The 69,542-nt window shown below is 55.8% G+C and overlaps 3 protein-coding genes and 2 non-coding genes across 6 annotated transcripts; 1 reads left to right on the top strand and 4 right to left on the bottom strand.

Annotated features, from left to right (window-relative positions):
• Window positions 1-10,620: 10,620 nt before the first annotated feature.
• Window positions 10,621-10,691, bottom strand: LOC149281057 (small nucleolar RNA SNORD57). Its single transcript, XR_016278087.1, has one exon. It is a non-coding gene; the product is annotated as a small nucleolar RNA SNORD57 (small nucleolar RNA).
• A 1,810-nt stretch (window positions 10,692-12,501) lies between these two features.
• On the bottom strand, window positions 12,502-12,637 carry LOC149281058 (small nucleolar RNA SNORA51). The gene has a single exon (XR_016278088.1). It is a non-coding gene; the product is annotated as a small nucleolar RNA SNORA51 (small nucleolar RNA).
• Window positions 12,638-30,731: 18,094 nt separating this feature from the next.
• Window positions 30,732-35,724, bottom strand: LOC149281059 (retinol dehydrogenase 11-like). The gene is made up of 6 exons (XM_089499842.1): window positions 35,568-35,724; window positions 33,609-33,848; window positions 33,270-33,359; window positions 32,718-32,909; window positions 31,793-31,902; window positions 30,732-30,926 (listed from the first exon to the last, which is right to left on the bottom strand). Exons 1-6 carry the CDS (start codon window positions 35,722-35,724, stop codon window positions 30,732-30,734), a joined length of 984 nt encoding a protein of 327 aa, XP_089355968.1.
• Window positions 35,725-42,607: 6,883 nt separating this feature from the next.
• LOC149281060 (WD repeat-containing protein 54-like) lies at window positions 42,608-47,524 on the top strand. 2 transcript variants are annotated; one of them, XM_089499856.1, is made up of 9 exons: window positions 42,608-42,832; window positions 43,544-43,606; window positions 44,075-44,141; window positions 44,293-44,349; window positions 44,490-44,617; window positions 45,040-45,140; window positions 45,347-45,509; window positions 46,889-46,963; window positions 47,393-47,524. In XM_089499856.1, the coding sequence occupies exons 1-9, from the start codon at window positions 42,608-42,610 to the stop codon at window positions 47,522-47,524; spliced, it is 1,011 nt and encodes a 336-aa protein (XP_089355982.1). The 2 variants fall into 2 exon arrangements, with proteins under 2 accessions (XP_089355982.1, XP_089355983.1); XM_089499857.1 differs by having other exon boundaries at window positions 45,040-45,134.
• Window positions 47,525-50,081: 2,557 nt separating this feature from the next.
• LOC149281061 (rho-related BTB domain-containing protein 2-like) lies at window positions 50,082-57,669 on the bottom strand. The gene is made up of 9 exons (XM_089499801.1): window positions 57,478-57,669; window positions 57,218-57,321; window positions 55,436-55,621; window positions 53,546-54,480; window positions 53,317-53,435; window positions 53,061-53,211; window positions 52,191-52,279; window positions 51,987-52,092; window positions 50,082-50,251 (listed from the first exon to the last, which is right to left on the bottom strand). Exons 1-9 carry the CDS (start codon window positions 57,667-57,669, stop codon window positions 50,082-50,084), a joined length of 2,052 nt encoding a protein of 683 aa, XP_089355927.1.
• Between the last annotated feature and the right edge of the window lie 11,873 nt (window positions 57,670-69,542).

The following is a 69,542-nucleotide window of genomic DNA, read 5'->3' on the forward strand; positions in this document are numbered from 1 at the left end:
CGTGTATTGTAACATTTGTGGTATCTATCAGTTTGCCAGCAAATGTTATGCAGACAGAAAACCAAAAGCCGTTTTAATTCATAATGCACCTTACTTACAGGTATGCCCCCTGCTGTGCCCCTCTGCCCCCCCTGCTGTGCCCCACCCTGCTGTGCCCCTCTGCCCCACCCTGCTGTGCCCCTCTGCCCCACCCTGCTGTGCCCCTCTGCCCCACCCTGCTGTGCCCCTCTGCCCCACCCTGCTGTGCCCCTCTGCCCCACCCTGCTGTGCCCCTCTGCCCCACCCTGCTGTGCCCCTCTGCCCCACCCTGCTGTGCCCCTCTGCCCCCCCCTGCTGTGCCCCTCTGCCCCCCCTGCTGTGCCCCTCTGCCCCCCCTGCTGTGCCCCTCTTCCCCCCCTGCTGTGCCCCTCTTCCCCCCCCCTGCTGTGCCCCTCTTCCCCCCCCTGCTGTGCCCCTCTTCCCCCCCCTGCTGTGCCCCTCCCCCCCCCCCTGCTGTGCCCCTCTTTCCCCCCCCCTGCTGTGCCCCTCTTCCCCCCCCCGCTGTGCCCCTCTTCCCCCCCCGCTGTGCCCCTCTTTCCCCCCCGCTGTGCCCCTCTTCCCCCCCCCTGCTGTGCCCCTCTCCCCCCCCCTGCTGTGCCCTTCTTCCCCCCCCTGCTGTGCCCCTCTGCCCTCCCCACTGTGCCCCTCTGCCCCACCCCGCTGTGCCCCCCCGTGTCATGCCCCTTACGCCGTCGCCCCCCCCCGTGTCATGCCCCTTACGCCGTCGCCCCCCCCCGTGTCATGCCCCTTACGCCGTCGCCCCCCCCCTGTCATGCCCCTTACACCGTCGCCCCCCGTCGTGAATCTGCCGTTAACGCGTTTTCTGTTGCAGAGGTTTCTGTCCCCGCGGAGTCTCTCTGCCCCGAGGTCTCTCTCCTCCTCGTATGCCGCATGGAGTCAGGTGAGCTGATCCAACCCCCAGCTGGTGTGTCCGTCTGTCCTGGCGTGTTAAACGTGTGTAGCGTGACGGGTGCACAGATCAGGGGGTTTGAGACGGAGCTGGGGCTCCCGGCAGTGGGGATGGGGGACGCACCGGCTGTCACCTCTCGGGGGCCGCGTCTGTTGGTATCTCTCGTTGCTTTGTCACAGAGAGTGTATATGAAGTGTTGAAGGAAGCGTATAATAATTCCGGATGTCAGCGCGCAGCTGGCATGCTCATTTGCATATAGGGCGGTGATGTGGGCGGGGAGAACGCGCTTACATCTCTTTAAACGTTTTGCTACAGGCTGAAGGCGGGAAGTCCGAGGGGGCTTTTCACGTCACGATGATCCCCGGCGACGGCGTTGGGCCGGAACTCATGCATTCCGTGAAGGAAGTTTTCAAGGTGCGATTGCCGTGAAGAGGCTGTCCGGCTGGGCCGGTTATAAAGTTCCCCAGTAATACCAGTATATACCCGGCCAGCATGCAGAAAGTGCAACCAGTATGCTACTTATGTCCTGTCTACCCATTGTACAGCGCTACAGAATATGATGGCGCTATATAAAACAACTCCCATCACTTTCTGGAATTTTATTTCTGTAAAGCTCCGTAATGGGGCCCTGCATCCCATTTCATACCCGACTGGCAATACGCCCCGGCATCGCGGCAAAACCTCACCCGGGAAAGGCCACGGAGCAAATTGTATTGTGGCCCCCCGGCTATTAATGGCCTTGTCAGAACATGTTGAACTAGCCAAGCGTGGCCCCTGGCTCTTCTTCTGGCCCCACCTGTCTAGTACTTTCTCCCCTACAGGCTGCGGACGTCCCCGTGGAGTTTGAAGAATACCATCTCAGCGAGGTGCAGAACATGGCGTCTCCTGAGAAGCTCGACGAGGTCCTCGCCTCCATGCAGGCCAACAAGGTGGCCATCAAAGGTAAGGGTGGTGGCGGCAATCGCGGGGGGGCTGCGGGCTCTGAACGCTTCCCGAGTCGGTGGCCATCCTGGACGTTCCTCCTTAACGTGGGGGGTTGTGCCATTGTGTGTGTGTGTGTGGGGGGGGGAGAGGGGGGGTTGTGCCATTGTGTGTGTGGGGGGTGATTGATGGGTCACCTGATTATCGTGCCTCTCTCTGCAGGGAAGATTCACACCCCGATGGAGTATAAGGGAGAGCTGGCGTCGTATGAGATGAGACTCAGGTGAGTGCACTCGGCTGCCCCTCAAGTATCCTCTCTACCCTGAGCTCACCAGCGAGGATCCTAATCCGCAGTGGAGCCGGACGCCAGCGTGCGTATCTCGCCAGTTAGAAGGCAGGACTAGCTGTAGGGAATCGTGCCGATTGGTACAAAGTCTGCTAATAACCAAACGTAGGAAAGAGCCGGTACCTGCAGACCGTGCGTGGCGTGGGCGGGTGTATGCGGCGCTGTACATGGCGTGGGCGGGTGTATGCGGCGCTGTACATGGCGTGGGCGGGTGTATGCGGCGCTGTACATGGCGTGGGCGGGTGTATGCGGCGCTGTACATGGCGTGGGCGGGAGTGTGCGCGGCGCTGTACATGGCGTGGGCGGGTGTATGCGGCGCTGTACATGGTGTGGGCGGGTGTGTGCGGCGCTGTACATGGCGTGGGCGGGTGTGTGCGGCGCTGTACATGGCGTGGGCGGGTGTATGCGGCGCTGTACATGGCGTGGGCGGGTGTGTGCGGCGCTGTACATGGCGTGGTCGGGTGTGTGCGGCGCTGTACATGGCGTGGGCGGGTGTGTGCGGCGCTGTACATGGCGTGGGCGGGTGTATGCGGCGCTGTACATGGCGTGGGCGGGTGTATGTGGCGCTGTACATGGCGTGGGCGGGTGTATGCGGCGCTGTACATGGCGTGAGCGTGGCCCCCGGCTCCATCGCTCCGGTTCCGATGCTTGTTCTCTTCTTCAGGCGGAAGCTGGATTTGTTTGCCAACGTGGTGCATGTAAGCAGCCTGCCCGGCTACAAGACCCGGCACAACAATCTGGACCTGGTGATAATCCGGGAGCAGACGGAGGGCGAGTACAGCTCTCTGGAGCACGAGGTAGGTGGAGGAACCGGCGACGGCGGTACTTCTCTGCTGGGGTGTGTAGATATAGCTGAGCACCATCTTCTGTTCTGCCCCCCCCCCCCCGGGTGCCCTGCGTAATGCTCTGGTGACCCGTTTGTTTTCAGAGTGTCAGCGGGGTCATCGAGTGTCTGAAGATAATCACCAGAGAGAAGTCAAACCGGATCGCAAAGTTTGCCTTTGACTACGCCACGAAGAAAGGTCGCTCCAAGGTCACCGCAGTTCACAAAGCCAACATCATGTAAGGGCTGACAGCGAGTGGGGGGTTTGCCGGCTGGCGCTTTGGGCGGTGCTGCTGCAGTGTGGCGGTACATGTATCGCGCGCTGGCTGTGTGCGTGGCGCGCGGTATATATTGCGGTGTCACTTGCCGTGTCTGACTCCACGTTCTCCGGCAGGAAGCTGGGGGATGGGCTGTTCCTGCAGTGCTGCAAAGAGGTGGCTGAGCTGTACCCCAAAATACAGTTTGAAACCATGATTATCGACAACTGCTGCATGCAGGTGAGAAGTCCCCCTGTGGTGGGAGGGGCAGACGCCGCGTCTCATACCCCCTTCCGTCTGTCACCCTGCGGTGGGAGGGGCAGACGCCGCGTCTCATACCCCCTTCCGTCTGTCACCCTGCAGTGGGAGGGGCAGACGCCGCGTCTCATACCCCCTTCCGTCTGTCACCCTGCGGTGGGAGGGGCAGACGCCGCGTCTCATACCCCCTTCCGTCTGTCACCCTGCGGTGGGAGGGGCAGACGCCGCGTCCCATAGCTCCCGTCTGTCACTCCGTGTCCCATACCCCCTCGTGTAGTGGGAGGGGTGTCGTGTTGTATCTGTGATGCCCTGTAGTGGTGGGGTCACCCGGTGCCGTTACTCCCCCTGCTGGATAGATGTGTAACTCGGGTGTCATTCCTTCTCCCAGTTGGTACAGAACCCGTACCAGTTCGATGTGTTGGTGATGCCGAACCTGTATGGGAATATCATCGATAATCTGGCCGCGGGGCTGGTTGGCGGAGCCGGCGTGGTTCCCGGGGAGAGTTACAGCGCAGAGTACGCCGTGTTTGAGACCGTAAGTGAATCTATTGTACGAAACCCCAGTCCGTGAGGAGCCCAAACAGTCCGTCGAACCCGTCTCCCCCGGCGCTGAGATCTTACAAATATTATATATTAATGTAATAAATATATATATGTGTGTGACGGTGAAGTAGTGGAAACCCTCTCCTCCCGGGGAGAAGCCGCTCTCCTCAGGCCTTAAAGTGATCCTCTGTATAATGATGGGTAGTGGAATCGCCGGGGCCGGCCCTGTGTAATGTATAGTTGAATCAGGGAGGTTTCTCCATCCCCGATACCCCTGGGACTCTCGTATAACGCGCTTCTCTCCCCGTTTCAGGGCGCTCGCCATCCCTTTGCCCAGGCCGTGGGCAGGAACATCGCTAACCCCACCGCCATGCTGCTGACCGCCACCAACATGCTGCGGCACCTCAAGTGAGTGCTCGGGAGCTGGGGGCCGGAGCTGGATGGGGGTGCTGATGTCTGCACTTCTGCCATTGTTGGGGTTCAGCCAGCGTAGCCTCCCGCGTACCCCACATCCTTCCCAGTGTGTGGTTTTCTAGGTGCTCCTGTAGGGAGGAGCCGGGGTGGCTCCTGGGCCCCTAGAGAGCGAGGCTGGTGTGGCCCTCCTCAGTGACCATAAATCTCTCCTCTCTCTCAGTCTCGAGTTTCACTCCAATCTCATCTCAGACGCCGTGAGGAAGGTGATCAAACAGGGCAAGGTGAGTGCTGCCCCCCTCTCCTCCGTCACTAACCCTACCGGGGGGCTGGGTGGGAGCCACAGGCTGCGGTGGCATTGTTACTCCTCGGGGAGGAATCACAGGGGTCATGTGACCTTACAGCAGGGGTTAAGGGCTGGCTGAGAGTTCTGCTCCCCACCTGCTTTCCATGGTGCACAGCGCTGTGCACACTGTGGCAGATTGCAGCCATCTCCAGCGGGTCTGATTCTCAGCTGTCGGGCTGAAATTTCTATCGTGACTGAGGATGCTGAGCATTGTAGTCGGTCCGTTATTCTTACGTGCCGTTTGTGCCGGTGGCTCTGCGGCGGGGGCCACGTGGGTCATTGGTCCCGTCTAACCCTGCCTATCCAAAGCATGCTTAATATCCCTTTCTAGGTTAACTGCTACCACTTCTGCTGGGAGACTGTTCCACCTATCTACTGCCTCAGTAAAGCTTCCTTGCGTCTCGGCCTCTGACCCTCCACTATTGTGGCCTCTCGTCCTGACTCTTCTCCTCCTTTCACATCTTTCCCTTCTGTGCTGTTTAACCCTTTCATGATTTGTCCAGCCATTTTATTTGTTACCCAGAGGTTTTTTGTTTTTTTTCCTCCCCACCCTCCGTGTTTTCTTCCGTGTGTCTGTCCTACCCCTCCAGGTGAGAACGCGAGACATGGGCGGCTACTCTACCACCACGGATTACCTCAAGGCTGTGATCGACAGCCTGCACACCCGCTATGGGCATTAAGGCCGGCCGGGCCAGTCGCCCCCTCCCTGTGGGCTGGGGGGGTCCCTCCGCCACCTCATCTCATACTCCAGTCGTGAGCGGCGGGAGGCCCAGCCTGTGTGACACTGTGTGTTAAAGCCCCTCTAATCCTGCCCCAGGAAGGGTAGTGGGGCGGTTACAGTCCCCATGTCCAGGGTCGCTGTCATGCGCAGGACGCGGGGCTCAAGGGTTTGGTAGTCGCCGTGAATCTGTAGTCTCGGGCGTGACTGTTCCCTGACGGACTCCGCCGCGTGCCGAGTTACCCCGTCCGCCTCCGCCGCGTGCCGAGTTACCCCGTCCGTCGGCCCGTCTCACTGAGCAATGGCAGGAAAATAAAGATTTCGCTTTTGGTTTTTTCATTTGTTTTGTTTTTGTCGTTATCATTTTTTATAAGTTTTATTATATAGAATGTATGGATTTAGTATATATGATGTCATCATTACCCCTCCCCCAGATGTAGGAGATGGGGGGTTTCCCTAGCGATTGGCGTCGCACACAGCGGGGGCTGCCCTAGATACATTGTATCGTGCATCCATAGCCCTTCTGTCCCTCACATATATTGTATCGTGCAGCCATAGCCCTTCTCTCCCTCACATACATTGTATCGTGCATCCATAGCCCTTCTCTCCCTCACATACATTGTATTGTGCAGCCATAGCCCTTCTCTCCCTCACATACATTGTATCGTGCAGCCGTAGCCCTTCTCATCCCCTCACATACATTGTATCGTGCATCTGTAGCCCTTCTCTCCCTCACATACATTGTATCGTGCATCCATAGCCCTTCTCTCCCTCACATACATTGTATCGTGCATCCATAGCCCTTCTCTCCCTCACATACATTGTATCGTGCATCCATAGCCCTTCTCTCCCTCATACATTGTATCGTGCCAATCCATAGCCCTTCTCTCCCTCATACATTGTATCGTGCAGCCATAGCCCTTCTCTCCCTCACATACATTGTATCGTGCAGCCATAGCCCTTCTCTCCCTCACATACATTGTATCGTGCAGCCGTAGCCCTTCTCACCCCCTCACATACATTGTTTCGTGCATCCGTAGCCCTTCTCTCCCTCACATATATTGTATCGTGCATTTATAGCCCTTCTCTCCCTCACATACATTGTATCGTGCATCCATAGCCCTTCTCTCCCTCACATACATTGTATCGTGCATCCATAGCCCTTCTCTCCCTCATACATTGTATCGTGCCAATCCATAGCCCTTCTCTCCCTCATACATTGTATCGTGCAGCCATAGCCCTTCTCTCCCTCACATACATTGTATCGTGCAGCCATAGCCCTTCTCACCCCCTCACATACATTGTATCGTGCAGCCATAGCCCTTCTCACCCCCTCACATACATTGTATCGTGCAGCCATAGCCCTTCTCTCCCTCACATACATTGTATCGTGCAGCCATAGCCCTTCTCACCCCCTCACATACATTGTTTCGTGCATCCGTAGCCCTTCTCTCCCTCACATATATTGTATCGTGCAGCCGTAGCCCTTCTCTCCCTCACATACATTGTATCGTGCATCCATAGCCCTTCTCTCCCTCACATACATTGTATCGTGCATCCATAGCCCTTCTCACCCCCTCACATACATTGTATCGTGCAGCCATAGCCCTTCTCTCCCTCACATACATTGTATCGTGCAGCCATAGCCCTTCTCACCCCCTCACATACATTGTATCGTGCAGCTATAGCCCTTCTCTCTCTCACATACATTGTATCATGCAGCCATAGCCCTTCTCTCCCCCACATACATTGTTTCGTGCATCCATAGCCCTTCTCTCCCTCACATATATTGTATCGTGCATCCATAGCCCTTCTCTCCCTCACATACATTGTATTGTGCAGCCATAGCCCTTCTCACCACCTCACATACATTGTTTCGTGCAGCCATAGCCCTTCTCTCCCCCACATACATTGTATCGTGCAGCTATAGCCCTTCTCTCCCTCACATACATTGTATCGTGCAGCCATAGCCCTTCTCTCCCTCACATACATCGTATCGTGCAGCCATGGCCCTTCTCTCTTCATCACTCTTCCCAGATATGTTATACCATTTCATAGCCCTTCTCTCCTCATTTATTGCCCTGCCAGGGGCACACGTGTCTCCCATGTGCTCATCCTGCTCTAACATTATAAAAAGCAAACATGGCAGATGCTTCCAGCCGACGCATGGAGCGGTGTGTTAAATATCCCTGCATCCCCCAACTGGAGACTGCTGTGATCTTTATCCCACAACGGACTACAGGACCGTCAGTGACCCCATCAGCATAAACCTCTTATCAGCGCTGCGGAGTATGACGGCGATATATAAATAGTAACACATTGTACAGTGCTGCGGAGTATGACGGCAATTTATATATAAATAACACCTTGTACAGCGCTACGGAATAGGATAGCACTATATGCACACAAGCCTCGGGTGCTGATTTGCAAGACCCTCGCAGTATACGCCGTTATTCTGCCCACTTGTTCCCCCCACAGGTGCGGACAACCGACATGGGAGGTTATGCCACCTCACTGGATTACACCCGGGCTGTGATCGGCAACCTACACTCATAGGGCCCGGCTGATCCTCAGGGGCGGAGCCTAACATCCACAGCCGCGGAGCCCGTCTGCACCGGAGATGTGGATCATGGTGTACAGCACTTCGGAATTTAATGGCACTATTTAAAATGAATTGTGTTTCAGCCAATCACCTGCATGTGCTGCCCAGCTCCTGCCCAATAAACTCCCTGCTCTGCAGCTGTTGGCTGATTAGTTTGGGGGGGGGAGGTGTTTACATTGCACTGATCACATAGTAGCCATTCACTGTGCGCGTGCCGAGGTGTAGGTGAGGTGTAGGTGTGCGCGTGCCGAGGTGTAGGTGTAGGTGGAGGTGTGCGCGTGCCGAGGTGTAGGTGAGGTGTAGGTGTAGGTGTGCGCGTGCCGAGGTGTAGGTGAGGTGTAGGTGTAGGTGTGCGCGTGCCGAGGTGTAGGTGAGGTGTAGGTGTAGGTGTGCGCGTGCCGAGGTGTAGGTGAGGTGTAGGTGGAGGTGTGCGCGTGCCGAGGTGTAGGTGAGGTGTAGGTGGAGGTGTGCGCGTGCCGAGGTGTAGGTGAGGTGTAGGTGGAGGTGTGCGCGTGCCGAGGTGTAGGTGAGGTGTAGGTGGAGGTGTGCGCGTGCCGAGGTGGAGGTGTGCGCGTGCCGAGGTGGAGGTGTGCGCGTGCCGAGGTGGAGGTGTGCGCGTGCCGAGGTGGAGGTGTGCGCGTGCCGAGGTGGAGGTGTGCGCGTGCCGAGGTGGAGGTGTGCGCGTGCCGAGGTGGAGGTGTGCGCGTGCCGAGGTGGAGGTGTGCGCGTGCCGAGGTGGAGGTGTGCGCGTGCCGAGGTGGAGGTGTGCGCGTGCCGAGGTGGAGGTGTGCGCGTGCCGAGGTGGAGGTGTGCGCGTGCCGAGGTGGAGGTGTGCGCGTGCCGAGGTGGAGGTGTGCGCGTGCCGAGGTGGAGGTGTGCGCGTGCCGAGGTGGAGGTGTGCGCGTGCCGAGGTGGAGGTGTGCGCGTGCCGAGGTGGAGGTGTGCGCGTGCCGAGGTGGAGGTGTGCGCGTGCCGAGGTGGAGGTGTGCGCGTGCCGAGGTGGAGGTGTGCGCGTGCCGAGGTGGAGGTGTGCGCGTGCCGAGGTGTAGGTGTGCGCGTGCCGAGGTGTAGGTGTGCGCGTGCCGAGGTGTAGGTGTGCGCGTGCCGAGGTGTAGGTGTGCGCGTGCCGAGGTGTAGGTGTGCGCGTGCCGAGGTGTAGGTGTGCGCGTGCCGAGGTGTAGGTGTGCGCGTGCCGAGGTGTAGGTGTGCGCGTGCCGAGGTGTAGGTGTGCGCAGTTATGTGTAGAAACACTGATGAAACACCCAGCACCCATCAACGGCCACAATGGCACCCAGTAAGAGGGCATGCCCCTTTCTCCTCCCCACCTCGACAGTTACTAGTAACCCCATTTTCCAAACCATTGCACCCACAATGATTAGCGGGCGAGACCCGGCCCCGCCCACTTATATAAAGAACAGGGATTAGAGAGTTTCAGTGGCTGTGAAAGTCACAGGAAGCAAAGAACATCCGCCCTTAGTTACACCTCCCTGCCCAGGAATCCAATCACGAGAGGAAGTGATCCAGCACACCGCCGTATGACATCAGCGATGCTGCTGCCCCTCTCCCCCACCATACAGCGCCCAGCCGAGTACCCTCCCCCACGGCATTTAAACGCCTCCTCGGCCGATACCAGAGGAAGCCGGGGCAATTGCTAACCAGACAGGCTAATCAATACCGGCCACAGCTGCAGCACCCACCGATAAACACAACAGCCCTTCAGTGGCATTTAATAGAAAACAAATTTAATGGTGAAATGCCCTTTCCACCCGGCGGGCAGCCCGGACCCTCAGTCTGTACAAAAAAAAAAAAGTTAAAATAATGAAATGTCTGTTTAACAGCACAGTCTTATCAGTCCATGGGACGGGGCCCCAGGGCCTGCTCACGATGACTCCTCCTCCACTTTGGATTTTTTCTTCTTCTTCGTTGAGGGAGCCTCTTCCGGGACGGACCTCTTCTTCTTCTTTTTGGACGGAGCCTCTTCTTCCTCTAACCCGTTCTCAGAGACCTCTGGCTCGGATTCCTGCTTTTTCTTCTTTTTCCCAGATTCTTGCACCTAGAGAGACATGACAGCTCGTCACACCCAAACAGCTGGGGCAATTGGACCCCCTCATTATATTTACTCCCCCAGGGAAGGATTTCTGCCAATAGACGGCCGGCACGCTGTGGAATATAAGGTGACAGGGAGCTGGGCCCGGGCCTCACCTCGGCATTCTTCTTGCTTTTTTTGGGGGTCCGCTCCTCAGCCTCTTCCTCCTCGGCAGCAGCCAGAGCCTCCAGACGCCTCTTCTCGCGCTTCTTTTTCTTCTTTTCCCTCTTCTCCTGCTTCCTCTTCAACTCAGACACAACTTCAGTGGCCTGGAATGAGGAGTCAAGGGGGTTAAAAGACCATCTGCTCAGAGGGCAGCAAACCCCCCCCCCCCCATTTACCCCAAACATGCCGCTTGTCGGATCAGCCTCATTAAATCAGTTTTTTCCTCCATGATTTCAGTCAGGAGGTTGCAACTTACATCACCTCCAAAAGCGCCACGGGGTACAACAGGAGCCCATCGCCACCCAGACCCCTGCTGTGGGGTACACCACAAGCCCACTGTCACCCAGACACCTGTTGCGGGGTGCACCACGAGCCCACCGAGCGGGGGCCGAGAGAAGCCCACTCACCTCCACCAGGGCTTCCTTCATCACATCCAGGTTCTTGCGAGGAGCGTCACCCGTTTCATAGAAAGACAGCCTCTCCTCCACCTGCTCCCGGAGCTTGTCTCCAAACACGCTGGTGGGGAACTCTGCAACAGGGAATAAATCACATCACGCTAAGCCAGAATGGCACTTGGTACACAAAGAGGGGGCTCTGGGGGCGCAGCTTCGCTCAGAGAATGGCTGTCAACATACACACCGGTGTGATACTGTTGACGAAAAATATTACACATCACGGCGAAGAGCTGGAGGCCAGAACCGGCCCGACCGGCCCACTCACCCGAGAAGCAGTCTATCCGAGAGGCGATGGTGCACTTGTTGGCCAGGTAGCGGGAGATGCGGCCCTTGTTCTTGGCAGCCGCTCGGCCAATGAACGTCGAGTGGAAGATTAAGCCGTACTTGGGAGTGTTTCCTCTGGTCTTCAGAGCCCTGCAATGGGATTCATGGATTCAGATTAAACGGGGAGGAAGGGAGCGAATAAGGGGGGGGGGGGGCGCTGATGATTTGTGGTTCACACGACGCTCTATTGTATGCTTATTCCACCCCAGAGGAGACACCAAAGACCCACCTCCCCCCGGACCCTCACATTTCTGACCTGAGCGGCTGACCAGTCATACAGGAACACGGTGGTTGTTCAGACTCCGGGGCCCGGCGTTATCACCCACACGGCACCGGACCAGAGACCTGGCAGCGCGTGTCAAACTGGGGCGCCCAGTAAGCTGCCATCACCACAACCACCCGGCAGATGTACCTGAACAGGGCTTTCTCCGCGCCGAGGATCTGCACCGTGGACGCCGGGTACTTGGCGAGGTTTGTCAGGCTGCCGGCGTGGGAGATGAGACGCGCGCCGACCTGCGGAGCAGAGACACGCTTTACCCAGACGGCCAACGAGATGGAAAACCAGCAACATCCCCATGAATTCCAGGAAAAATAACGTAAACTGTCAAGCCCCGCCCCCTCAGTAAATCTGGCCAATAGATGTGAACGTATCAGCATGCAGATTGGGCATGGAAATACACAAGGGGTTAATTTCCATAACCGCTGAAGAGGTGGGAAACACGCCGTCTGGAAACCCCGGGGGTTGCAACTCCCATCACCCCCAGCACCGCATGTTCCTCCGCCGCACGTCACTCACCACTTCACCGATGAGCGCCGACAGGCTGGGCGCCACCTGGTTCATCTTGGAGCGGAGATATTCCTGCAGACCCTTCCGGTACTCGGACAGCGAGATGACGCGGCTCGAGAAGCTCTCGATATTAATCAGGTCAATGGGAGAGATGTCCATCCCTGCGGGGGAAGGGGCAGTCAGAACGGGGGTCCCCCAAGACACAGAATGCCCCCCCGTGAGCACGGCCTCCCCTCCCCCACAGAGCAGAACGTACCCATGGATGAGCGTGACGCCTCGAGGATGGCCTGGGCCTTGGCGCCGTCCATCGCGATCTCTTCCATCTCCTCCAGCTTTTCCTCGCTCAGCTCCTTGCGGTTCCCGATGAACTTGGCCAGGCGGCAGTACGTGAAGTTATCAGACACGATCTTTATCAGCTCCGGGAAGTGATAGCCGTACCACTCCCTGCGGGAAGAGCCGTGGTGAGTGACCCCGCACAGACGTCATAAGGGGCAAGCAAAGGGGGCATTTAACTGTCTCGCCGGTAACAAAACAGCACGGCCACGGGCGGCCCCGCTGTGGTGTATTCGGAGACGTTTCTCTGCCTCCGCTTTCTGTACAGGCAGTGGGAGGGAGCAGCACTGCCTGTGGTAAGCATCGGGAGGGAGCAGCACACATCGGCTGGACGGCGTTTCATGCGTGCAGCGCTGCGGAATATGACGCCGCTATATCTATTAAGTACTACCCCACGAAACCAAACCCAAGCTTCCTTCCCCATTGGATGATGAGGATGACGGTCGCTCACCTGACTCTCATGGAGAAGGTGTTGATGTCCTTGTCCAGCTGGTCCAACAAGCTGATGGACTGAATGATCATGTTGTCCACCCTGTTGACGTTGAACTTCACCTTGGCTCGGGAGTAACTATGGCCGAGTCCCAGCTGCGCCTTGGAGGCCGACTGAGCGGTGAGACCCTTCACCAGTGAGTGGAAGTGCAGCCGGATTCCTGCAGGAAAGATGCGTTAATAACCCAGAAGCAGCATGTCTGCCGCCAGACCCTCGCAGCGGACCCCCAGTCTCACCTCGCAGGATCTCGGCCACCACGCCACCCGTCTGACATGCCATTTTCAGCTCCTCCTGGACGGCGGCTCCAATCTTGGGATCTCCTACACCCAGCAGCGCCTTCTTCCTCTTGGCCGGCATGTGAGTCTCCAGGAACAGCTTGAGTTCCTCGTGCAGGACCCCTGGGGGCCAAAAGAAATGCACTACAGTCACCAAAACCGCCACGAGACAGGGCAGCAAAGAGTTAAAAGGCACGTCATCCAAGAACTGCAAACACCCCCCCTCTGTGTAACACCAGAGGCCGCCAGCAGATGGCAACAGCACACGGCAGCAACGTTACATTCATACTCTGGGGGGCAAAGCAAATCCGAAGCTGGGTGGGGCTTGTGCCTCCCACCAACCTGTGACATCATGATCAGGAGTGAAGCAAGCGATGACATAACATGCGCCGATTACAGCCCATGTTCTGGGAACGACACCGAGGTGCTCAGTAACATACAAGCTGACATCACCGCATTCAGTGGATTGACAGATTAGTTACACATCACGACACCCGGCAGAGACACGGCGCAGATCTGTGGCCCCTGGCGCGGAGCCCGTCCCCTCCCCCATCAGCCTTACCCTCAGAGATAGCGTTCACATTCTCCAAGGCACTTTGGGCCGACTTGAAGGGCAGGAAGGCGGCGAGCTTCACGATGCCGTTAAACTTGGCAATGTTTAGGAGACTCTCCTCCACCTGCAGAGAACGAAGGCGAGAGAAGCGCAGAGTTACCACCAGACACAACGGACCCGCGGAAACCCCAATACTCAGCCATCCAGGCAGAGAATCACAGGACTTGCAGTACAGGGGCTGGAGAGAGGAGCACGAGTCATCCTCAGCCAATGTAAACACACCGGCAGGCACCGGCACCTGCAACCCGGTATTACTCCGCGGCATTACCCCCAGCACCTGCGCTCAGGACAGTGAGTGATGTCATCACTTTACTCAGTGGATTGACAGATTCTGAACACATCACAGCGCATCGCCCCCCCACCAGGGACCCCAAAGAGCCTCACCTGCGGGAGCAGCATCCCGATCTCCTCCACCTCCTTAACGGCAAACAGCGCATAGCCGGCGGCATGTTCAAACAGCACGTGGAGCAGAACCTGGTAAGGAGGAAGAGCGCGTTACAAAAAACGCGGAGCGGCCCGACGGGAACGCAGCGCCACACATCGACCTTAGCACGCGTAACCGCGGCGCCCCCCCGCGCCACACATCTGGCCTCAATACAGGGAACCGCACGCGGAACCAGAATCCCGGTACAGATAGCCAGCTCTGTAACGCAGCTCACTGTACGGCACAGCGGAATATGACGGCGATACATTGAATCTCAACGCGGTCTTCCATACACGCTACCAGGGGCAGGAGATCTGCTGCGGATTTAGGGCAGAGGGCCCCAGAGGACGATGCCTCGCCGGGTAACTGCAGATAACGGGGCCGGTGAGCTGGGGGACAGTCACGCGGCGTTACAACCCGACTACTGGCTATGACGCCATAACTCGGGGCCGGCTGCGACGCAGTACGAGGCGGGACAAGGTCCTCGGCCCGCACGGGGACTCTCCTGTGGAACGCACCGAATAACCTTTCGGTCAGGCCGAATGCGCACACAGCACACACTCACCATGTCTCCCTCCCGCGTGTCGCAAACAGACTGAGCTCAGTGCGCCCGCAGTCCTGAGCCACACCACGAGACGGTCCCGCCTAACCAGAACAGCCAATGACAGACGAAAGACAGGCCACGCCCATCATGCACAGCCAATAGCCGCGCGGCTACAGAGAGTGAGAACTAGAGGCTTCCTGTCCACGCGCCCCAGGGTGTGCTCTCTATGGTACATCGGAGGACCTGAAAGCCTAACACGTGCTCACTGCGCAGAGGGCGCTTCCGGCGAGAGGCCGACTGGTAGACGTCTCTATGATTATTCGGAGGCCGTAATAAAAAAGCACGTGGCCAACGATTATAGAGTAAGAAGTGAAGTCACGTGAGCACTTTGAGCCTCAGAGGTCTCTTCATCATGTTTTCGTGTACATGCGGATTGGAGTGAATGTTGTTTGGAGCCCGGTGCATTTCCCTGCATGCACATGACAGGAAATGCATCGGAGTCCGAGTGACACGCGCTTCAATGCGCGGTACATACACGGGCGGGACTGCTGCTTTATTTGCCGTAGGAGCCCGCGTGGTGGGTAACAGTTCACATAGCAGGATCCCCGTTCAGGGGTAAAACCGTCTCCGCCACCCAGCAGAGCAGGTGCCCGGGGGATTATTTCTCAGCTGGCACGGAAATTCCGCTGGTTTCCATGGTGACTGCTCCGTTGTTGTCATTTGGTGTTAATGGTGTACGTGACGCGGGTGCTGTAAGCGTGGCCTTTTTAGTGGCCGGTTAGTGAGTCACAGGAGGCAGATAGCGAAGCACTAATGTCCTGTCTGCTTCATCAGGGGCAATACTGTGCAGGCTCTGTACAGCGCTACAGAGCCTGCTGGCGCTATATCAGTGTGATGGGTCAGGCGGGTCATGTGATCTCGCGCTACGAGGCGCCGGTAACGCCTGTTGCTGGCAGAGCTCGAGGTCTGAGGCTCTTGGCACTCTGGTACCCGGCCCCCGGCAGGCCCCCGTGGCACCGCTGCTTCAGAAATAAGGCCCTTGCCTGAAAGCAACTGCCCTCTTTCAAGGTCCAACTTTTCTTGCCATTGATTGGTTGCTTGAAGTAGCCAATCAGCGGCAGGAAAGTGTCCCCCTAGAAATTAATAGGAGCATTTTCTGCGCATCCACACAGGGGTCTGAACAGATGTATGCCTCCCAACTGTCCCGCTTTAGACTGGACAGTCCGGATTTTCAGGACAGAGATAGATCTCAGCAGGATTTCAATTTCTAGTGTATGGAATTCTGCCCATGCATAGAAATGCCCCCAGTTTGAGTGACTCTCCACCTACCAAGCTCTGCCCCGGCATCTCGATTGGCTGAGGGTAGAAGTTGGTAGTGGAGGACTGCATTGGGATGTCAGGCCGAGCTGTTGGTAATTCTGTGGCGGCCGGGACTGGCCAAGCTGTCGGTAAGTCCGTGGTGGCCGGGACAGGCCGAGCTGTCGGTAAGTCCGTGGTGGCCGGGACAGGCCGAGCTGTCTGTAAGTCGTGGAGGTCGGGACCGGCCGAGCTGTCGGTAAGTCCGTGGTGGCCGGGACAGGCCGAGCTGGCGGTAAGTCGTGGAGGTCGGGACAGGCTGAGCTGTCGGTAAGTCGTGGAGGTCGGGACAGGCTCAGCTGTCTGTAAGACATGGAGGTCGGGACAGGCCGGGCTGTCGGTAAGTCCGTGGAGGTCGGGACAGGCCGGGCTGTCGGTAAGTCCGTGGTGGCCGGGCTGTCGGTAAGTCCGTGGTCGCCGGGACAGGCCGTGCTGTCGGTAAGTCCGTGGTGGCCGGGACAGGCCGAGCTGGCGGTAAGTCGTGGAGGTCGGGACAGGCTGAGCTGTCGGTAAGTCGTGGAGGTCGGGACAGGCTCAGCTGTCGGTAAGACGTGGAGGTCGGGACAGGCCGGGCTGTCGTTAAGTCCGTGGTGGCCGGGACAGGCCGGGCTGTCGGTAAGTCCGTGGTGGCCGGGACAGGCCGTGCTGTCCGTAAGTCGTGGAGGTCGGGACAGGCCGAGCTGTCTGTAAGTCGTGGAGGTCGGGACAGGCCGGGCTGTCAGTAAGTCGTGGAGGTCGGGACAGGCCGAGCTGTCTGTAAGTCGTGGAGGTCGGGACAGGCCGAGCTGTCGGTAAGTCCGTGGTGGCCGGGACAGGCCGAGCTGTCGGTAAGTCCGTGGTGGCCGGGACAGGCCGAGCTGTCGGTAAGTCCGTGGTGGCCGGGACAGGCCGAGCTGTCGGTAGGTCCGTGGTGGCCGGGACAGGCCGAGCTGTCGGTAAGTCCGTGGTGGCCGGGACAGGCCGAGCTGTCGGTAAGTCCGTGGTGGCCGGGACAGGCCGGGCTGTCTGTAAGTCCGTGGTGGCCGGGACAGGCCGTGCTGTCCGTAAGTCATGGAGGTCAGGACAGGCCGAGCTGTCTGTAAGTCGTGGAGGTCGGGACAGGCCGGGCTGTCGGTAAGTCCGTGGTGGCCGGGACAGGCCGAGCTGTCGGTAAGTCCGTGGTGGCCGGGACAGGCCGAGCTGTCGGTACGTCCGTGGTGGCAGGGACAGGCTGCGCTGTCGGTAAGTCCGTGGTGGCCGGGACAGGCCGAGCTGTCGGTAGGTCCGTGGTGGCCGGGACAGGCCGAGCTGTCGGTAAGTCCGTGGTGGCCGGGACAGGCTGAGCTGTCGGTAAATCCGTGGTGGCCGGGACAGGCTGCGCTGTCGGTAAGTCCGTGGTGGCCGGGACAGGCCGAGCTGTCGGTAAGTCTGTGGTGGCCCGGGACAGGCTGAGCTGTCGGTAAGTCCGTGGTGGCCGGGACAGGCTGAGCTGTCGGTAAGTCCGTGGTGGCCGGGACAGGCCGAGCTGTCGGTAGTTTGAGCAGGGCCCTCCTCACCATAAGTGACTCCCCCTTGTGCTGTGGAACCATATCAGTCAGAATTGGTCATTTTGATTTTATTCTCTCTCCTGTGTTGCCACGGCGATAATTCTTGCATTTACGAATTTCCTGTAAATTATGAAGTCATACTCGCTGCTTATGACTGAATACCACGGACTCCACAATTCCTTCTAAACAGCGTTAAGTCGCGCAGTCTTTGTAACATTTCACACCTTGTAGAGGGCCTTGGTTGGAGTCCCAGCTTCAAAAGAGGAATTCATGTTATAAGACCTTTTCGCACCGCATGCCTATTCAATGGAATTAATCCTCTCATGCTGAAATTGACCATACCACCTCTAAAAGGTAGCTAGTCCATGTATGTACTACACACGTTGTCTTGACATGTGTCTACCTTGCGTATTAGGTGGGATCCTCCCCTTGGCGTGATGGACCATCGGCGTTGCCATGTGTACCCCCTTTTTGTGCTGTATTGTAAACTCATATTGCTGGAGAACTAGGTTCCATCTGAGAAGTGTCCCGTGTGTCGCAGCCACCCTGTGTAACCAGTGTAGGGGGCTGTGATCGGTAGTCACGGTAACCCATATAGGTACGGCTGTAGTTTATTTCAAGGTCCAAACCATAGCAAGACACTGATTTTCCAAAGTGGCAAATACACAGCAGGGCGTTCGTCCGGAGTGCCGGGGAGTCGGTCAGGGCCCGGAGTGCCGGGGAGTCGGTCAGGGCCCGGAGTGCCGGGGAGTCGGTCAGGGCCCGGAGAGTCGGTCAGGGCCCGTTGTGCCGGGGAGTCGGTCAGGGCCCGGAGAGTAGGTCAGGGCCCGGAGTACCGGGGAGTCGGTCAGGGCCCGGAGTGCCGGAGAGTCGGTCAGGGCCCGGAGAGTCGGTCAGGGCCCGTTGTGCCGGGGAGTCGGTCAGGGCCCGGAGTGCCGGGGAGTCGGTCAGGGCCCGGAGAGTCGGTCAGGGCCCGTTGTGCCGGGGAGTCGGTCAGGGCCCGGAGAGTAGGTCAGGGCCCGGAGTACGGGGAGTCGGTCAGGGCCCGGAGTGCCGGAGAGTCGGTCAGGGCCCGGAGTGCCGGAGAGTCGGTCAGGGCCCGGAGTGCCGGAGAGTCGGTCAGGGCCCGGAGTGCCGGGGAGTCGGTCAGGGCCCGGAGAGTCGGTCAGGGCCCGGAGTGCCGGAGAGTCGGTCAGGGCCCGTTGTGCCGGGGAGTCGGTCAGGGCCCGGAGTACCGGGGAGTCGGTCAGGGCCCGGACTACCTGAGAGTTAAGGAGTTGATGTCCCACTTAATCACTCGAGGAAGTGCCTTCTCAGGGCGGTGGTTTGGGGTTGGGCCGGAGTGCTGTCATCTCCTATAATATAGTTTCACTCCCACTGGGGAAAGGTGGAGTCCCAGACACTGCAGGAAGTGAGAGGGGAGAGAGAGAGAAGCGGAAGCAGACAGGAGAGAGAAATCTGAGTGTAAGAGAGAGGCCCCCCCGAGTGATATGGGGTACTGTGCCTTTAAGAAGTGGTACAGGGAGGGAGGCATTAGGGCAGACTGCTTCGGGGAGAGTCACTGAGACACTTATGGGAGAGAGTACAGAGACAGCACGGGTCTGTATGTAGTGTACGGGATGTGACTGCACTATCAGGACTGGTCAGACAGCGGCGGGTCTGTATGTAATGTAAGGGATGTGACTGCGTTATCAGGACTGGTCAGACAGCGGCGGGTGTGTATGTAATGTAGGGGATGTGACTGCGTTATCAGGACTGGTCATACAGCGGCAGGTCTGTATGTAATGTAGTGGATGTGACTGAGTTATCAGGACTGGTCAGACTGCGCCGGGTCTGTATGTAATGTAGGGGATGTGACTGCGTTATCAGGACTGGTCAGACAGCGGCGGGTCTGTATGTAATGTAGGGGATGTGACTGCATTATCAGGACTGGTCAGACAGCGGCGGGTCTGTATGTAATGTAGTGGATGTGACTGGGTTATCAGGACTGGTCAGACAGCGGCGGGTCTGTATGTAATGTAGTGGATGTGACTGGGTTATCAGGACTGGTCAGACAGCGGCGGGTCTGTATGTAATGTAGTGGATGTGACTGAGTTATCAGGACTGGTCAGACACCGGCGGGTCTGTATGTAATGTAGGGGAAGTGACTGCGTTATCAGGACTGGTCAGACAGCAGCGGGTCTGTATGTAATGTAGGGGATGTGACTGCGTTATCAGGACTGGTCAGACAGCGGCGGGTGTGTATGTAATGTAGGGGATGTGACTGCGTTATCAGGACTGGTCAGGCAGCGGCGGGTGTGTATGTAATGTAGGGGATGATGCGTTATCAGGACTGGTCAGACAGTGGCGGGTCTGTATGTAATGTAGGGGATGTGACTGCGTTATCAGGACTGGTCAGACAGCGGCGGGTGTGTATGTAATGTAGGGGATGTGACTGCGTTATCAGGACTGGTCAGACAGCGGCGGGTCTGTATGTAATGTAGGGGATGTGACTGCATTATCAGGACTGGTCAGACAGCGGCGGGTCTGTATGTAATGTAGTGGATGTGACTGGGTTATCAGGACTGGTCAGACAGCGGCGGGTCTGTATGTAATGTAGTGGATGTGACTGGGTTATCAGGACTGGTCAGACAGCGGCGGGTCTGTATGTAATGTAGTGGATGTGACTGAGTTATCAGGACTGGTCAGACACCGGCGGGTCTGTATGTAATGTAGGGGAAGTGACTGCGTTATCAGGACTGGTCAGACAGCAGCGGGTCTGTATGTAATGTAGGGGATGTGACTGCGTTATCAGGACTGGTCAGACAGCGGCGGGTCTGTATGTAATGTAGGGGGTGTGACTGGGTTATCAGGACTGGTCAGACAGCGCGGGTCTGTATGTAATGTAGGGGATGTGACTGCGTTATCAGGACTGGTCAGACAGCGGCGGGTCTGTATGTAATGTAGGGGATGTGACTGCGTTATCAGGACTGGTCAGACAGCGGCGGGTCTGTATGTAATGTAGGGGATGTGACTGCGTTATCAGTACTGGTCAGACAGCGCAGGTCTGTATGTAATGTAGGGGATGTGACTGCGTTATCAGGACTGGTCAGACAGCGGCGGGTGTGTATGTAATGTAGGGGATGTGACTGCGTTATCAGGACTGGTCAGGCAGCGGCGGGTGTGTATGTAATGTAGGGGATGATGCGTTATCAGGACTGGTCAGACAGCGGCGGGTCTGTATATAATGTAGGGGATGTGACTGCGTTATCAGGACTGGTCAGACAGCGGCGGGTCTGTATGTAATGTAGGGGAAGTGACTGCGTTATCAGGACTGGTCAGACAGCGTCGGGTCTGTATGTAATGTAGGGGATGTGACTGCGTTATCAGGACTGGTCAGACAGCGGCGGGTGTGTATGTAATGTAGGGGATGTGACTGCGTTATCAGGACTGGTCAGGCAGCTGCGGGTGTGTATGTAATGTAGGGGATGATGCGTTATCAGGACTGGTCAGGCATGGCTGCTTTGTATGTAAATCCCGTGCTCGCGTGTTTTTCGCACTCCAGGACGATGGCGCAGAGTAGGTTACCGGACAGCCTCACCAGCATCTGTCTGCAGAACATCGCAGGGAACATGCATAGCGTGTGGCTGGCAGATTATACGGATAAGTACATGGAGGAGCACATGTTCATGTACATAGAGGGGCCGTTCAATCAGCTAGGTGAGTGCCGTGGGGAGGAGGAAGGAGCACGCAGGACAGGGAGAGCCGGGGAGAGGAGGAAGGAGCACGCAGGACAGAGAGAGTGGGGAGAAGAGGAAGGAGCACGCAGGACAGAGAGCCAGGGAGAGGAGGAAGGAGCACGCAGGACAGAGAGCCAGGGAGAGGAGGAAGGAGCACGCAGAACAGGGAGAGCCGGGGAGAGGAGGAAGGAGCACGCAGGACAGAGAGAGTGGGGAGAGGAGGAAGGAGCACGCAGGACAGAGAGCCAGGGAGAGGAGGAAGGAGCACGCAGGACAGAGAGCTGGGGAGAGGAGGAAGGAGCACGCAGGACAGAGAGCCAGGGAGAGGAGGAAGGAGCACACAGGACAGAGAGCCGGGGAGAGGAGGAAGGAGCACGCAGGACAGGGAGAGCTGGGGAGAGGAGGAGGGAGCATGCAGGACAGAGAGAGTGGGGAGAGGAGGAAGGAGCACGCAGGACAGAGAGCCAGGGAGAGGAGGAAGGAGCACGCAGGACAGAGAGCCGGGGAGAGGAGGAAGGAGCACGCAGGACAGAGAGCCAGGGAGAGGAGGAAGGAGCACACAGGACAGAGAGCCAGGGAGAGGAGGAAGGAGCACGCAGGACAGAGAGCCGGGGAGAGGAGGAAGGAGCACGCAGGACAGGGAGCCGGGGAGAGGAGGAAGGAGCACGCAGGACAGGGAGCGCTGGGGAGAGGAGGAGGGAGCACGCAGGACAGAGGGCCGGGGAGAGGAGGAAGGAGCATGCAGGACAGGGAGAGCCGGGGAGAGGAGGAAGGAGCACGCAGAACAGGGAGAGCCGGGGAGAGGAGGTAGGAGCACGCAGGACAGGGAGAGCTGGGGAGAGGAGGAAGGAGCACGCAGGACAGAGAGCCGGGAGAGGAGGAAGGAGCACGCAGGACAGGGAGCCGGGGAGAGGAGGAAGGAGCACGCAGGACAGGGAGAGCTGGGGAGAGGAGGAGGGAGCACGCAGGACAGAGGGCCGGGGAGAGGAGGAAGGAGCATGCAGGACAGGGAGAGCCGGGGAGAGGAGGAAGGAGCACGCAGAACAGGGAGAGCCGGGGAGAGGAGGTAGGAGCACGCAGGACAGGGAGAGCTGGGGAGAGGAGGAAGGAGCACGCAGGACAGAGAGCCGGGAGAGGAGGAAGGAGCACGCAGGACAGGGAGAGCCGGGGAGAGGAGGAAGGAGCACGCAGGACTAAGATACCGCTGAAAGGTGATGTCCTCATGCTGGGGACTGAAGGAGAGAGAAGAGCAAGAGAGGACGAGAGAGAGGGGATGGGGAGATAAGAGAGAGAGGGGATGGGGAGATAAGAGAGAGAGGGGATGGGGAGATAAGAGAGAGAGGGGATGGGAGGGAAGAGAGAGAGGGGATGGGGAGAGAAGAGAGAGGGGAGGGAAGAGAGAGAGGGGATGGGAGGGAAGAGAGAGAGGGGATGGGGAGAGAAGAGAGAGGGGAGGGAAGAGAGAGAGGGGATGGGGAGAGAAGAAAGAGGGGGATGGGGAGAGAAGAGAGAGGGGATGGGGAGAGAAGAGAGAGAAGGGATGGGAGAGAAGAGAGAGAGGGGATGGGAGAGAAGAGAGGGGAGGGGGAGGGAAGAGAGAGAGAGAGGGGATGGGAGAGAGACATTGAAATACATAAAGGGATAAAGGACAGGAGGGAAGTTTAAAGGACAACAGGTCAAAGGCTGACATGTAACTTTACTGAGGGGGGTGGTAGATAAGTGGAACAGCCCCCCAGTAGAGATGGTAGAGTTTAATAGAGCAATAAAAGCCCGCACTGAAACGTTGCACTACGGGGCCAGTGGTGTGTGTGTGTAACCCCGTTTCCCCTTCCCCGCAGCAGGGAACATGGTGCAGGAGCTGATTAAGATACTAGGAGACTCTCACAAGCTGACCCGAGCCGCCCTCCACCTCCTCCTCCAGCCTCACCTCACCCAGCTCAGCCTGCGACCATGCGCAGGACTCGTTAACAACACGATCGCTCAGTTAGTGAGCATGCGCTGTAAGGTGAGTACACTGTCCCACCGTATAATGCGCCGTACGCCACCTGACCCTATCAACACTCCTCTGCATACTGCCTGACCATATACACCCCTCTGTACCGTCCCACCTGTCAGATATTTTATCACAGAAAACATGTATTTCTATATTCTGTGATTTTACACAAAATGGAGTCAGAGCCATTTTATTTTACTTAATCATGTAGTGATTATTTCTTTTTGTCTTTGTTCCCTCTATAATAGAGAACAAAGGAGTATTCATGTATAATGATGTTTCAGCGTATGTATGATACAATTAATGTTATCTTCCATGAGAAAGTTAAGGAGTAGACGCTGCATATCTTTAGAAATGTAACTTGGAATGGGGGATACATGGGAAGAGTACCAAGGCCTGAGTTACTATCTAGGAGGTAACACCTGGCGATAAGGGTGACCAAGGATAAATTCCAAACACATATGTAACGGTTTTAAGTTAATTCTTAGACCAGAGCGTCTCTCACAGGTAAATTAAGAAATTACAACGGTGTAAATATGAGTAGAAATCCTAATTATAATGGGTAAAACCCACCGTTATGATTGGAGAATTCCAATCAAGAGGTGGAGGCTATGATAATAAGCCCTGTCTTTAAAAGCTTAAAGATCGGACCCTGCAATAGACAGACCCTGACGGACTTATTCACCAAATTTACCCCAGAGAATTGGAATCTTAAGATTCTGGCACCATATTTCACTCTTAGAGTTACTTGGAGTTCTAACCTATATAATTTGTAGAAAGTGATATTCTTTTACACTTAATTTCTTGCCAATGAACTTGGATTAATTTCTACAAGGACCGGTGGGACCACAGCAACAAGTGGTGGTAAATATAATTGTTTTATTATTCTGAATAGAGATGAATTTTGTCTTCTTCATATAGAATTCCCTGTTTCTGGGAAGTACTATATTGCATTATTGTATATGACGGCTTGTGAGACTGCAGCTTATAACCCGTGATAATAACAATAATGAAAAGGTATTTTTACCTGTAGATGAAGTTTGACATTATTTGCATCTATTAGGAACTTCACTAATACTCTTAGACACAATTAAATTATTATAATTTGTCATATTAGTTAAACTAATATAAGAGAAATAGTGATATCTTTATTACTGCCCGGATTATTATCAATTTTTGGTTGCTGAGTGGACTGGAAATTAATTGTGTGTTAGACTCATAAAGTACTAATTCATATTGATAACTATCGATAATATACTGTATTTGAATTGATTCATTTTTGACATGTTTTAAGAACGTTGTGTTTTATATCATGCACTGTGTGACTCATATATAGATTTTATAAATTGTATTCACAATAAATAAATATTTTTGATTGACTATCGTGGCGATATATATCTAATTTGAATTATAATTTTCGGCGATCTGAAAGAATTTAGGATCGGAGATAAAATATAGGGTATCTCCTTAAATTAATATTGTGGATGTGGTACTGCAATGTTTGGTAGCGTCGTTATTTTGTGTGTGTGTGACGAAATATTGGTTTTGCCTATTTTGTCTCATTAATATCCCTAACACACCTGACCCTGTATAACCCCCCCTAACCCACAGTCTGATCCTCACCATCTATACAGCCCTCTGTACCACACTGCCGCACTGTTTATACAACTCCCCGTATACCGCCACCTGACCCTATATATATATATATATATATATATACCATCCCCATATACCATGGTCTGACTCTCTATATTCCTTCTCTGTAAAGCACCCTCTGACCCTGACCTGTGCTCCGTTCTCTGCTGTTTTTTCCTCCCCAGTAATAACTCCCCGCTTCCTTTCCAGTCCCTCACATCTCTGGATTTGCACTCCTGCCACCGTGTAGGCGCCCCGTCCCTGACTCTGCTGGTTGAAGGATTGCCTCGTCTTGTCAAGCTCTGCCTGTCGGACACTCAGTGTGACGCTCTCGTGCTGTCCGCCGTGGGCTCTCGCTGCCAGAGACTCCGCGAGCTGGACGTGTCCCGCTGCAGGAAGGTGACCCCATCATCCCTGCTCAGCCTGGGGTACAACTGTAAAGAGGGCTCTTTCCGCGGCCAGGCCCTGCAGGGGCTTCTGGTACGGGATGTGATATCACAGAATTGCCCGGAGGAGTGGGTGCATGCGCTGACCTTCCTGCTGCTGGCCCTACCCAGACTGGAGCTCCTTTCTCACCCTCTCCTCCCCCACGCTCTACGCCTCCTCCATGGACAAAGGTTCGGCTGTGCGGGAAGATCGCCCGATGGCTTCCCTTCACTGGCTGAGGTGGCCCGCACCCGGACAGCGAAGGAGAGTCTACCGAACGGTGTCACGGATTTACCAAGCCACGCCCCCCAGGAGCAGAGGGCGGGACGCAGAGGGAAGGGCGTGGTGGGCTTGGTCCTGCCCCTGAAGAAGCTCGAAGACCTGGAGGAGCCGGACGTGTCCTTGTTGGGGTGTCTGTGCCCAGGGGTGGAAGACGTTACCATCTCCCTCGGGGGCCAGGCCGGGCCGGTTTGGAGCCTCATGCAATGGCCGTCCCTGAGCCGCCTCACGCTGCACTGCCCCGAACACCCCACCAGGAGCCTGGAGGAGCTGTTGGCCCCACTGGGCGGTGTGGCCAGGAGGCTGCGTTTCCTCTCTATTCAGAACTTGGTGTGGGGTGAGGAGGACTCGCTCTCCACGCTGCTCTCCCTCTGCTCTGATCTCCACACCTTTCAGGGTCATCTCGCCCCGAGCCGCCGGACCTGGCCTCAGAACGAGGCAGAACTCCCTCCATGGGACGAGGATACCATCCCTCTGCCTCGGCTGAAGAGCTTCAGTCTGCTCATGGAAGAGGGGGAAGCGTGGCCCCCACACCTCCAGCACAGCCTGGGGGGCTCCTTGGTGTCTGTCCTGCGCGGCAGCCCTGAGCTGGAGAGCCTGTCTCTCGTGGGGGTCTCGTGTAACTTGGATCTGGTGTTCCAGACCGCCTTCGCTCTCGTTTCTCCTCCTCTGTTCCCGAAGCTGAAGGAGGTTTCGCTGCGTCGGAGTCTGGTGTCGGCAGCCGGGGCGTCAGCGTTACTGAGACTGAAGGGGTTAAAGGTCCTGGATCTGTCCCACTGCCAGGATGTCACACGGAGAGACCACCACAGACTTCAGGAAAAAGCCCAAAAGGCCGGTCTCGGCGTTCTGATAAACTGGCAGTGAAGTGGTGGGGTGCGCCCCCCAGGGAAGGAAAGGGTTAAATGGAGCACTAATACAGAAGCAGCACTTTATACAGAAAGCTTTATGCAGTAATTTGACAAAAATGTTGCGTTTTCATAGTAAATTGATTGTTAATTAGACTCTCGTTATTCTGTCGCCGACCAGTTAACACTTTACTACCTGTAGCAGGAAGTCACTCTACAACACCTAGAAACCCAGAGTCTGCCGGCAGATCGGCCCCGTCTCTCTCTCCCCTCCTGCTGCTATGTCAGGGCCCTGGTATGTGGCAACATAACCCTAGATGCCCACCCGGGCAGTCACCCTGCACCAGGCCCTGTCCGATTCCGCCACTGCGCAATACCTAATGAACACCATCTTTGGGCGCTCTGGGTCATTACAGTCGTCTGTGCGGACCCCGTCCCTGACAGTTTCTTTATCCAGCTTCCTGTAATACGAAAGCTCACTTTTATATTTATTCTAGAATATTATTGGCTAATATGGAGCACATGGACCAGTGACCGCATGCCACATACTTAATACGCTAATATAATGGGGTGTATGAGTCCACCAATTAAACAACATCATTTGGGTTCTCGGGGGCAGATTTATGGGCTCTTCTGATAAGGTCCAGCCCCCTTTCAGCAGGTAGGTGAGAGACTCTATTGCAAAGAACCGCAACACAAATATGGGTGCATTGAGACAAGAGAGTTTAATAACATAGAGGGGCCACGGGGCCACTGGTTTGTTCCAGGAGTCATTGCTTTCAGAAGGAATCATTTCCAAACATTATCTGACATTTTCCACATTCTGTTTCTTGTAACACAAACAAAATCCAACAGGGACAAGGGGTTACACAGGGGGGTATACGGGGCAATAGAGCAGGTATATGGAGTAATAGGAGAGGTTACACAGGGGGGTATACGGGGCAATAGAGCAGGTATATGGAGTAATAGGAGAGGTTACACCGGGGTATACGGGGCAATAGAGCAGGTATATGGAGTAATAGGAGAGGTTACACAGGGGGGTATACGGGGCAATAGAGCAGGTATATGGAGTAATAGGAGAGGTTACACAGGGGGGTATACGGGGCAATAGAGCAGGTATATGGAGTAATAGGAGAGGTTACAAAGAGGGGTATACGGGGCAATAGAGCAGGTATATGGAGTAATAGGAGAGGTTACACAGGGGGGTATACGGGGCAATAGAGCAGGTATATGGAGTAATAGGAGAGGTTACACAGGGGGGTATACGGGGGGCAATAGATCAGGTATATGGAGTAATAGGAGAGGTTACACAGAGGGGTATACGGGGCAATAGAGTGGGTATATGGAGTAATAGGAGAGGTTACACAGGAGGGTATACGGGGCAATAGAGCGGGTATATGGAGTAATAGGAGAGGTTACACAGGGGGGTATACGGGGCAATAGAGCGGGCATATGGAGTAATAGGAGAGGTTACACAGAGGGGTATACGGGGCAATAAAGCAGGTATAGGGAGGGGTATATGGAGTAATAGGAGGGGTAACACAGAGGGGTATATGGGGCAATAGACCAGGTAAAGGGAGGGGTATATGGAGTAATAGGAGGGGTTACACAGAGGGGTATACAGGGCAATAGAGCGGGTATAGGCAAGGGTATATCGAGTAATAGGGGTTACACAGAGGGGTATCCGGGTAATAGTGCGGGTATATGGAGTAATAGGAGGGGTTACAAGGAGGGGTATATGAAGTATAGGGAGGGCCAGTGGTGTATTTTGGCTTTGTGCTGCCCTAGGCAAGACTAAACTGGGGCACCCCCTTATCTAAAATTGGCCCACTCCTAACCATAACTGCCCCTAAATTAACCCTAAACACCCCATTAACCATAACTGCCCCTAAATTAACCCAAAAGACCCCATCAACCATAACTGCCCCTAAATTAACCCAAAAGACCCCATCAACCTTAACTTCCCCTAAATTAACCCTAAAGACCCCCATTAACCATAACTGCCCCTGGGAAGCAGAAAGGGGCCAATCGTCAATGTGACTGCAGGGAGGGGCTGGGAAGCAGTAACTGCTGTGAGGGCATTTGATGGGGGTTTAGGGCGGTGTTTCTTGTCGCCTCCCTGAAATGTACCGCCCAAGACAGTTGCCTTGTCTGCCTCGCAGCAGATACAGCACTGGGGAGGGCTATATGGAGTAATAGGGGGGTTACACGGAGGGTTATATGAGTGATGGGAGGGGCTATAGGCAGGGTTATATAAGTAATAGGAGGGGTTACAAGGAGGGTTATTTTGAGTAATGGGAGGGGTTACAGGTATGAAGTAATAATTCAGAGATACCGATGACATTTCTGAGTTAGAGCCGTGGTCACTGTCAAGGCCGGCCTTAGGGATGTGCGAGCTGTGTGGTCGCACAGGGTGCCATGGCAGCAGGGGCGCCAGGCAGCCGTCCCATCACCAAAGCCAGGGACTATCCCAACGCTCATCGGTGAAGCTGTGCGCGCCGGGACGGGACAGCGAGACTGAGGCCTTGCGCCACAGGACTTCACCAGGGTAAGTGAACTGCAAAGGGGGGGTAGATAGTAAGAAGGGGGCGAGAGGGGGGAGATAGTGAGAAGGGTAGTAAAGGGGGTAGACAGTGAGTAGGGGGGAAGTGGGTAGATTGTGAGAAGGGGGAAGAGATCATGAGAAAGGGGGGGTAGTGAGAATCTTGAAAGAAAGAGTGAGAATGAGTAAGATAATGAATGAAGTAATGTGTGGATGAATTGTGTGAATGATTGAGAGAGTTAATGATTAATGTGTGGATGAATTGTGTGAATGTGTGAGAGAATAAATAAATTCATGTCTCCCCATGTGAGAGATGAAACATATGTTAAAAAGGATATAATGGGTTAATAGTAATGCGTAGAGAAACGGCTTTAGCAAGAAGAAGAGCAAAGAGGTACCAGTGGCTTCCGGCAGATAACGGCATATTTTCAGATGACGCTTTACCTTTGTGGTTCTGTATTCAGCAGTCAGCAGTTTGCAGAAGCACAGTAGATTTTAGCGAAATTTGTTTTGCTAATAAGACCATATATGGGCATTTACACAGATAAGAGGAGACTGGGCACTGTAGTAGTAGTGAAAGGCGGGTACAATGATATTCTAATGTATTCTGTTTAGGGGTTAGGCTGTAAACTCTGTTGATTCTGTCAAATGGGGTCTCAGAGGAGGGCTGCTGCGTTCGGGAGTAGGGTAATAAAAACCAGCCGCACGCTAAGGTGTGTGCCTACTCGTATTTTAGGTACGGTCGCCCATTCTCGCAAGATCATATAATAAATTCTACTATCACTTCATTTGTTTTGTCCGGATATTTTCTTATACAGCTCTACGGATAACAGATGGGGGCTCGTCCGGGATCCAGTCATCGAAGACATTCACATTTTCCATGTAGTCCGAGGAAGACGCGTCCTGCTGATTTCTTCTTCGGCTCCGTGGTGAGCGGGGTGCCTCGAATGACAAAGGATCCCGAGACTACGGACCAAACGAACTGATACAGTTACAGGAGAGCAGCGATCAGGCAACCTCGAGCGCGAGCCAAGGTAAGAAAAGTGACTACCGGTATGAAGTATCACCTTGGTGGTCGGATGGGTGTTATGCTTCGGGTCTGTGAGTGAGACGTATCTGACATGCGAAGCGAGTGCGGAGTTCCATACTCCAGCGAGGGAGACGGACGCACGTAGCTTAAAGCACGCGTGAGACCAAATACGACCCTACACCATGGGAATAATTCAGTCGAATAACAATTCTCCGCTAGACATCCCGCCCGATAGTCCGTTGGGGTTGATGTTAAAGGGATGGGAGAATTGGAAAGAGTAAGGAAAAGATGAGTAATAACGGCCCCAACAACCTATACTACCTCCTGCCGTATTTTGGCCTACGTTTGGGGCAAGCGAATTGTGGATTTGTCCAAATCTTAATCTGCATGTAAAAGATAATCGGCCTTTTAATCAGGAAGAGTTTGAATTTGCTGGTTTTTGGTTAGGGGAGGATAAGAAATTAACTGATGAGGTTAAAATATATGCCTAGGGTCCAATTTTTTGAATATTTAATGGGAAAATGTTTAATTTAATGTATTTAAGGTACATTATTGTTTCCAGTTATATATTATTGCACTTGTTTGCACATAAATAATCTCTAATTAAAACTAGTTGTTTGTTACAAGATTTTCTCCCTTTCATTTTTGTCGAGGGGGGCGCCAGAGAAGTAGTCCGCACAGGGCGCCTGCACACCGAAGGCCGGCCCCGGTCACTGTCCTTCACGGCCGTCCAGTCCCGTGGCCGACTCACAGGCCTCCCACAGCTTCTTGGCCACATCCGGATCGCGCGCGTTCTCGGCGGGCAGCACCACCGTGCAGTCGCTATCCACGTACTTTCCCGTCATTCCTTCGGCCTCCTCGGACACAGCGCAGAATATGGTGCTGGCAGCCCCTTCCTCGGCGGACTAAGGGCAGAAAACGGAGAAAAAGGGATTCTTCTACATAAAATGTGCAGGGAGACGTCTGATGGCGTTCTGTGTGTTCTGGTCTAGACCCAGGAGGTTCAGGTCCTTCCCCAGAACTGATCACCCCGCTGGGTTTCCCTTACATGAAAGACCAATATTTTACATTTCTGGAACCCCGTGTACAGAATATCTCCCATCTAGAACCCTGTGTACAGAATATCTCCCATCTAGAACCCCGTGTACAGAATATCTCCCATCTGGAACCCCGTGTACAGAATATCTCCCATCTGGAACCCCATGTACAGAATATCTCCCATCTAGAACCCTGTGTACAGAATATCTCCCATCTGGAACCCCGTGTACAGAATATCTCCCATCTGGAACCCCATGTACAGAATATCTCCCATCTAGAACCCCGTGTACAGAATATCTCCCATCTGGAACCCCGTGTACAGAATATCTCCCATCTGGAACCCCGTGTACAGAATATCTCCCATCTGGAACCCCGTGTACAGAATATCTCCCATCTGGAACCCCGTGTACAGAATATCTCCCATCTGGAACCCCGTGTACAGAATATCTCCCATCTGGAACCCCGTGTACAGAATATCTCCCATCTGGAACCCCGTGTACAGAATATCTCCCATCTGGAACCCCGTGTACAGAATATCTCCCATCTGGAACCCCGTGTACAGAATATCTCCCATCTGGAACCCTGCGTACAGAATATCTCCCACCTGGAACCCTGCGTACGGATCCTCTCCCACCGTGAACTCTGGATATGTCCCTTCCATTGACTGCGTCACCCGACCATCCCCGGTATTTGTGCCACTTGCCCTCCCCAGTCCCAGTGAATCCGGGTTTACCTTGAAGAAGAAGAAGCCCAGAAGGTGAAAGATGAATCTCATAACGATATTGTAGTTCCTCATGGCCTCGGTTACCACCACGCCGGGGTTCAGGCTGGTGACCGTCACTCCTGGACGAAGAACCAGAAGACACTTCATATTAGGGTTCATTTTTTGGTGAGGATGTCAGGTTCCTTAAACCGAGTTGGGGACGGACCTCAGGCTGATACCAAGCGTTTTACCAAGTGATTTCCCACCAGTGAGTCTGGCTCCGGACTGAGACGGGATAAACGAGTCATTGAATGTGTGAAGCGCGTTGGGGCCCCGCGCTGTGAGTGACTTTGGGATGCATTTTCTGAAGTTTGGGGAAGACTCCAACTGATCGTCGGTGACTAACGAGTAATATTCAGATCCTCAGGGACACTCTATTCTAAAACCCATATTTTTACCCATTCCGGGGCACTTTATAAGATTACGTTTATTTTATATGCATAGAATGTGATTTATACCCCGGCTCTCCCTGAAATGGAACCGGACAATTTATGGCAACAGACGCAAAGATGAGACGCAGCGGTGAGACAGGCTGCTCGTGGTCAGGAGACCACTATGGTGGAACCCCTCCTATTACTCCTGTCCTGGGGCCCCTGGGCATTGGCCCAATGGCCTACCTGTCTTCTTCCAGGTTGGCAGAGGCTTGGGGGCTCCTACGGTTTATACTAAGTCTGTAGTACTGAAGGGCAGGACGTGGCGCATGGTCTTCCCATTCGGTCCGACACTTGCCCAAAAGTAGTTGTAGTTGGGAAAAGGATCGGGCCCCATGTCCTGATTCTCTGTGGCCCTGGGAGCCAGTTTTGGTGAACGGGCTACCCTTTTCTTGCTTTCCACGCCATGCTCCCTGTGTTTGCCCTTTGGGACCCTGGGCTGCCTCCCTTCCTGCCCCACTCACCGGTTCCCTGCAGCCTCCTGGCCAGCTCGTTGGCGCACACCAGGTTCATCAGCTTGGTGCTGCTGTAATATTCACTGATATGTAAGCTCTGGAGATCTTCCCCCTTCAGGTGTCTTGGGTTTATTACCCCCTTGCTGTGGATGAAGGACGAGACAAAGACTATGCGGCTTGGGGCAGAGCGCTTCATGAGATCTGCGGGAAAGAGACACGTTACGCCCAAGGAAGAGGAGAAAGCCATTGAGGCTCGTGGCCTCTCCAGTCGTTGGTGGTCCGTGGCAAACCCCTGCGACAACCTGGGGTGAGTGGACTAGTGTCGTCGGTGGGGTCACGGAATATCGTACCATGTGATAATGACCAATCTACCCAATTAATGGTGAGACTCCCTCAGCATGGGGGGCAGAGGCACCACATAATACCCTCTTCCAAGGTGCACCGAAGGCCCATGTGCGTTTCAGGGTTATTATGACGGGTTTTGCCCCTCAGGGAAGGACGAGCGGATTATCCAGCTGGATACCGGTTAGCGACAGCCCCTTCCAGGCTCCCGGTACTCACCCAGTAGCAGGTTAGTGAGCAGGAACGGCCCCAGGTGATTGGTGGCGAAGGTGTTCTCCAGTCCATCCGCAGTCATGGAATGTGGCAGCCCTGAAATAATGAAATGGTAGGTGACCCCGGGGCGAGGACGTCACGCAGAGACCCAGGGGGACACGGGACACGCCGGGAGTCTGCGAAGCGGTGGTGGATCCCCTACCACGCACTGCTTCTTATGTCCTGTTTACCCATTGTACGGCGCTACGGAATGTGATTGCACTATATATAGTGCAGCTGTGGATCCGGTGAGTAGATCCGCGGTGTAGACGCCCGGTGCCCCCGGTGTGGCAGTAAGCAAGGTACCTGACGCGCCAGCGTTGTTGATCAGGATGTCCAGCCTCTTCTCCTCCAGCAGGGTCCGTTGGGCGAAGGCTCGGATCGAGGGCAGGCTGCTGGTGTCCAGGATCCCCAGAGACACCTTCTGGTTCCCCGTGGCCTCTCGAACCTCCTCCACGGCCTTCTGTCCTCGCTCTCTACTGCGGCAGGCAAGGATCACCCGCGCGTTCCTCCGGGCCAGATCCATGGCTACGCTCTTCCCGATACCTTTCCAGATCAGAGGGTCACAACACAGCGAGGAGCCGCTCTCACTCCGTCTCACACAGCGAGGAGCCGCTCTCACTCCGTCTCACGCTCTCAGTCTCACACAGCAAGGAGCCGCTCTCACTCCGTCTCACACAACGAGGAGCCGCTCTCACTCCATCTCACGCTCTCGGTCTCACACAGCAAGGAGCCGCTCTCACTCCGTCTCACACAACGAGGAGCCGCTCTCACTCCATCTCACGCTCTCGGTCTCACACAGCGAGGAGCCGCTCTCACTCCGTCTCACACAACGAGGAGCCGCTCTCACTCCATCTCACGCTCTCGGTCTCACACAGCAAGGAGCCGCTCTCACTCCGTCTCACACAACGAGGAGCCGCTCTCACTCCATCTCACGCTCTCGGTCTCACACAGCGAGGAGCCGCTCTCACTCCGTCTCACACAACGAGGAGCCGCTCTCACTCCATCTCACGCTCTCGGTCTCACACAGCAAGGAGCCGCTCTCACTCCGTCTCACACAACGAGGAGCCGCTCTCACTCCATCTCACGCTCTCGGTCTCACACAGCGAGGAGCCGCTCTCACTCCGTCTCACACAGCGAGGAGCCGCTCTCACTCCGTCTCACACAGCGAGGAGCCGCTCTCACTCCGTCTCACACAGCGAGGAGCCGCTCTCACTCCGTCTCACACAGCGAGGAGCCGCTCTCACTCTGTCTCACACAGCGAGGAGCCGCTCTCACTCCGTCTCACGCTCTCAGTCTCACACAGCGAGGAGCCGCTCTCACTCCGTCTCACACAGCGAGGAGCCGCTCTCACTCCGTCTCACACAGCGAGGAGCCGCTCTCACTCCGTCTCACACAGCGAGGATCCGCTCTCACTCCGTCTCACACAGCGAGGAGCCGCTCTCACTCCGTCTCACACAGCGAGGATCCGCTCTCACTCCGTCTCACACAGCGAGGAGCCGCTCTCACTCCGTCTCACGCTCTCGGTCTCACACAGCGAGGAGCCGCTCTCACTCCGTCTCACACAGCGAGGAGCCGCTCTCACTCCGTCTCACACAGCGAGGAGCCGCTCTCACTCCGTCTCACACAGCGAGGAGCCGCTCTCACTCCGTCTCACACAGCGAGGAGCTGCTCTCACTCCGTCTCACGCTCTCGGTCTCACACAGCGAGGAGCCGCTCTCACTCCGTCTCACGCTCTTGGTCTCGCACAGCGAGGAGCTGCTCTCACTCCGTCTCACACAGCGAGGAGCCGCTCTCACTCCGTCTCACGCTCTCGGTCTCACACAGCGAGGAGCCGCTCTCACTCCGTCTCACGCTCTTGGTCTCGCACAGCGAGGAGCTGCTCTCACTCCGTCTCACACAGCGAGGAGCCGCTCTCACTCCGTCTCACACAGCGAGGAGCTGCTCTCACTCCGTCTCACGCTCTCGGTCTCACACAGCGAGGAGCCGCTCTCACTCCGTCTCACGCTCTTGGTCTCGCACAGTGAGGAGCCGCTCTCACTCCGTCTCACGCTCACGGTCTCACCCATCTGAGCAGACAGCCGGTAAGGGCTACTCTGTCTCCTCCTGACCCCGGGAGCTTGCAATCTATTACGCTTCAGTCAGCCAGTAAGGGCTGCTCCATCTCCTCCTGACCCCGGGAGCTTGCAATCTATTATGCTTCAGTCAGCCAGTAAGGGCGACTCCGTCTCCTCCTGACCCCGGGAGCTTGCGATCTAGGCTCACCTGTGTTGGCCCCGGTCACTATGGCCGTTTTCCCGGTCAGGTCGGCGCGGCATTTTCGGGGGGTCCAGCTGCCTTTTCTCTGAAGCCGCAGGATAACGGCCAGAAGGAGGGCAGTAAAGAACCAGCCGGGGTGGCCGAGGGCAGAGGGTAACTCCATGTGTGCACTACCTCCGGCACAAAGTGCACCAGCACCTAAATACCGCGCCTCGGCGGTGGAGCCTGCTGGGTCCTAGAGCCCGCCGCCCCCAGCCGCACAGGAACCTGTCCTGCTAGTTGCTTTCCCACGTGGGGCACTTTAGGAAAGTTTTGCCCCCCTGGGGTTATTTCCCTGCCAGGCGGGGCATTCCTGGCTTATCACTGAATATTTGCCTTTGAGTTCTGACCCCAGAAACATCTGCAGCGTACTGATAAGCCCTGGGGCGTATTCACTAAGGAGGGAGTCACTCCACCTCACTGTCTCAGGGGTCCACAGTGGGATTTAGGGGAGGGGGGCGGGGCGTGGCCAGTCTTTATGGTGAGGTGCATGCGCGGCAGCGGGATTGGACAGGAGCGGGTCTCTGGAAGGAGTTAAATGATTCCATTTTCCCTGTTTTTGGATGTTTTCGCCCTAATGAAGGTTATTGATAGGAGATTCATGGCTGGGGTCGCGGACGTGTCCACGAGGCAGAGAAAGGGCCCGTTACTGACCCCCGGGGCATTGCCCCGCGGATGACAAAGAGACCTCTGAGGCTTCCAGAGCTTATACAATATTATGTAATACGATTAATATTACATCACGCGGCGGCCGTGACATATCTGCTGGGCGTCCGCACGTTCACAGCGCTGGACCCCGAATCATTTCCATTGGTGGGTTTTCTTCCCATACACGGAGTGAACCCCCCGGAGCGCAGTGGGTCCCCCCCCCCCGGGGCCACGCTAAGGGGCGTCAGCACAGTACGGCGCAGGGCGCAGCACATCGTCTCCCTGTAGGGGGCGCTCGCTCGGGAATGAAACGGAAAACATCTTGTGCTCAGACACGCTGACTTTTATTGAAAAGAACCTCAGCTGGGCGGTCGCTCCCTGCGACTACCTGAAGCCCGGCAGCCTCCCCCGGGAAGCGCTTGCTATCGCGCAGGGGCCGCCGTGGAGCGTCTCGCCGGGTGCACCCGAGGGACCTGGTTCTTGATGAGCTGCTCCACGGAGATGGGCGGCAGCTCGACGGACGCTCGCATTGGGTGTAGCGCTCTCTCCGTTCCTGCGCAGCCTGGCTGTCTCGCCATCCGCAGAGACCCTCGCTCTGTGCTGCTGCCCTCTCGCAGGATCACCCCGTGAGACAGCTGCATGCTTTCCAGCAGGATCCCAGCCGAGAGGGGCGCGGGGGCTCCGGGACGCCCGTCTGCAACGCTATTGGCCGACGTCTGGAACGTCTCTCCGCCCACAAGTGGCTTTTCAGAGTCAAGCGGTCGGTGGTCCGCTCCCTCCGGGGGTCTCCTGCCACGTTTGAGTGACACGCTGGTTCTTGCCCCAGGGGTAGGTGACACCTTCCTGCCGTTGGCTTCTTTGGGGGCCTCCAGCACTTCTGCCCCGGGACGCACGAAGTTGCGGGGCAGTCGCGAGGGGCTGAGCCGTGGCATGGACACCACGTTGCCTGCCGTGTCGTAGACGACATCTCTCTTCTGCGGGGGTCTCCCCAGCTGGATCTTCAGTAGGTTGTACAGGGCGGTGGGCAGGGGGCCGGTGGGCAGCGGGGCGACGCTCGTCCCCTCGTTGTCCTCTCGCTGTTCTCTGAGAAGCCGCTCTAAGAACATCTCCTTCTCCGTCTCCTCAAGAGACTTTGTGATCTCCTTCACGGGCGCCGAGCGCAGGGGGCCGCGGTGAGGGCGATAGGGTCTCCTCGGGGGCTGCGCAGGAGGTGCAGGCAGGAGCGCTACCTGAGGGGTCTGCACCGGAGAAGCGCCCCTGGAGACGTCTTCCCCGCCCTCTCTCGCTGTGGGGGCCCCGCCCTCTCTCGCTGTGGGGGCCCCGCCCTCTCTCGCTGTGGGGGCCCCGCCCTCTCTCCCCGCGGGGGCCCCGCCCTCTCTCCCCGCGGGGGCCCCGCCCTCTCTCGCCCCTGAGCCCTGTGATGATGTCAGGGACTCAGCCGCTGCCACATCTTCTTCTGGGATTTCCGTGGCTGCCTGAAAATAAACGAGATTCAGGACGTCAGGAACAGTGGAAACCACGTTAATACCCCCCGAGCATAACCCCCCATGGGATATATACGATAATATACCCCCCAACAGGATATATACGATAATATATCCCCCCAGCGGGAGATGTAAGTAATATACCCCCAACAGTATATATACATATATATATATATATATATATATATATACATATACACACAGTAATATACCCCCCAGTAGTATATGTATATATATATATATATATATATATATATATACATACAGTAATACACCCCCCAAGCGGGAGATATACGGTAATATACCCCCAGCAGTATATATATATACAGTAATTACCGGCATATGCAGTAATTCACCCCCCCCAGCAGCATATATGGTAATATACCCCCCAGCACTGTATACAGTAATATAACCCCTGCACCCTATGTGCAAGGGCAGCGTGCTCTCTGTCTATATATAACCGGCACTGAGTGATGGGAGTTAGTGTCAGTGCAGGGGGAGCGTGGTCTCTGTCTGTATATAACCAGCACTGAGTGATGGGAGTTAGTGTCAGTGCAGGGGGGGGCGGTCTCTGTCTGTATATAACCAGCACTGAGTGATGGGAGTTAGTGTCAGTGCAGGGGGGGGCGGTCTCTGTCTGTATATAACCGGCACTGAGTGATGGGAGTTAGTGTCAGTGCGGGGGGTGGTGGTCTCTGTCTGTATATAACCGGCACTGAGGGATGGGAGTTAGTGGGGGGGGGGGAGTGCGGTACCGGCACCGAGTGATGGGAGTTAGTGTCAGTGGGGGGGGGGGAGTGCGGTACCGGCACTGAGTGATGGGAGTTAGTGTCGGCGCGGTGCACGTACCGGATAGCGTGTGGGGCGAGGGGTTGCGCATGTCACAGGAACGCATCCTTGTGCCCAGGAATCGGTGGCCGGGGGCCGCAGTTCTTCCTCCTCCCGCCAGCTGGCGTCGCTCTCCAGTCGCTCTTCTCCTCCGTCTCTGGGAACAGACGACCATCCAGCGCTCTCCACCATCGCCTGCCGGGCCTGACTGACGGCGAACGGGGTGACCTGCCGAGACCCGAACGGAGTGCAACTCAGGAGAGTAAACTGCCGGCACTCAACAAGCCGACGGGACGCCCCTAACCGCCACTCACCGGCTAATTAACATAACCCACCGACGAGACGGCTCTAACCGCCACTCACCGGCTAATTAACATAACCCACCGACGAGACGGCTCTAACCGCCACTCACCGGCTAATTAACATAACCCACCGACGAGACGCCTCTAACCGCCACTCACCGGCTAATTAATATAACCCACCGACGAGACGCCTCTAACCGCCACTCACCGGCTAATTAACATAACCCACCGACGAGACGGCTCTAACCGCCACTCACCGGCTAATTAACATAACCCACCGACGAGACGCCTCTAACCGCCACTCACCGGCTAATTAACATAACCCACCGACGAGACGGCTCTAACCGCCACTCACCGGCTAATTAATATAACCCACCGACGAGACGCCTCTAACTGCCACTCACCGGCTCTAACCGTCACTCACCGACTAATTAATATAACCCACCGACGAGACGCCTCTAACCGTCACTCACCGGCTAATTAACATAACCCACCGACGAGATGCCCCTAACCACCACTCACCGGCTAATTAACATAACCCACTGACGAGATGCCCCTAACCGCCACTCACCGGCTAATTAATAAAACCCACCGACGAGACGGCTCTAACCGCCACTCACCGGCTAACCGACGAGACGGCTCTAACCGCCACTCACCGGCTAATTAACATAACCCACCGACGAGACGCCTCTAACCGTCACTCACCGGCTAATTAATATAACCCACCGACGAGACGCCTCTAACCGCCACTCACCGGCTAATTAACATAACCCACCGACGAGACGCCTCTAACCGCCACTCACCGGCTAATTAATATAACCCACCGACGAGACGCCTCTAACCGCCACTCACCGGCTAATTAACATAACCCACCGACGAGACGCCTCTAACCGCCACTCACCGGCTAATTAACATAACCCACCGACGAGACGGCTCTAACCGCCACTCACCGGCTAATTAATATAACCCACCGATGAGACGCCTCTAACCGCCACTCACCGGCTAATTAACATAACCCACCGACGAGACGCCTCTAACCGCCACTCACCGGCTAATTAACATAACCCACCGACGAGACGCCTCTAACTGCCACTCACCGGCTCTAACCGTCACTCACCGACTAATTAATATAACCCACCGACGAGACGCCTCTAACCGTCACTCACCGGCTAATTAACATAACCCACCGACGAGATGCCCCTAACCACCACTCACCGGCTAATTAACATAACCCACCGACGAGATGCCCCTAACCGCCACTCACCGGCTAATTAATAAAACCCACCGACGAGACGGCTCTAACCGCCACTCACCGGCTAACCGACGAGACGGCTCTAACCGCCACTCACCGGCTAATTAACATAACCCACCGACGAGACGCCTCTAACCGCCACTCACCGGCTAATTAATATAACCCACCGACGAGACGCCTCTAACCGTCACTCACCGGCTAATTAATATAACCCACCGACGAGACGCCTCTAACCGCCACTCACCGGCTAATTAACATAACCCACCGACGAGACGCCTCTAACCGCCACTCACCGGCTAATTAATATAACCCACCGACGGGACGCCTCTAACCGCCACTCACCGGCTAATTAATATAACCCACCGACAGGACGCCTCTAACCGCCACTCACCGGCTAATTAACATAACCCACCGACGGGACGCCTCTAACCGCCACTCACCGGCTAATTAACATAACCCACCGACGAGACGTCTCTAACCGCCACTCACCGGCTAATTAACATAACCCACCGACGGGACGCCTCTAACCGCCACTCACCGGCTAATTAACATAACCCACGACGAGACGGCTCTAACCGTCACTCACCGGCTAATTAACATAACCCACCGACGGGACGCCTCTAACCGCCACTCACCGGCTAATTAACATAACCCACCGACGGGACGCCTCTAACCGCCACTCACCGGCTAATTAACATAACCCACCGACGAGACGCCTCTAACCGCCACTCACCGGCTAATTAACATAACCCACCGACGAGACGCCTCTAACCGCCACTCACCGGCTAATTAACATAACCCACGACGAGACGGCTCTAACCGTCACTCACCGGCTAATTAACATAACCCACGACGAGACGGCTCTAACCGACTGTCTCTTACCTGTCGGGTCAGGTAGACGGCGAAGCACTCGTCCAACACGCGTGTTAATAGCGAGTCCGTGACGTCTCCCACCTCCTCCTCTCCGTCCTCGGTGTGCAGCAGGGACACCCAGTCGCTCTCGGTGAAGCGGCCGGGCACGATGTCGGCGCTCACTTGTGGGAGTGCAGCCACGGTCACCGCACGAGACTTCTCGGCCCGAGATTTAGACATTGTGGAGCGCGCCGTGACCTGCCGATAAAATGAGACGTCAATAGAGGAGTCCAGAGAGAGAGAAGCGGCTGCCTCACATCTCTGGCGCTCTGTGCGGACAGTCTCTCTGTTACCTGGGATGCGCTCTCTCGCCCCGCTCTCGGAAGGGATGCCGCCTTACTCATTGTGCTGATGTTAGGAGACTGTTGGGAAAAGAGACAGCCATCAAAGTCCTGTCTGTCTGTCTGTCCCAGCTCACTGTCTGTCAGTCTGCGTTTCTGTCCATCCCTGCTTCCTGGGGGGTCTGCCTGTACTCTCTGAAGCGGTATCTGTCAGTCTGTCTACTTCTCTGTATGTCTGTCCCTGCTCCAAGGGGTCTCTCTTTATGTCTATCAGATCTCCCTGTACTGTCTCTGTCGGTCTCTGTCTGTTAGTGGCTGTCCCAGTCTCCCATCCGTACTCCCGGCTCAGTGTGTCTCCCGTTGCTAGGTAACCTGAGCGGCGCGTTGCTGATGACGTTGCTTCCAGTCGGATATGAGTGACGATTTAGCGGGTTCGCTGCTATGGCAACGGGAGCCGGGGACACCGGGGGACCATAGAGACATCCCAGGAGACAGTCAGACGGAGAGAGACGACCAGGGTATGGCGCTGAGAGAGAGAAAGAGACTATCAGCCAGTCGTGAGAGAGAGAGAACCAACCAGCCGTGAGGGAAGGAGAGAGAGAGAGAGACATCCGTGAGGGAGAGAGAGAGACATCCGTGAGGGTGAGAGAGAGAGAGAGACGTGAGGGAGGGAGAGAGAGAGAGAGACGTGAGGGAGACACATCCGTGAGGGAGCGAGAGAGACATCTGTAAGAGAGGGAGGGAGAGGGAGCGAGAGAGACATCTGTAAGAGAGGGAGGGAGAGGGAGCGAGAGAGACATCCGTGAGGGTGAGAGAGAGAGAGAGAGAGAGAGACGTGAGGGAGACACATCCGTGAGGGAGCGAGAGAGACAACCAGCCGTGAGGGAAGGAGAGAGAGAGAGAGACATCCGTGAGGGAGAGAGAGAGACATCCGTGAGGGTGAGAGAGAGAGAGAGAGACGTGAGGGAGGGAGAGAGAGAGACGTGAGGGAGACACATCCGTGAGGGAGCGAGAGAGACATCTGTAAGGGAGGGAGAGGGAGCGAGAGAGACATCTGTAAGGGAGGGAGAGAGACATCCGTGAGGGAGAGAGAGACAGCCGTGAAGCTAGGACAGACTGCTGGGGTGCAGGTGAGAGTCAGGAACAGCTGGGAGAGACTGACAGAGAGAGCACACAGACTGCCATGGTGTCCAGCTGATACAATGTGTTTTTTTTCTTGTGTCTGTTGCAGATTAGACTGACGGTGGATCCTCCCGGCCGCCGCGCATGATCCTCCCGGTACCGGCTCTCCGCGCCCAGCATGTATCGCAAGGAAAAGAGCATCCAGATGAAGAGCAGCGCCTCCGCTCTCTACAACAATCTGAGCGTCCTGCCCATCAGCGATAAGAACCTCACCTACTTCACCGCGGTCCACGGAAACACCGTCAACATGGTGAGCGCCTCCGCCGACGGCTTAAACTTCTCCCACCGGCAGCTGCAGTCCAAGGAGGGAAGTGCGGCTGTCAGCGCGTCCCTCATTACTCAGGTGAGTCTTAGTAACATGTATCCGATCCCTGCATGTATCCCTCAGCCAGACTCCCAGCCCCCCCTCAGCCATGTTCTGTTGGCTGGACTCTCCCCGTCAACCCCCCGTCATCCCTGTTGTGTCGGCTGGACTCTGCCCGTAAGCCATGTTCTGTCGGCTGGACTCTGCCCGTAAGCCATGTTCTGTCGGCTGGACTCTGCCCGTAAGCCATGTTCTGTCGGCTGGACTCTGCCCGTAAGCCATGTTCTGTCGGCTGGACTCTGCCCGTCAGCCATGTTCTGTCGGCTGGACTCTGCCCGTCAGCCGTGTTCTGTCGGCTGGACTCTGCCCGTCAGCCATGTTCTGTTGGCTGGACTCTGCCCGTCGGCGCCCCGTCAGCCATGTTCCGTCGGCTGGACTCTGCCAGCCAGCGCCCCGTCAGCCATGTTCCGTCGGCTGGACTCTGCCAGCCAGCGCCCCGTCAGCCATGTTCCGTCGGCTGGACTCTGCCAGCCAGCGCCCCGTCAGCCATGTTCCGTCGGCTGGACTCTGCCAGCCAGCGCCCCGTCAGCCATGTTCTGTCTGGCTAATCCTTGCTGTTTTGAAGCGTTTCGGTATAATTTTGTTTCTCCTGTAAAACGAAAGTTTTTGCCCCTCTGGGTGCCCCTTTTACCTGCCCCCGCACCTCTTTAATATGTTTCCATGGCTCTGTGTAATGGTTGTGTCATGTAGGCTTCATGGTGCGTGTTACCCTCCCGGGTGCTGCTGGTCCTCACCTCGCAGAAAGGGATTCAGGTAAAGAAACGTCACTGAAACTAACAGGTTCTCTGCGGGGGAGGTTACTTGGTGGGGGAGGGTCTGCAGGGGAGGTTACTCGGTAGGGGGAGGGACTGCGGGCGAGGTTACTCGGTGGGGGGAGGGAGGGTATGTGGGGGAGGTTACTTGGTGGGGGGAGGAAGGGTCTGCAGGGGAGGTTACTCGTGAGGGGAGGCAGGGTCTGCGGGGGAGGTTACTCGGTGGGGGGAGGAAGGGTCTGCAGGGGAGGTTACTCGTGAGGGGAGGCAGGGTCTGCGGTGGAGGTTACTCGGTGGGGGGGAGGGAGGGTCTGCAGGGGAGGTTACTCGGTTCTGCAGGGGAGGTTACTCGGTAGGGGGAGGGACTGCAGGGGAAGGTTACTCGGTGGGGGGAGGGAGGGTCTGCGGGGGAGGTTACTCGGTGGCGGGCGAGGATGTCACAGATTATACTCATTTCTCCTTTCTATAGATGTACGAGTCTGACGGCTCCATCATGGTGTACTGGCACTCCCTTGACGCCCTGGATACCCCACAGGGTGAGGACACACACTGCGCATGTATGTCACTGTGTCACCCTGCAGTGGGAGGGGCAGACTCCGTGTCCCATACCCCCTTCTGTCTGTCGCCCTGCAGTGGGAGGGGCAGGCTCCGTGTTATCCTGTTATTAATTGGTGTATTTCCCCATAGCTCAGGCAGTTTTTGCCCGTGGTATTGCCCCGGCCAAGGGACAGCATATCTGCGTGGGTGAGTATCCTGCGGTATACCCTTGGTGTACTTTTGCCGTAGGAGGGAGCGACGCATAAATCTGCCCCGTAGGGGTGGGGCAGTGTGACTCCCGCTCTCTGGTTGGTTTTATTGTGTCCGCTTTGTGGCCCTCCCTGTAGGGACCTCGGCTGGTCTGGTTCTGGTGTTTGACGTTCCGGCTAAAGGCACCAACATCACCCTGGCGGAGGTCCTGGCGGAGCACCGAGACCCCATCACTGACATCGCCTGTGAGACCTGCAACGACAAGGTGAGGACCCCGACTGGGTCTTCTGGGTGTGTGAAGAGGGGAGGGGAGTGGACCCCTGAGATCCCCCCCCCCCCCCGAGAACGTCTGAGCGGGGCAATCCCTGCAAGGAGGGGCATTTGGTAGTAAAGGGTGATAACTTGTTTGGGAATTTATCAGTCTGCACGATAACGGGGGGGCTATTTATCAGTCTGGAGGGGTATTTATCAGTCTGCGGGGGCAGGGAGGTATTTATCAGTCTGTACTGTAATTGGGGGGCTATTTATCAGTCTGCGGGGTAACGGGGGTATTTATCAGTCTGTACGGTATCTGGGGGAGGGGGTATTTATCAGTCTGCGGGGTATAAGGGGGGGTATTTATCAGTCTGCAGGGGCAGGGAGGTATTTATCAGCGCGTGCTGTATTAACCCCCGCTTCCTGCCCCAGGCCGGCGGGGCTGATCTGGTGACGGCCGATGACTCCGGGGTTCTCTGCGTCTGGAAGGTGGACGAGGATTTCCGGCTCCTCACCAAGTTATCTGCGTACGGGTAGGCGGCTCACCCGTGTTACGTGTCCCCGTGTTACGTGTCCCCGTGTTACGTGTCCCCGTGTTACGTGTCCCCGTGTTACGCGTCCCCGTGTTACATGGACCCGCGTTACGTGTCCCCGTCAGTTAGTAAAGGGGTCCCGCAGAACGTATAGATGTACTCTTTTTACCATCTCCTTCGCTGACTAAGCCCCTCCCATTCCGCAGGGTCACATGTTCGTCGGTGAAGCTGTGGGCGGGAATCATCGCTGCAGCCTATGGCAACGGGCAGATCCGGCTGTACGACGCGGCCACGGGGGCGCTGAACGCAGAGGTGGCCGCGCACGCCCGCTGGATCCACGCGCTCGACATAGCACCGCATTCAGGAAGGGTGAGAAGCGAATACTAATGAGCACAGTGAGAGGAGTTACACGGCCCCCTTTTATAACACCCCCAAACATACAATATTCATACAAAGCTGCACGCTGACGGGGGAGAATGGGGGAGAGCGCGACAGCTGCAGTTTAATGTTAGAAGAATGAGGGAGAGCGCGGCGGCTGCAGTTTAATGTTAGAAGAATAGGGGAGAGCGCGGCGGCTGCAGTTTAATGTTAGAAGAATGGGGGAGAGCGTGGCGGCTGCAGTTTAATGTTAGAAGAATGGGGGAGAGCGCGGCGGCTGCAGTTTAATGTTAGAAGAATAGGGGAGAGCGCGGCGGCTGCAGTTTAATGTTAGAAGAATGGGGGAGAGCGCAGCGGCTGCAGTTTAATGTTAGAAGAATGGGGGAGAGCGCGGCGGCTGCAGTTTAATGTTAGAAGAATGGGGGAGAGCGCGGCGGCTGCAGTTTAATGTTAGAAGAATGGGGGAGAGCGCGGCGGCTGCAGTTTAATGTTAGAAGAATGGGGGAGAGCGCGGCGGCTGCAGTTTAATGTTAGAAGAATGGGGGAGAGCGCAGCGGCTACAGTTTAATGTTAGAAGAATGGGGGAGAGGGGCAGCTGCAGCAGACATGGTGTGTATTGAGAGGCACTGGTTGCAGGAAGGGAGAGGTGCTTTTGCCCCTTTACAGAGCTCCGGTTGGGGTATTGGGGCACTTGTACATTAAAGGCCTTCCCCTCCCCCGATGCGCTCAGGAATGTGGTGTTATCTCGCTGTCCAGGCCGAGTTCATTGTCCTCCGGTTTATTGCAGGACGCCTTTAAACATGTGACCTATAGCAGAACCTGATTACAGACGGCTTAATGTTTACATTCCGATCCAGCGGGACCCCAACCACTACAAATTTAGGGAGGAGTTATATGGGGGGATAGGAGGGGTTATATGGGGTAATGGGAGGGGTTATAGGAAGGGGTATATGGAGTAATGGAAGGGCTTATAACGAGGGGCATATAGAGTAATGGGAGGGGTTTATAGAGAGGGGTATATAGAGTAATGGGAGGGGTATATGGAGTAATTGAAGGGCTTATTGAGAGGGGAATATAGAGTAATGGGAGAGGAATATAGGGTAATGGGAAGGTTTATAGGGAGGGGAATATAGGGTAATGGGACGTTTTTAGCGCTGCCCCAGGGGTCGCTCTCCGTCACGCTGATGGCTGCCGGCCGTGTTGAATGTTGAATTCATGCTCTTCAGTGTATGGTTTCTACATACCCCGGGGCACCGCCTGCCTGTCTGTCTGACTCGTCAAGTTATTAATCAATCATCTCTCTCTCTCTCCCACCTCCTCTATCCCTCTCTTCCCTCTATCTCTCCTCTATTCCCCCCCCCCCCCTCCAGCTGCTGTCTGGGGCCGAGGACTCCTTTGTGCAGATCTGGCAGCTCAGCCGGTCAGCGGATTCGGGAGCCGTTGAGGTGAGAAGCTCCTTGGGGCAGATTTCCTGTTATTACACCAGAGCTGTTACAGATGCTGAGTGCTCTCTCTGTGTTCCTCTCCGCGCCCGCCGCCCTCCTTGGCCCGTCCCTCTCCACGCCCGCCGCCCTCCTTGGCCCGTCCCTCTCCACGCCCGCCGCCCTCCTCGGCCCGGCCCTCTCCACGCACGCCGCCCTCCTCGGCCCGGCCCTCTCCGCGTCCCCCGCCCTCCTCTGCCCCTCCCCCTCCGTGCGCCCCGCCCTTGGTCCCTTCGCGCTCCCTGCCCACGGCCCCTCCGCGTGCCCCGCCCTCGGTCCCTCCCTCTCCGCGTGATAACGCTCTGTTTCCTCTGCAGCTGTAGACAAGCTTCAGTTCCTCAGCGTCTCTCTGGTTGCCTCGCCGGGTAACGCGCTTCGTCTGTCTCTTTCTAGGTTGAGCACTGTCACTCGGAGTGTGTGACTGACACTCAGATTTGTGGGGGCAGATTCTGTGACCCCCAGGGCACATCCTTCTCGGTGACGGGGTATGACCTGAGCGAAATCATCCGCTACGTCCAGATCTGACAGAGAGGGCGCTGTGTGCCCCCCCACCACCAGGGCCCAGCGGGGCATCAGGCACCGGACCTTCCCCTGGGGGGACCCTGCCACATAACCCATGGGAGTAATTCATGTGAAAACAAGACTCCTGAGCTTCCACGGGTTATCCAGGAGCCATTTGGGAAGAACAATGTTTAGTGTAAAGCGCGACCCTGTGTAAGCTTCTGGGACAAGCAGCCCACACACACAGTCAGATGTGTCGATTGTGTCGCTGATCCGCAAAATATGCCAGAATTGTAGAAATAAAGCCTAATTTTATTGTGTTGAGTGAAATAGGGTCTGTCTGCGGCTTTCCCGCCACGTGGATGGGTGGAAGAGGTGTAGCTCGCCTGGCTCTTCTTACCGACTGGTGGAAGACAGCTGGCCCCTGTGGTCTGATGTCTCTCCACTGCAGGGGCCCCGACACCTCCCCAAATACCTTTAACCATGTGAGTAAGGCGTGCAGCGCACACTCCTGCTACTAGGTGTCTATACAGAGTTCAGTGGCCCATCACTCTCAGCCACGTGAGACCCCGGAGAAATGTGTGAGCGTCACGTGAAATGTGTTTCATTCATCAGGACCCTGCGAGACCCCCTCTGTCTCCTCTCTCCCGTCCATTCTCTCTCCAATCCCCTCCGTCTCTTCTCTCCCTTATTCTCTCTCTGACCTCCTCTGTCTCTTTTATCCCGTCCATTCTCCCCCCTCGCTGGGGTCAGAAAGACACGGAGGGTGATTGTCATAGAAAACGTTTATTGGGTAAATGCCGGTGAGTGGAACGCGCCTGTGAGTGGAACGCGCCGGTTCACCGGTCAGTCTCGCTGCGTACAAAGGGCGCGTTAGTTATATAAAAACACACTTGAGTTTAAGTAGAAAGAGCCCTTGGATTGAGGGAAATCTCCCCGTTCCCTCTGCTCCGCGGGGGGGGGGGACCCGCACTATTCATGCTTCCAGCCCCGCGCTGGGGCATAATCTGTGTCCTGTTAACCCTGCGGCTTCCTATACCCCAGTTAACACTGTCTGTAGGGCACTGTTTGTTTGAATGTGTCACGTATGTAAGGCATGCACATGTATGAAAGGAAATAGGTTTGTACCTCACTCGTACCGCGTAGCCGCCAGCAAAAACAACCAATCACAACACTCCATACAACCGTTCACCCGGAAAAGAGCCATTCAATATCTTCCCAAAAAAAAAAACACCCAATCAGAAAACTGCTTACAAGTTGTAGCCAATGAGTAGAGTCCAACCCGCTGTAACGTGGGGAAAGGCGGAAAACCAGTCGCGACGTTCCAGTCTCTGAAATGTACCGGACATCCTGTGGCTTCCGACTCGGGAGGCGACGGCATTTCTTCTGGAAGAATCTATGGGGACGCCAGACGCGGTGGAAGCTTCCGGATGTCCGTGCCGATCCACTCCTCGCCCCGGGATCTTCCAATATGATTGGAAGAACCCGCAGGCCGCTTCTCCTCACTGCTGGCGCATGGAGATCATAGTCCCTACTGGTGAGGTTAGAGGGGGTGAGAATATCCCCCACTGGTGAGGTTAGAGGGGGCGAGACTTGCCCCCTCTGGTGGGGTAAGAGAAGGCACAGAGGTCACTACAGCCATTGTACTTTTTTGCAGTAAGCGTGTTGTAAACGTGTGAAGAGCACGCAGGGGTGAGACAGAGACCCCGCCATCACGTGCTGCGACGGGGACCTTGGCTGTTGATCTGATCTCATTGGCCCCAGCGGACGCGCCGCTCCCTATAATAGTGCAGAGCATCTCCTTCCACACTGTGCTGCGAAGCTTAGCACTGTGATGGGCCAGACCACGAATCTGCTACACGCCACCAGAAATAATACTGTCAGTGTCCAGCACTGAAGGCATGGGGGGTCCGTGGAGGGGAGGGCGGCCGCGGCACCAGGAGGAGTGTGGGGGTGGGAGATCAGTTGGGCCGTGGAGTGAGGGGGGCGGTGAAGGGAGGGGAGGTTGGTCGTGGGACGTGGTGGGAGGGGAGTGAGGAGGGCGGTGGAGGGGAGTTCGGCCGCGGGACGAGGAGGGCAGTGGAGGGAGGGCTGATAGGCCGTGGAGTGTATAGCGGTGCCGAGTATCTCTGCTGCTCTCTGGTGGCAGCTGGAGAATGGGGTAGAAGCCCCAGGGAGAGCTGACTGTAGAATAGTAACGAGTATAACACCCTCCTATACGGCCTGGAGGGGCAGCAGACCCTGCGTCTGGACAGAACCGGGAGACAAAGGGCATTAAACCGCACGATCCAGCTGTCGGATCCTGGGGCCCCTCTGCAGTTTACCAAATGCTACCCCCTCTCATTTCCCACGAGATTATGTCGGTGTAGGGGGCAGGGTTCCGGGGCAAACAATAACTAATGACATCGCAGCTCAGATGGGTAATTACCCTGTCAGGAGCAAATGACACCTTCCCTGCCCCGAGTCGAGTGCACGACAGGGGGCAGGTACTTAAAACATGTTCTGTATCTGCAGAGAGGCTGCTCCGGCGCGCCGGTGGTTGTGGCCACGCGTGGAAGGCATGGCGTGAGTGTGCGTGGACTCAGGACACGGAGGAGGAGGGGCGCCAGAAACACCATTTGCTTTTGCTGAGCTGCTTGCGGACAATCTCTTCCTCGCGCTCTCGCTCCTTCCGGCAGCGCAGGTAGCGATCCTCCTCTTTCAGGTACCACACCGGGGGCCAGCGGCAGCGCTCAAAGAGACCCTTATTCTCTGCCGGAAGAGAAGACAGTCGCTGGGAACAGCCGGCGGGGCCCTCACTTATTACATACAGATGGGAACACACGCATTCTTACCCATCACACACTCCAACAGAGACACGCGCATTCTTACCCATTGTGCACTCATTGCCAGACGACACGCGCATTCTTACCCATAACACTCCAACAGAGACACGCGCATTCTTACCCATCGCCAGGCCCGGACTGGCCATCCAGTGGGTGGGCCAGGCCGGATTGACTTAGGGGCTGATGGAGCTGCAGCTCCAGGCCCCTACCTTAAAATAGGCCCAGTCAGGACCGAACTGACTGGGCCTCTACGGCCGCATTAACGCAGGGCAGAAGGGGCACCTGCCCCTTAAGCCCACCGCAACTGCGACTGGGTCCGCCACTCTAAGGGGTCGGGAAGCCACACCAGGGCCGGCCTTACGGGTGTGCGGCCGCACAGGGTTTAAATTAAAACATCGGGGGGGTTTTTTTTTTTTACTTTATTTAACATCCTCCATGTTAAATAAAGTTTTTGTTAACTTTATTTAACATGGAGGATGTTAAATAAAGTTAAAAAAACGCCGATGTTTTAATGTAAGCCCTGTGCGGCCGCAGACCCCTAAGGCCGGCCCTGGTGGGGGCTTCCCGGCCCCTTAGAGTGGCGGACCCGGTCGCAGTTGCGGTGGGCTTAAGGGGCAGGTGCCCCTTATGCCCTGCGTTAATGCGGCCGTAGAGGCCGCATAGGCCCAGTCAGTCCGGTCCTGCCGCGGGCCCGGCCCCAGTTGCTGCTTGCTCCGGCAACAAGGTAAGTAGGGTGAGGGAGGGGGGTGCAGTGAGAAGGGGCAGAGGGGGGTTAGATAGTGAGAAATGGGGAGAGGGGATAGATAGTGAGAGGGGGTACATAGTAAAAAGGGGGTACATAGTGAAAAGGGGGTACATAGTGAAAAGGGGCAGATAAGATGGGGAGAGGGGGTAGTGTGAATGCGTATGAGAATGAATGAATGAATAAATGTGTGGATGAATTGTGTGAATGATTTGTGAGACTGCATTAATGAATGTGTTAATGATTTGTGTGAATGAGTAAATGCAAAGATGGTACATGAAGGGTGGGCTTTCACAATAAACAAATAAATAAATAAATAAATAATGGGCTGCTCAGGCTTAAATGCCCAGGCCTATTTTTTGTCCCAGTCCGGGCCTGCCCATCGCGCACTCATTTCCAGATGACACACACATTTTTACCCATCGCACACTCCGAACACGCACATCTTACCCATCGCGCACTCATTTCCAGATGACATGCACATTCTTACCCATCACACTCCAAACAGAGACACGCGCATTCTTACCCATCGTGCGCTCATTTCCAGATGACACGCACATTCTTACCCATTGCGCATTCTGTGCCCAATAGTGACTCCTGTATTCCTACACCTCGCACACTCCGCTCCGAACAGCGAAGTGTGGATTCTTACCCATTGTGCACTCATTGCCAGACGACGCGCGCATGCTTACCCAACGTGCACTCATTTCTAGACGACACGCACATTCATACCCATCGCACACTCTGCTCCGAACAGTGACTCGCACATTCCTACACCTCGCACACTCCACTCCGAAGAGTGACTCGCACATTCCTACACCTCGCACACTCCACTCCGAACAGTGACCTGCACATCCTTACCCGTCACGCACTCATGCCAGACCCATTGCGCACTCTTGTCTATTTACTAACCCGTTACCTGGTGACATGTACTTCATCTCGCGGGGGAATTTTCGGCACACGGAGTTGTAGTTGGTGGAGATAAAGTGCAGACACCAGCTGGCCAGCTGTTTGGCGTTATGGAACTGGGGACAGACAGACAGATCAGCACCGGCATACAGACGGGAAAACACTCTACCTGCGCAGCCTGACTACATGGCACAGAGGACTCCGAGTGTCTGACCTGCGCAACCTCCAGGTGAAGCAGAACCTGCCCATCGATCTCCACCCCCTGGACGGAGGCGGCCAGGAGCTCGTCCACCGTGTGCTGCTCTGCAGAGAGAAACGGAGCGTCACGGCACAGAGCGGCGGCAACCTGCGTCAGATATCAGAGAGCTACGCCAGGCTACAGAGAGAGCTACGCCAGGCTACAGAGAGCGCTACGGCGCTAGGTAGGGCTACAGAGAGAGCTACACTGGGGTATACAGAGGGCAGATCGCTACGCCGGGAGGGCAGATCGCTACGCTGGGGTATACAGAGGGCAGATCGCTACGCCGGGGTATACAGAGGGCAGATCACTACGCCGGGGTATACAGAGGGCAGAGCGCTACGCCGGGGTATACAGAGGGCAGAGCGCTACGCCGGGGTATACAGAGGGCAGAGCGCTACGCCGGGGTATACAGAGGTATATCACGTGCAGTGAGCGAGCTGCCAGATCTCATTCCTTTTGGGTATTAATAGGATTTGCCCTTGTTTTGCAGCCCTGGTGCGACAGACACCGCGTGGTTTACCCCCCCGGCGCCACCCAATTGCCCACCAGCACAGGTCGATAAAAGGCGAGTGCTCATTGATCGGGTACTGCAGGGATTAACTCCTTAAACACTAGAGCTCCACGTCATGCATGGCATCTATTCCTCACCGCCCTTTCAAAGGGTTAACCGCTGCTGCATCGAGCGGCCCCGGGGGCCGTCCTCCATCTGGAGGTCGTATGGATTATCTGGCACGTTCTGAGAACGCCAGCAGAATAAACCCGCTGGGAAACGCGGACCGTACAGCGATGCCAAGTATCACACAGGCAGGGGCCGGTAGGGGCCAAGCGACAGGAGTCTCTTACCAGTCAGCGCCTGCAGGTGAGGGAGGCACAAGCGGTTGGTCAGCACCAAAAGCTCCATAGAGTCCAGAGCAGGCGAGGGGCAGAACTGGCCCAGGTACAGGTACTCGAGAACAGCCCGGAAGCAGGAGGTGGAGGTGCCGGGGAGGGAGACCTGCAAGAGAGGGAGAGGTCACGGCGTCAGTAAATAGCGGGACTAATGCGGGGCCAAACGTGACAGCAGCGGCGAGAAGGCCGAGGAGCCATGAGCGGCCTTTACCTCCCATGTGAAGCTCTCCCTGAAGGTGCCGCGGAACATGGCCACCATCCAGTCACAGTTTGCGATTAACAGAGGCTTGTGGGCCGGAACGGAGCCATCATCCAACGCAAAGACCACGTCTGGCCAAAGAGACAGAAGGAGAGACGGGAGACGGCCACCAAGTTACACCACAGCGCAACATCCGATACCCCCCAGCCCCCTACAGTCAGCAACTCCACTCCACACCTACCTGAAAAGAGCCCCCGGCTCAGACACTCCCTGATGCGGTTAGCTCTCCGCACGTGGAAGGCTTTGGTAATCTCCTGGTTCATGAAGGCCTCCTTGTTCAGAATGTTTGACACCATCATCCTCAGGTCGAAAACCTCCAGCGCCTCAGCGATGGTAGCCACCTGCATGAGGTCCGTCCGGCTCTGATCCAGGTGGCCGGTGTACAGGTACTCCAGAACCGCCCGCAGCGGCTCCAGCTGGACCAGCGCCTCCATCCGGACGGCCATCATCAGCCTTTCACGCCCTGTGACGGGGTCCTCCACCATATCCACGCAGACGCCGATAAAGCCTCGGCCCCAATCGCTTAGTTCCCTGCCCCAACCCAGATGGACTCTTCCCAAACTGTTCTGCACGTGGTCGCTCCATGAGGTCCGCAGAGCCCCGGAAGGGGCATCGTGTCTCCTGGTGCTGCCAGCCGCCTCCATACCCCCAATCCTGAGCGGGAAGCCGTCACTGTGAGGACTTCCCTTCTTCTCATGAAGATCCAACGTGAAGAGGTCATAGAACTTGGAGCAGGCCGTGGCCAAGTAGACTTTATGCGCAAAGACCTTCTCGCCGGCGTGGAGCTGGAATACAACGTCTGCGCACAGCGGGGTGGAGAAGAGGGCGGCTGGGCCCTGACCGTTGCTCTGCGGTGGCTCCGCTGCGTGGATGATGGGCGGAGGTGGCTTGGGAGGCAGAAAAGGAGCTTGCAGCAAAGGGCGCTGGACTTTCTTCAGGTGGGACTTCCAGAACTGCAGGTGTCTCCGTGAAATGAGTGCCGCCCGGATGGCGTTATCAAAGACGTCCTTCACCCCAAACTGCGCAACCACGCTGGTCTCATAGTAAGGGACCCCCAGGTCTTTGGCCACTTCGTGACCGGTCTCCGGAGACAGGATGTCTGTGGGTTTGATGGGCCTGGAAAGCAAAAGCCGGAGTTAGATGAATGCGCAGACTACTCCCTCGGCGGCCACAATACGGAGCTAAACCGGGAGCTTGCGGCCCGATGGCTCCAATGCTAGAAGCTGGAAGCCCTGGCAAGGGTATGCGTGGCTGCGATAACCCCGCGTGGCACTTCGCACTCTCGTAGCAGCAGTTTTTATGGATGACTCGTCTTTCTGAAAGCTGAGCCTCGGCCTCCAATTCACCCCGATCTCTACCAGATCCCTTAATCCTCTGCTCTTTGTGCTGCTGCCGGCCGGCGGATCACGGCACGTTATGCAGGAGCAATTTCACCGGCTAACGTGGCTGAGAACAAATAGCGAGCAGCCCCATGGAGGCTGCTGCCCGGCCCAGATGTGTGGCCACGGGGGACAGCCATCAACCTGGACAGACAGACAGACAGACGAGGCCGGCCACGGGTACAGTAGACGAGCCGGACAGATAGAGGAGGCCGGCCACTGGGACAGCAGACAAGCCGGACAGACAGACAGACAGACGTGGCCAGCTCCGGGGACAGCCATCAACCTAGCCGGACAGACAGACGAGGCCGGCCACTGGGACAGCAGACAAGCCGGACAGACAGACAGACAGACGTGGCCAGCTCCGGGGACAGCCATCAACCTAGCCGGACAGACAGACGAGGCCGGCCACTGGGACAGCAGACAAGCCGGACAGACAGACAGACAGACAGACGTGGCCAGCTCCGGGGACAGCCATCTACCCAGCCGGACAGACAGAGCCGGACACAAAGTTATAACCACTAAGAGCCTCCCGCTGTCTTCATCACACATTTTACCCCCCCCCGGCAGCGGCTGCACTGGGGTAACGGACGCCCCGCGGGGGCCACGCCATTGGCTAGATCCTCAGGGATATTATTTAACCCCACGAGTGCCGGGCAGGGGATAATCTCCGCCTCCCTGATTTCACTCACTTGGCCAGCGGGCGCCGGGCACGATTCACGGCATCCAGATCGGCGTATCGGAGGTCCAGCTGGCAGCCGACCAGCAACACGGGCGTGCGGGGGCAGAAGTGCTTGATCTCCGGGAACCACATGCTCTGGACGTGGCGCAGCGAGTAGGGATTGGCCAGAGAGAAGCACAGAACCACCACATCCGACCTGCGGGGAGGAAAAACACAGAGGGGCCCGCAGAGGGCCCATAAAACTAAACGGCTGGAACGTCTTAAAGCAGCTGGCCTCATACTTCCGATTACCCCACAGCTGCCCCTGCGTGTCGGGACTCTGGGCTCAGATAAAGCCGGTTTACAGCCGGCGGGCCCCAAGAGTTCGTTTACAGCCGGCGGGCCCCAAGAACTCGTTTACAGCCGGCGGGCCCCAAGAGCTCGTTTACAGCCGGCGGGCCCCCAGAGCTCGTTTACAGCCGGCGGGCCCCCAGAGCTCGTTTACAGTCGGGGGGCCCCGGGGTTCTTTACAGAGTGGGGGGCGTCTGGCACTCTGCCGGCACCACTGGACGGGGGGGGGATCAGCGCTCCGTGGCACGCGGGAGCCGCAGCCAAGCATCTCGTGAGCCGGGAGGACGAGCCAAGAGCGTTAACAGGACTGGCCAGGCCCCAGGTAACAGCGACTACCCTGCGGCCCCCGTCTGGGGCAATTCACCGGCAGCGGGGCAAAACAATTTACAGCCGGGGAAGAATTATAATGCAACACATTACAGGCCTTAAACATCCCAAAACGGGGTCTACTGCTAGAGTGTAAGCTCCTGGGTCAGGGCCTCCCGTTATACTGCTAGAGTGTAAGCTCCTGGGGTCAGGGCTTCTCGTTATACTGCTAGAGTGTAAGCTCCTGGGGTCAGGGCCTCCTGTTATACTGCTAGAGTGTAAGGTCCTGGGGTCAGGGCCTCTCGTTATACTGCTAGAGTGTAAGCTCCTGGGGTCAGGGCCTCCCGTTATACTGCTAGAGTGTAAGCTCCTGGGGTCAGGGCCTCCCGTTATACTGCTAGAGTGTAAGCTCCTGGGGTCAGGGCCTCCCGTTATACTGCTAGAGTGTAAGCTCCTGGGGTCAGGGCCTCCCGTTATACTGCTAGAGTGTAAGCACCTGGGGTCAGGGCCTCCCGTTATACTGCTAGAGTGTAAGCTCCTGGGGTCAGGGCCTCTCGTTATACTGCTAGAGTGTAAGCTCCTGGGGTCAGGGCCTCCCGTTATACTGCTAGAGTGTAAGCTCCTGGGGTCAGGGCCTCTCGTTATACTGCTAGAGTGTAAGCTCCTGGGGTCAGGGCCTCTCGTTATACTGCTAGAGTGTAAGCTCCTGGGGTCAGGGCCTCCCGTTATCCTGCTAGAGTGTAAGCTCCTTGTAAGATTTATTGCAATAAAATGAAATGTCTAAACTCCTCCCCTCCCACCTCTGCGCGACGCCAACTAATCCCAGGTATTAGCGCTAAAGACCCCCTTTCCGCACACACACCCCTGTACCGCCCACCGCCTCGCCCGTTCTGATTGGCTGGAAGGCAGCCGCCCACGGCGTTTACGACGGGCGCGACGTTAGGAGGATCAGAGAGACTTTGATGCTGCGGCGGGGGAGCGGTCTAATGAGAGCGTCAATCCCGGTATTACACATCCCGGGGGTGGATGCAGAGGACAACCTCCCAGCAGAAGAGGTAGAGGTTAATACACCGGGTTTGGTCCACCCTGCATCCCATTAATACCCCAAAGGGGCAAACAGCTTGGCATTGACCCCCGGCGTCCGCTGAGCGCTCACCTGCCATACGCAAACCTCCTGTCCTTGTGGTGGTCTCCAAACGTGTCCCAGAGACGCAGCGAGACGCTCACCTCGTCCACCACGTCGCGAGAGCGCTCCAGAACCTGCCGGAACGAGGAGACGGGTGAGCGTGTGCCGTGGGGGGGGGGCAGAGAGGCCTCGGTGGGCTCCTCCACACATACACAATCACCCCGTCATTTACGAGGCTGTGAATCCCGCCCCCCAGGCTGTGAATCCCGCCCTCGCGGACCGGCACTCACCTCCTGGCACACCCGGTACTGGTCGATGGCCCAGACGGTGGGCACGTGGGTGGCGAGCAGCTGGTACTGGGTGAGGGTGGCATTGCAGGCTCGGGCGCAGATGAGCCGCGTCTTCCCCACCGCGTTGTCTCCGACCACCACGCACTTTATGGTCTCCACGTTGGGCCTCTCATAGTCCACGTCCACGTCCATTTATACCACGCTGCGGGGCAACGGGACACGACTTTAACCCCTCCCACGCACCCCAGGACCCCCGCAGCACGCCTGACCCCTCTAAGCCCCCCTCAGAGCCCGTCTCCCATGTGACCCCCTCGGAGCCCGTCTCCTGTCTGCCCCTCGGACCCCGTCTGCCCCTCGGAGCCCCCCCGGACCCCGTCCCCTCTCTGGCCCCCAGAGCCCGTCTCCTGTCTGCCCCTCGGACCCCGTCTCCTGTCTGTCCCCCGGACCCCGTCTCCTGTCTGCCCCCCAGACCCCGTACCCTTTCTGGCCCCTGGACCCCGTACCCTTTCTGGCCCCTGGACCCCGTCTCCTGTCTGCCCCTCGGACCCCGTACCCTGTCTGCCCCTCAGACCCCGTACCCTGTCTGGCCCCCGGACCCCGTACCCTGTCTGGCCCCCGGACCCCGTCTCCTGTCTGCCCCCCAGACCCCGTACCCTTTCTGGCCCCTGGAACCCGTCTCCTGTCTGCCCCCTGGACCCCGTACCCTTTCTGGCCCCTGGACCCCGTCTCCTGTCTGCCCCCTGGACCCCGTCTCCTGTCTGCCCCTCGGACCCCGTCTCCTGTCTGCCCCTCGGACCCCGTCTCCTGTCTGCCCCTCGGACCCCGTACCCTGTCTGCCCCTCGGACCCCGTACCCTGTCTGCCCCTCGGACCCCGTACCCTGTCTGCCCCTCGGACCCCGTACCCTGTCTGCCCCTCGGACCCCGTACCGTCTGCCCCTCAGACCCCGTACCCTGTCTGCCCCTCAGACCCCGTACCCTTTCTGGCCCCCAGAGCCCGTCTCCTGTCTGCCCCCCGTCTCCTGTCTGCCCCCCGTCTCCTGTCTGCCCCCCAGAGCCCGTCCCCTTTCTGGCCCCAGAGCCAGTTCTCTGCCTTTTATACCCCCTCCGCTGAACATCATTCTCTATTCATCAGCCTCCAGAACAATCCCCGCCCCAAATACCCCCCCTCCCCACACCACACATCCCCCCCAAACCCTTCTCTTTGCCCCATCCTTTCCTCCTGCACCCCAGACCCTTATTCCTCCCCATAGCCCATCTTCCTGCCCCGGTACCTCTCCCGGCCCCCACGCTGTCTCCTCTTCCTCCTCTTTCGCATCCTCCCCCTGGGGTCCAGGCTGTGGCCCCGGCCTCGATCACCCCCGCGGGGCCCGCACACACTATGAGTCTCCAGCAGACGCGACCCCGCTACCCGAGTCCGTGCAGCCAATCACAGACAGGAATTCATGACAGCGAGTACCAGTAGCCAATCAGCGCTGGGCCAGCTGACTGGGCCCTTCCTTTTACTCTACCGCACCCTGTGTTGGCTTTCTGACGTCCCGCCCCTTTAGCCCACAGTAGCCAATAGGATCATCAGAGGCGTGTTCCGAGGTACCAATCGGCCCCGCCCCTTCCTCACGCAGCTCTTTGAGCTTCTAAACACAAACCAGACCCCGCCCTCCACTATAAGCCGCGCCCCACAGCTGGCGCTGAAGACGCCTTCTTTAAAGGGACAGAATCGTCAGCCACGTGGATGTGAGAATGTGTGACGGAGTGCGACGTCATTGAGTGAGCGTTAGCATGACTGCAGTGTCCACTGAGTGGGCCCTGGGCTTGTTGAGGATAGTGCTGGTGGTCCCCGGTCCTGCTGAGGGGAGGGCTGGTGGCCAGCTGGTCTCGGTGAGGGGAGGGCTGGTGGCCCCCCGGTCTCCTTCAGGGCTAGTGCCCCCTCGGTTTCGTTGAGGGGAACGCCGGTAGCCCCCTGCTCTGACAGGACTGTCCCTTATTTACTGTGTCTTGGTTTTCTTGGGACAGTCCCAATTTCCGAGCGCTCTTCGACCCCCCCCCCTTAGCTGTAATACACTGACACTAACTCCCATCACTCAGTGCCGGTTATATACAGAGGCCGCGCTCCCCTCCGGACGGACACTAACTCCCATCACTCAGTGCCGGTTATATACAGAGGCCGCGCTCCCCTCCGGACGGACACTAACTCCCATCACTCAGTGCAGGTTATATACAGAGGCCGCGCTCCCCTCCGGGCGGACACTAACTCCCATCACTCAGTGCCGGTTATATACAGACAGAGGCCGCGCTCCCCTCCGCACTGACACTAACTCCCATCACTCAGTGCCGGTTATATACAGACAGAGGCCGCGCTCCCCTCCGCACTGACACTAACTCCCATCACTCAGTGCCGGTTAAATACAGACAGAGGCCTCACCCCCCCTGCACTGACACTAACTCCCATCACTCAGTGCCAGTTATATACAGACAGAGACCACGCTCCCCCTGCACTGACACTAACTCCCATCACTCAGTGTTGGTTATATACAGACAGAGACCGCGCTCCCCCCCCCCGCACTGACACTAACTCCCATCACTCAGTGCCGGTTATATACAGACAGAGACTGCGCCCCCCCCCCGCACTGACACTAACTCCCATCACTCAGTGCCAGTTATATACAGACAGAGACCGCACTCCCCCCCCTGCACTGACACTAACTCCCATCACTCAGTGCCGGTTACATACAGACAGAGACTGCCCCCCCCCCCCGCACTGACACTAACTCCCATCACTCAGTGCCGGTTATATACAGACAGAGACTGCGCTCCCCCCGCACTGACACTAACTCCCATCACTCAGTATATACAGAGACCGGGAGCGCCACGAGTACTGCAAGTATCACGAGCACCGGGAGCGCCACGAGCACCCGGAGCGCCACGAGTACCGGGAGCGCCACGAGTATCACGAGCACCGGGAGCGCCACGAGTATCACGAGTACCGAGTGCGCCACGAGTATCACGAGCACCCGGAGCGCCACGAGTATCACGAGCACCGGGAGCGCCACGAGTATCACGAGCACCGGGAGCCACGAGTATCACGAGTGCCACCGCAGACAGGGGCTTCAACATCACCTCCTCCCCATCCCAGCCGTCTCTCCTATCGTCTACCTTCCCCCTCACCCGCCGACTAGATTGTAAGCTCCTGGCCCTCTTCTCCTTTGCACCAGTTTGTTATTGTATTGTTTGTTGTGTTTGTTGTATGTGGTATTGTATGTGTTGTGGTGTTGTATGTGGTATTGTATGTGTTGTGGTGTTGTATGTGGTATTGTATGTGTTGTATGTGGCATTGTCTGGCGAATGTGTTGTTTGTGTTTTGTTACTGAGAGGGTGGTGGATATGTGGAGCAGCCTCCCAGCAGACGTGGTAGATTTAAGCAGAGCGTTTCTGAGGAACCGGTGGAACGACGCAGCTTGGAAGTGAATTTATTCGCAGTTACGGGAAGTCTTTTCTGGGAGGTTTTAGGGGCGGAAGGAGGGGAGAAGCGATAAATCGCGGCTGAAGATGCCCTGCAGTACCCAGCGGTGACCACACGGTGGCAGCAGAGCCTGCCAGGGGCGCCTGATGTGTGTATAGGGTGCGTGTATCCGCTGTGTATATGCACTACACTCATTGGCCACTTTATTTGGGACTCGTGTTCAATTGCTTGTTAACACAAATAGCTAATGAGCCAATCACACGGCAGCAGCTCAATGCATTTAGGGAGGTAAACGCGGTCAAGACAACGGGGCAGAAAGGGGATTTCAGTAGACTTGGGAAAAAATCTTCGGATTCCGCGAATATTCACCCGTTCCTGTCTTCTGTTCTGGTGAATATTTGCGTGCGTTCTTCATGTTCGTTGTTTTTTCTTCTTTTTTTTTTTGTAGAAGGGGTTAATACGGGGTTAACGCAGTACGGACTACGCAGCAGCTTTGGCGCCAGGAGTTTGAATGTCCGTACGAGCAACTCTATTGGTCGCCTACAGGGGCCTCCTCTGCCATCAACCAATGAAGTACATCAACCAATGAAGTACACCTGTTAGTTGACTGCAGACGAGCCCCTGCTGGTGACCAATAGGGTCGCTCGTAAAGACTTTTAAAATCCTTTCCCAGCAACTTGGCCCGCAGAGACCACTGGCCTCCCTGCTACAACAGTTAAAGGTCCGTACGAACGGCCACTAACGTCACCTTTAACTCTTATAGCAGGGAGACTGGTGGTCTCTGCCGGCCAAGTTAACCCCTGACGGCGAACCTGCGGATTTCCGCTTCTGTCAACCCCTGCCATGCCGTGAAGATAAGGTAGGCTAGATGGGGAAGGGACCGGGGAGATGAGTAGACGAAGGCGAAGATTCTTCGTGTTGTGTGTCTTCGTCTACGTTTTACCGCCGTTCTCTTCGTTTCTTCGGGACGAACATTTAAACGCACTCTTCGCGCTCCTTTTCATGTTCATGTACAGGCCGACTGGTTCCAGATGATAGAAAGGCGACAGTAACTCAAATAACCCCTCGTTACACCCAAGGCCTGCAGAATCCCATCTCTGAACGCACAACACGTGGAACCTCGAAGCAGATGGGCCACAGCAGCAGAAGACCCCACCGGGTGCCGCTCCTGTCAGCTGAGAACAGGAAATTCGCACAGAATCACCAAAATTGGACAATGGAAGACTGGAGGACACTGCCAGGTCTGATGAGTCTCGATTCCAGCTGCGACATTCAGATGGCCGGGTCATCAACATGAAAGCGGGGATCCGTCCTGCCTCGTATCAGCGGGTCAGGCTGGTGGTGGGGGTGTAATGGTATGGGGGACATTTTCTTGGCACAGTTACGGCCCCTTAGTACCAATTGAGCATCGTTTAAACACAATTCCCTACCCGAGTATTGTTGCTGATCATGTCCATCCCTTTATGACCGCAGTGTCCCCATCTTCTGATGGCCGCTTCCAGCAGGATAATGCACCGCGTCACAAAACTCACATCATCACAAACTGGTTTCTTGAACATGACGACGAGGTCACCGGATCTCAATCCAATAGAGCACCTTTGGGATGTGGGGGATGGGGGATTCACATCATGGATGTGCAGCCGACAAATCTACATCAACGTGGTGAGACGCCATCATGTCCATACGGACCAAAATCTCCGAGGAATGTTTCCAGCACCTTGTAGAAAGTCTGCCACGAAGGCAAAAGGAGGACCGACCCGGGACTAGCGAGGGGTAACTAATAAAGTGGCCAGTGAGTGTATATATAGTGTGAGTATACAGTATATATATATATATATAGTGTGAGTGTAGGACAAGGATGGAATCTGCCTCCTCCGGTGGTGCAGAGCTCCATAATACCTAATAAGAAGTTCAGAGGAGGTAGTATGGGGGCCCCTGTCCTGGGTCAGGCCAGGGCCAGCAGTCCCATATATCCCAGCTTCAGCGCCACTGCGCATGCTCACCATTCGTGCACATGTCTGGAGAATGGAATCAGGACTGGGGGATTGTGCAGAGGTAGAGCTTGGCAGGGCAGTCGGATAGAGTGGCAAAAACGGGACAGTCGGATAGTGGGACAGTTGGGTGGCATGCAGTCCCCCTGGCCGGAGCCTGCACAGCCGAGCAGAGGCCTCCTTCAGTTGTGTTGGGAATAGACCTTATTGCCTCGTGTCTGCGCATGTTCTGTGCGCCTACCACGAGCAATTAACCCTGCGAGTGCTGCTTTATGTGCATTCCAGTGCATTTGCCCAATTCACCTCCGCCGTATATTCCCTTATACGGGTTGTTTATATTTTTACATTTTACGTTTTTGTATTTTCTTTATTTTAAATGTTTACATTTCATATATTGTAGATTTTTTTAGATTTTAAATGTTTTTTTAGATTTGAAATGTTTATTTTTAATATTTTAAATGTTTATATATTTTACATTGTTGTGTTTTGTTAGATTTGAAATGTATATATCTATTAATGATTTTAGATAAATTAGCTTTAGCGGAACATGTGACCCCGCTCTTCCGAGTCTAACGGCTTGAAATGGGTGTCCTTGTTGCCCCGTGGTCCCCCCGGCGCGTTTGGGTGACATTTTGTAATGCCCTGGTCGTCACATCTCGATTACGGATGCCGATCTCGTTCTGTTTGCTCCGTCTCCAGGGTCACACAGTGTCTAATCTGTGAAAATGTCTACAAATAATGGTTGTGCAAGTTCAGTGTATCTTCTCATTCCTCAAATGGCCGAACCAGACGCCAAGGAACAGGTGCCGTACTCTGACCATACCCCGGCGGTGATGCCCCTGAGACTGTGTGTGAGGGGGTACCTTCCGAGCAATCTCGCCCCACGCCCGGAAGGACGAAAACTTGTGTCGGTTTTCTCAGCTTCCTACCTTTACAGATAAAACAATGACATTGCTTGAGGAATAGTTCTAAATAAATATATAACATTTTGGGCAAAAGCGCCATTTTCAGCATATTTTTTTCTCCCTGACCAGGAGATTTCATCCTATCCTTCTTTCTCTCTTAGACATTACTCCTCACTCCTCTGGTTTCTGCTTATGATTTTTCGGGCCTCGTCATCTTTTTTTCTGCTTCCAGCTGCTGAATCCACGTGAGAGTGTCTGGGATTCTCTCTGGTTCGGCCCCCGGGCCGCACGTTGGATTAGATATCCTCGTAGGCTGCCACCATGATGTAACATTTTCCATTCCATTTGGGAATCCACCAAGTCCCAACAGGCTCTCTTTAATTCTCCATTACCCACCATGTCCCGCTGTCCTGGAGAGTCCTGCTCCGAGTTCCGTGTATTTCCCCCTTTGTAGTAGTATGTTTCATGTGTCGCTTTATAAATTGTGTATGCGTGAGTGTATGCCAGAGGAGGCTCCTGCCGGCGACCAATAGGCTCACTCGCACGGCCTGCTTTGAAATCAGGAAGCTTTGGGTTTAAGGGTTCGGGTAACTGGATACATCTTGGGTCCCAAAGATTCTACAATTGTGGCAGGATGCCATCGAGTGTTGGGTGATCCATAAGATCTTGTCCAGACCTCTTGGTGGACTTAAAAAATGGGAGACTCCTTGGACGTGACCCTCTTCTCCTGGCAGTGTAACACATGGTCAGTCATGGACCGTATTAGAATGAAGCATGTCAAAAGCAGCCCATGGCCGTCGGCCTAGAAGCAGCTCAACTGGTGTTGTACCAGTGGTAGCATGTGGTGGTGGTGGTGGTGGTCTCTAACGAAAAATAAAAGACACCGACTTCTGAGGAGATACGGGCCTTTGGCTAGTTGAAGTTCTTAAAAGTCTGCACAAACCGTTCGGCTTGGTCATTGGTCGCTAGGGTGGTGAGGCACGGTTAACTTGTACTTGATGTTATGAACAATAACAAAACACTAAAATTCAGGGCTTGTGAATTGAGCCCGGTTATCTGTAACAAACTCACTGGGGTATCCAAACGTGGCCAAGAGCTGTAATAATATGGCAATCGTGGCTTTTGTAGTTGGCTGGGTTATCAGAAACACCTCGGGCCATTCTGAGTGGGTGTCAATTATAATCAGGAAGGTTTGCCCTTTTATTGGACCTGCAAAATCCAGATGAAGGCAAAACCAAGGACCCGCAGGCCAGGTCCAGGGCTGAATACGTGGTGGGTCTCTGGAAGTTTGTGCACATCCTATACAAGCATTGACATAGGCTGTGATATCGGCTTCTATATAAGGCCACCATGTGTAGCCTTGTGCTTTCTGTTTTCATCTGCGTGGTACCAGGATGAGCAGCATGTAGCAAGTCCAAGAAATGTCTCCGTAGGGTTTTGGAATGATCACTCGTTCTCCCCGTAAGACACATTTGTCATTCACAGCCAATTCCATTCGCTTCTCTTAGTAAGGTTCGCGATCCTCTGTTATAGTCACCGGCCAGCTAGTTTGTGTAAAGGAAAGCACTGTTTCTAGAACAGTATCCTTCATCGTATGGGCCTACAAATCTTGACAGATGGAAAAGAGTATGGAGGCATTTCCGTCAGCTGAAAGATTGCATCTGCATTGGCGTTTGCGTCATGGCTTCGATACTGTATACAGTAACTGGTGCAGTTTCAGTTGCCCGTGTAATGGTGAGTCCTTTTTCAGTTGTCTTGAGGACAAACTTGTCCCTCAGAGCCGCAAGTAGGAAGTCCCTAGATGAACAGGTGGAGGCCAGTTTGCGAATGGGCACTGTCACGGAGCTGGCTAGTCCGACCGACTACCTCCGCTGACTTCTGCTCCCTTAGCCTGGGACTCACACTCTTTCCCCGGTTCCCCAGTCACTCGCCGAGACTCAGTGTCGAGTAAAACCAAACGAAGACTGATTTATTTCTCACACACAGGGCTGGATATATCCAGCACAACACACATTTATATAAAACAAGATATTGGGGTACAAACCGCCCCCTTAATCTGCCTCCCAGAGACAACAGGGGCAGTGACGGGATTAACAATATGTCTGCAGTGGTGGAACTGGTGGGGGGCTGACTTAAATGACATATTAGCACACCATGGGGGGGGCTGACTTATACAACATATTAGTGCACCATGGGGGAGAATAGTGTGACATTAAACTGAAACAATGGCTGTCACTCCCTGGTCAAAGTCAGGGCCCATAGTCGGTAGGGAGGAGGCTGTCTCTCAGGCCTGTCCAGTGACCCCAGTGATGGAGGGTTCCGTGACAGGCACCACGTAGGCCTTAATATCTGCCCCTGATTGCTGCTGCTGCTACTGCCACCAATAAAAGCGGAATCTTTCTGCAATTTCCAGCGGTTTTGGCTGGAAATGATCCTCTGGTAGTTTTTGTCATACTGCCAGCATTTTGCTTGCTGGTTTCTCAGGAAACAGAAGGCCTCTTACGGGGACATGTTTTATGTCCCACCTCAGGGACACAGGAACACAGCCTCCTTTGGGGGGGTTACATGATATGGTATTCCAGTCCAGGCACTCCAGGAGGTCTGCTCTCCATCAAACTCACTGTCTGAGTGAACTCACTGGGCTGTGTCTGTGGAAGGCATGTGTAGTGAATACAATACCTTTTATTTTGGAGTTCAGGCTGGGTAGGCCTTTGTACATCCCATCCTCGTCGCTAGTCCTGTCTGCTTCACATATGATGCCAGTAGTTTCATACAACCTTGTTTTATTGCTGAACAATTACTGAATAATCAGGTTTATTAATACTGACAGGAATGGAGGTGAATCACTGCTTAACACTGACTGACTTAAAATGGCTTCTCTGACCTGTGAGTCATAACAGAGGCGGAGGGAAAGTGAGAGGCAGTAACACTGGGGACCACGCCTGGGAACTTCTGGGCTCCGGCTACCCGGAGCCTTCCCTTGCGGGACTCGGCCAGGACTGCACACTGAGGTCGGTGGGCGTTCCCGCTGACGGCAGCGGGAAACACCCCCATTTAAAGGAAAAATGGGTGGGGAGCGGGGCGTGTGAAGCTCCTGCGACCCGGGGGATTCAGGTCTTGACCTAGAGAACCGCAGAAGCAGTGCTCACTCGGCAATCTCAGGTATGCTGGGGACCCCCCATGTATGTAAAGCTTTATGACCCCCACTAGGTCTGGGGACCCCGCATATTTAAAGCTTTATGACCCCCACTAGGTCTGGAGACTCCCCATGTATATAAAGCTTTATGACCCCCACTAGGTCTGGGGACCCACCATGTATGTAAAGGTTTATGACTCCCCATTATGTCTGGGGACCCCCCATGTATACAAAGCTTTATGACCCCCCCCACTATGTCTGAGGACCCCATGTATGTAAAGCATTTTGACCCGGAGCCTGGGCCCTCTGCGATGGGAGCCCACACAAACACGTATATAAATAAAGCCCATTGTTCGCTGGTTTGACCAGTTCCTTCCCTTTTGTCTAATTTAAAGAAAACAAAGTAAATTACGCGGCGAGGATACGGAGCTTAATGAAAGCGAGCGGGGGAGGGGAGGAGAAGCCTCGGTCCTACAGGACAGAGTCCACTGAAAACTCCCATCGAGACCAGTAACCTTAAGAGTGTAACCAATAACCTGACCAGTAACCTGACCAGTGTGACCAGTAACCTGACCAGTGTGACCAGTAACCTGACCAGTGTGACCAGTAACCTGACCAGTGTGACCAGTAACCTGACCAGTGTGACCAGTAACCTGACCAGTGTGACCAGTAACTAACCAGCCGTCTGCGAGGAACCAGCCTGAAAAGTCAGATTCTCTTTCTATGAGCAAAACGCACACATCTGTACACATTATGGCACCGCATCATGGCTCAGTAATTGCCCCCATTGTGTGCAATTACTGAGACCAGAAACCCCCACATGCCCCTCTGCGTGACCCACTTGCCCCTCTGCGTGACCCGGTATGTCTCCCCATTTCCCCCCTTATGAAGATTTGGTTTGATGGATATTTGGATTAAAGACGTTGCTATGGCGCTGCCAGCCGGGGGCAGTTAGCGGGCAGGTGAACGTGGCAAGGGGTGGGGGTGCGGGGGTAAGGGGTTAGTGGCCTCCAGTCTGCAGCCTTATTTGGTATAAATAGAGTTGTCTGCAGGAAGACATGCCCCCCCCCCCCACACAAATATTTCTGGAAGTTTCCGGACACTGAGAAAAAATGCAGCCCCCCCCCAAACGTACAGCAGAGTAATGACTCCGGAGGCAGCGGCTGGGAACGCACAGGGTGGGGGTAGGAGTCTGCACTTCACTGATACCCCAGGCAGCTGAAAGCACACCCCACACAGTCTCTGAGCGCCTTCTACCTCCTCTGCAAGGAGGCTGTTCCAGAGAACTACTACTCATTGTGTAAAGACTTGGCCCTCAACTCTTATTCTGCATATCTCGTTTCTACTCGGCTTTTCCCTCCACCGTGTTGGAGGTCATGGTTGACTCGGAGCAAGTGCTTGCTGTAAAGCGGCCATAGTGATGCCCCCCCAACCCCTGTGCCCCCTCTCACCTCCCCTGATACCCCTCTCTCCTCCCCTAATGCCCATTTCTCCCCCGATCCCCCTCTTTTCTAGGCGGTCAGAATGTTTGCTGGGTATGAGGGTATCGCAGGGTTCTACAGCCCTAAAAGCCCCGATAATGTGTATAGAAACAGCAGGAAACCACCTTATAAATTAAACGGGGTAAATAAACCCAATTATTCTTCTTCTAAATACCCCACTCAGTTATAATATTACCCCACCCCCAGCCACGCCTCTAACCACACCCCAAAAGTGTCCCTCTTTGGCCACAGCTGGGAGGGGTCTGCGTTGCAGTGGGTGGAGCCTGCACAAGGAACTGAGGGATTCAGTGAATTTGGTTGAATGGTTTCCATGGTGATTGGGTCAGGCCCAGGATGTTTCTATTACCCCTATATGGCAAGGAACCAAAAGGACACAGGCCATGGGGGGAGGGGTTACGGGTGTGGTTAGGGCTTGGCTTCACCCAGATATTTTGTTGGAAGCTATTGACTTCACTCTCTCTATACCAGCTGTCCAGGGCCGGCCCCAGTCTTTCTAGCATTTCCTGCTGCTCTAGGCAAGCAATTTCTGAAGTGCCCTCTCCTGGGGCAGAACCTACCTGGGAAGCTGCCGCTGCACTATGGCTGGGTCTGACTGCATTATACCTGTTCAGCCTGGGGCCCGAGGACATGTACTCGATGCACGGGACGCCATAAAGGCTGCAGTCAGGGGGTGAATGCTGCCTAGTGCCCCTGTTACTACGGTGACCACATGCCTTTCCGGAACAAGTATCATTTATACGTATTGCTGACCAGATAAAGTGCTGCCCTGCGGTATGGAGGATGTATAACTGACTGGTTCCCTTCTATGAGTCTATACGTCCCTCCATACTGCAGGGCAGCAATATGTATACATTGTACGCATCCCGAAAAACATGGCCGATGTGTCGCCCCGCTTGTTGCCCTGGTCACTGTATGCAGAAACACACAGCGATGCTTCTGGCAGGAGCCCCAAATCTTCAAACCAGAACAGCCCAGGGGACAAATGCCCCCCTGCCCCCTCGCCAGCCCTGACTGTGAGCCTGCAGGCCGAGCCCTCTGGCGCGGCGCGTGCACAGAGCTGCGCACACCGTGGG

The sequence above is a fragment of the Sceloporus occidentalis genome, unplaced genomic scaffold (genome assembly GCF_023333645.1).
Source record: "Sceloporus occidentalis isolate IW3139 unplaced genomic scaffold, rSceOcc1.0.p SCAF_140, whole genome shotgun sequence".
Taxonomy (NCBI): domain Eukaryota; kingdom Metazoa; phylum Chordata; class Lepidosauria; order Squamata; family Phrynosomatidae; genus Sceloporus; species Sceloporus occidentalis.

What these genes read in the sequence shown, in the direction of transcription:
- LOC149281059 (XM_089499842.1), bottom strand. Translation starts at nt 35,724, where the DNA reads ATGGAGTTACCCTCTGCCCTCGGCCACCCCGGCTGGTTCTTTACTGCC. An exon ending in AGTGACCGGGGCCAACACAG is followed by an intron (nt 33,849 to 35,567) that starts GTGAGCCTAGAT and finishes TGATCTGGAAAG; the next exon opens with GTATCGGGAAGAGCGTAGCC. An exon ending in CAGGAGGCTGCAGGGAACCG is followed by an intron (nt 31,903 to 32,717) that starts GTGAGTGGGGCA and finishes TTCTTCGTCCAG; the next exon opens with GAGTGACGGTCACCAGCCTG.
- LOC149281060 (XM_089499856.1), top strand. Translation starts at nt 42,608, where the DNA reads ATGTATCGCAAGGAAAAGAGCATCCAGATGAAGAGCAGCGCCTCCGCT. An exon ending in GCGCGTCCCTCATTACTCAG is followed by an intron (nt 42,833 to 43,543) that starts GTGAGTCTTAGT and finishes TGTGTCATGTAG; the next exon opens with GCTTCATGGTGCGTGTTACC. An exon ending in GTGAGACCTGCAACGACAAG is followed by an intron (nt 44,618 to 45,039) that starts GTGAGGACCCCG and finishes TTCCTGCCCCAG; the next exon opens with GCCGGCGGGGCTGATCTGGT.
- LOC149281061 (XM_089499801.1), bottom strand. Translation starts at nt 57,669, where the DNA reads ATGGACGTGGACGTGGACTATGAGAGGCCCAACGTGGAGACCATAAAG. An exon ending in AGTACCGGGTGTGCCAGGAG is followed by an intron (nt 57,322 to 57,477) that starts GTGAGTGCCGGT and finishes TCGTTCCGGCAG; the next exon opens with GTTCTGGAGCGCTCTCGCGA. An exon ending in GATGAAGTACATGTCACCAG is followed by an intron (nt 50,252 to 51,986) that starts GTAACGGGTTAG and finishes CTCTTCCGGCAG; the next exon opens with AGAATAAGGGTCTCTTTGAG.